Raw genomic sequence first — 72089 nt, 5'->3', positions numbered from 1 at the left:
ATCTGGAAGTGTAAACGAACCAGGCAAGAAGGCAGTTCAGCCTTACAACGAAGAAAGGAAAATGGGCCAAATGTCGGGAGGCCATTGTCAAATACAACCTTGCGATCATGCAAGTGAAGCTATCTTCCTGGAGGGTATTCTATGAGGAAGTGAAAGGTACTGCTACTTGCACTCGACTTCATAAAATCCACCTTAGAGTACCAACTAATCCAGGAATCACTCTAAGGAAGGAGGATGGTGTTATACAAGGGCAGCGAGTGAGACGCTGGATGTGCTCCCCACGATTCACTTCTCTCAGTGCCGTCTGGCAGGTAACACAGACCATGAGTCAGTCCCTGAGAGGCACTGATTTACACTGGGAATCTGTCAGAGTGTGCGCTGATTTAAAAGAAATTCAGTGGGTTTTGGGGATGTTTCAACCACCAGTACCAGAGGGTATCTTTCCAGTTTTACTATAACAAGCGGCAAAGGATTAAATTACATTCCTATGTAGACAGTTTTGGGTCAGCCTAAGAGCAGGAACCATTCATAATGCTTGGAAGACAGTGAAGGTTGTTTTCATTCCAGAGTCAGGGAGAACTGATCATACTAAGGCTAAGAATATGAACTCAGTCAGTCCGCCCTTCTTTCTCCAAAAGACATTAAAAATACTGGTTAATGTGCATTTCAGGGAGACGAGGTTAACTGATGTTCCTCTACATATAAACCAAAACGCATATCAACCACGTAAATAATGTGAAACAACACTTCACCAACAGGGAAGATGAAAAAAGCTCTGCACTTTCTGTAACTATCTCTCTGCATCTTCCTAGATATCGAGGAGACTTTCAACAATATGATCTTAGAATCCATGGCTAGAGCTGCAAAAGAGCGTGGCACTAAGACTACCATTGCAGGTGGATTAAGATCATGCTGAGTAGAAGTAAAGTAGAAGTCACCATGATGAATGTGAAAATGGCGATCAAGACCACCAGGGGGTGTCCACTTGTCCCCACTACTGTGGAATGTACTGGTGAATGAACTCATTCAAGGGTTAAGTACTAGAGGCTATTTTTGCAAGGGATACACAGAGGATTTAGTTACAGTAATGCTTGACAAACTTGATAGTACTGGCAGAACAACAGCTCAATGTGTACTAGACATTGTGGAAAACTGGTAAAGAAGACGGGGTCTAAAGTTCAGTCTCCGGAAAATTGTTGTGTAGTACGATTTATCAGGAAGCACTTACTGGAATTTGAAGCTCCTTGATGAAACTGTACAATTAGAGGGGTAATGAAGTATCTAGTGATAACATTGGATGCGAAATTATTATGGACCCCTCATATAAAGAATATATGTTCCAAGGCAAAAAACACTCTTATGAGCACTAGAAGGGCGTATGTACTGGATATACAGCACTAGTAATTTATGGGGCTACAGTATGGTGGAGTAAAGTGGAACAAAAGATGGCTGCTAAGGAGCTTGGAATGGCCTGCTTAGCCATAACAGGTTGAATCAGCAGTACACCCACTGTTGGGATGGAGAACATGCTGGACATGCCCTCATCACACCTTTGAGTTACAATGAAGACAACAGCACTGGCATTCAGATTAAAAACTGGATATCTATGATCTCACACCTTTATAGTGAGTGTGGTGAACATAGAAATGGTCAGGGAAATTCCAACTGACCATACAATAACTTCTAGCTGTGTCAGTAAACTTTTTGGCATAACCATTGTAAGAAGGCAGCAGTGGAAGAATGAACCATAACTTAGTTCACGAGACAGTCTGGTTGACTGGTGGGTTGCAAACAGATGAAGGCAATGGGGCCAGAGTATTTAGGCTACACCCTAGAGTAGAGAGGGCAGTCTTTCTAGAGAAGTGGGTAATAGTATTTGAGGTGGAAATATCTGCTAAAGGAGCACAATTTGCATACAACTACAAGGATCATAGCAAAGTCTAAGGGAAACCAACAGGATATATCTGTTGTGACCCCTAGTCATTCAGTAATCAGTGACAATGAAAAACCTGACAGACTGGCCAAGACAGGTGCAACAACTGGAACCTGTCCTAACCATCAGTAAGGCGGTTGTAAACTCAAAAACATGTAACTGGATCAGGAGGCAGCATATAGATTATTGGACTATGAACCAAAAACAAAAACGTGGCAGGCTAATGGCGCCTAAACGATGTTTCAAGAGAAATTTTGTAATCTTGAACTTAAATTGGAGAGTGTTGTGATCTGACGAAGCTAACCCCTACGACACATGAACCATTAGTTTACTTTATTATAAGAATGATAAAAGATTTACTTAACCTTATACAATCCAGTGGCACAGGAATATGACAAATATTTACAACTGTCTTTGAATATTATATCACATAACTAATGAGGAAGTATTGAATAGGATTGGGGAGAAGAGAAGTTTGTGGCACAACTTGACAAGAAGAAGGGATCGGTTGGCAGGACATGTTCTGAGGCATCAAGGGATCACGAATTTAGTATTGGAGGGCAGCGTGGAGGGTAAAAATCGTAGAGGGAGACCAAGAAATGAATACACTAAGCAGATTCAGAAGGATGTAGGTTGCAGTAGGTACTGGGAGATGAAAAAGCTTGCACAGGATAGAGTAGCATGGAGAGCTGCATCAAACCAGTCTCAGGACTGAAGACCACAACAACAACACTTTGAATATTAGAGTATCACTTAATACACCCATTTACTAAACTCTTCTCTTGAAATACAAAGTTCGCGAAGTTCTGAATGACAGCTGTAGCAGTGCTTTTTCTGTTTTCGCTTTTTCGTCTAATAGGTGAAAGTTTGGTTTTATTTTTTACACATTGATTGTCATTGAAGGGTTTTACTTTTATTTAATATTGTCCCGGCTAAGTATCAGTTTGATTACTTTTAAAACCCAATGTTAAACATGGGTCATTACGCGTATAGTCTTCCGAACTCTGAGAGAAAAAATCTTTAGTAGCATTACTACCAATGTTAACAGACGACGATACTTTAACCTTTTGTTCAATTGTTTTAGTTACGAATCGCTAGTTTGTTCTTGGCATAGATCATGTAAGCTTAACGTTTATTAATCTAAGTTAAATTAATGTTCAAGACTTGTATTATGTTCAAATTAACAACATCAGTTTATTGACAAGAATTATTAATAAATAGGTTCACTCATACGATCTCATTCAAAGAAGTTCTTTAATTAGATGACTAAGTAGGATTCCTGTTAGCATCAGAGATGCTAGCTAATATCCTGTCACTTTAGGTAAATAAGTTATTTCTATTTAATATCCACAAACTGTCATTAACTATGATCACGAGTTGCGTGAAGTTAAAGTTTCCCACTATCACAATTCAAAGTCCGAATCCGGTTAAAATTCTCAATTCAGTAAAGTGTTTAAATATTCACATGAATTGACATTAAAGTCAAAGAGATTACTATTCACCTTCCTGTTTATCTAATCTGATAAATCTCAAAATTAAAGTCTTGAATTGACAATCCTCAAAGACAATCTCGTCACGATCTATTCTTGATCCTCATTTAATAAAGTCCCAATAGTTGTTCTCTAAAGCTGTACATCCTAAATAACTTCTGAACTAGAACAGACTAGAGACTGGAGTATCGTAATTACTACATATGGCTATTTATACTTTAATAAACACTATCTTTGGTGTCCCAGACCTACTTTCTATGACTATAATATTGATTTTTTTACGTATTGGAATAACTAATATTTTAATATTTTCTACTGTTTTTCCCCCTTCCCATGTTTCTAAAATTTATAATTAAATTTTCCTTTTCTTTTCTTTTCTTTTGCTTTCTATACTATATATTTCCCTCTATTTGTTTTTTATTTATTTTTCGTAATTACTATATGTGGAGGGACTTGGGTCATTTTGTGAATTGATATTTGAAGGACATGGGAGCTAAGTTCAACACCGAGAGGCGCTGTATTCTGCATGATTGGCAGTCACAGACTGCATGAGCCTTTGCCTCCTTGACTGTATGTTGGGCTCCATGTGGTGGCAATGCAGTGCTCAAAGAGAGGGTATAGCTTCACCAGTTCCTCTCGTTCGTCATTGCAGACTGCACTGGGACATCGTTAACTTTTGTGGTATCAATGAGAGGTGCTGACTTTGTTATGGCACTCCGATCTTCATATGCTACAACAGATACAGATTAAACTCGCGGTAGGACTCATGACTGACCATGGGAACAAAAGAAAAACCTGCATTTGATTGGTATAGAAGATGAAGCTCTAACTACAAACTTTGTGGTGAGGAAGAAGCAACTACACCACATCTAATCTTCCAATCCAAAGCTCTGGAGTCCAAAGGACACAGAATATTAAGGTTGGAAGAGCCTGAAGAAATCTTGTCTAGTGAACAACTAGTAAAAGGGTCTCCTACTACTTCTTCAGGCTATCGGTTGGCTTCACAGGGAGCGAAACCACACAACGAATTTTGTTTCAATGTGAGTAACAGTGGGCTAAGACCACCACTGTTTTTGTCTCTCTGCATTAATCAAATTAAATCAAATCAAGCAAGCTGCAGCCTCGCTGCTGAAGTGACCTTGAAACATCCAATCACATCTCAACTGTAAAGACATGCGGTGATCATCGCAGCATGAAACACAAAACCAACTTGATATCAATGCCTGGCAAGGACAGTAGCGAGCAAAGAGGCAAGCAGCTATGGTGCAGGTTAAATTGGCCATTAAGATTCATTGGGATTCTTTCATCATTGCCTGGCCATGCCTACGAGCGGTGGGTTTGTAACGCCGGAAATGCATATCCTCCTATTTCCATCTATTGTACTACAATTTTTTTTCCTTAATTTGTTACCTGAAGATGTGACATTTCTGTGTCTTTATATATTGTAATTGTTTTACTATTAGTATATATATATATGCATTTATGTCGATGTATAATTGGTTTGTTTTGTAAATATTATTTGTATTTTTATGCTGGGTCTGGCGTAGGGAAAACTATGCTATCGGCCGACTACATCGATAGGTCGTGTGGAGAACCAAAGTGTTTAGAATCTTTGGTAGTGTTAACTCTGCTGCGTGGAGCGCGGGCAGAGCAGAGTCTGGTTTGAGTAAGGCCGTGGAGCAGGTGTGTTGTGTTGTGTGACGCTCCCGCGAGTTGCCGCGCTTTCAGGGTTTGGCAGCATGTAATTGCGCTCGACTTGCTATGACAGTTTCTGACACGGTGTCACGGACGGGAAGCATTAGCTGGTGCAGGTCAAGAGCCCGTTTCGCCTGGTGACCGTGTCGAGAAGAAGGCGCGCCAACATCCAGCTTCTGCAACAGCGACGGCCGACAATGAGTGACTGTCGCCACCTCCTCGATCGACGACTTTAAACCGTCAATCAGCCAACAAGGAAGACTGGAAGCACGTAAAGTTTTAGAACTGTATGGCAGACCTAAGCTTTTCAAACTGTTCAGTTTGCCTCACAAAATTACAGCAACGTAGCATGAATCTTTGTTGCTCATTGTCCCAATTGTATTGCCAAGCAGGGTCCCTTCCTTTTCTGGAATGAACCTGAGTGTCGTTGAAATTCAGATGTCAGCATTAAAGTAATATCATTCCATTGCACTGCTCTAATTTCAAAGTTCAGTTAAAGCATTCATAGCTGGCTACAATATTTAGATTACACAAGCACAAATTAAGAGTGCAGGTTTTGTTACCATATTTTAGCTTACCTGTGACTGCATCTCAGCTTGGTATGCACTAGGTTTTACTATTGTTAATTGTTCAGAATCATTTAATTCAAGTTCAAAGTTAAATCTCTTATTTCTAAATTGCGTAGATTCAAGTAGCTTTTGAAATGATTGTTGAGGTATCCCAGGACTAACCTTATTTCATTGAATTTCGTAGTGCTTCAGAAACAAAGTTCACTATTAATTTCAGTCACTAAATTAACTTTCAATTTTCCGGTTTTATTAATTCTTTTGCTACATTAAGTCAGAGTGTAGCGAAATTTATTACTTCTGACAAGCATTTAGTTTTCACACAACACATGTCAACATTCAGTTGCCACACTTTTAGTGCTAATTATATGTGCATTAACTTTTCTTTTTCAGTTATTATAGTAGTTGTCCATAGGACTGGCGACCATAATTTTCCCCAAATCTCAAATATCTAATTAACGCCAGTTAATTGTTAACGTAATGACCGCACATTTACTTTATTAACTTTACCCTTTTTCAAAATTAATCTCCACCAATTTCATTTGCTTTTTTCCTTTCATTTAGATGTAACCCTTTCCTCCCTCTTTACCGACAGATTAACTTCGGTGACGATTGCTTTTCCCAAATCTCCATTAGGTACACACAGTTTAAGTTTTACTGCCATTAAGGTCGATAAGTGAGGGGGAGGTTACAGGTTGACAGCATGGTTGTGCCCTAAGCATTTAATGTGAATACTGTGTTACAGCTTTTGTAAGGAGGAGGAACATCTGCTGTAACATGTCTGAATTTTACAACTGTAGATCTGTGGTCTGTTGGGACTGTGGTTTATCATTCGACAATATTGTCATTGGTCGATAACTCACAACTGTAATGCAGATGTGGAATCAAAGGGTTCAGGATAACCATACTCAACACTATGACATATGTCAGTGGTTCCACATGGCTTGGCCTCGCAGGACCCTACAAGCAGCACAGGAAATGAGCTTGTTTCCAGCAAGTCAATTGTCCATATGTACAGTGCAATGGTGTCTGGATCACCATAGACTGTCAATGTGGTGACCTTTGTCTCCCTGGTGGGGAAGCAGATAGAGGTGTGCATCCAATGACAATACTACCCACACTTCATCTCTTCACACGAGTCCCAGTTTTGTGTAAAGCATCACAATGGATATGTCCATGTGGGGAGGCTCCAAGGAGAACGAACGTTGCCACAATGAATTCATCATTATCACATGGGTCCTGCACCTTGTGTGATGGTATAGGGTACACAACATGGTCATCTCTGCTAGCCTAGAAAGTCTTTTTAGTATGACACATTCTGTATGGCAGAAATATTTAAAACTTTATTAATTTATGACTAGTAAGTAAATATACAATCATTAAAGAAACCTGTGCTCATTAGGCACATACCTTGCGTAGCACAAGACCCCTGGGTTTACCACTGTCATTTCAGCAGAAATATGCCATATTCTCCTTGATTTTGTAGTATCATTCCATCCTGGTCATTTTGCCAATATTCACGATTTTCTTGTAAGTGTAGTCTTATTTCCTGGAGAACTTCCACAAGTGGTTCCCCATCTTCTAGCCCTGTCATGATTTTCTCATCATCACTTTCCAGGGTCATGGTTTTTTTCCATCTCTGCCTTCCTTATCAACACTTTCTAGTATATTGTGGTTAAGTGAGTCTTCTCACCATTGGTCTCCTATTCGTTTATTGGGATATGTCCTTTTCCATATTTTATTCCCCCTTCTTTATTTTGCTCAGTTCGGTCTCATCATTTTCACTTTGCCTCCTAGGTCTCTTAGGTCACTTTCTTATTTTTCTTTTTGTATACGACCTTCTTTGGCAAGCGAACAAAATTTATGTATGTCTGTCCCTCTCTACTATTATGATATGCTTTTAGAAAGTGTACAATATTATATATTCCCTCGCTCTGATTTATTTTTGTAGTCGTTTCTCGTGTGAATACTTTAATGTATTTACATGGAATATTTTCTAATTCCACTGCCTCATCATTACTTGGCTCTTCTACTTCTAACATTCATACTTCATTTCTAAGTTCCACTAGTGTCTCATCAATCACCTGTTGATATTCAAGTGTCGATTCTCGTTGACTCGATCATGGTTATCTGGCGCATTCCACAAGAACATATCTTGCACTAGTTTATCTTAATTCCTGTTTTCCATTATGGAGAAATTTCTTCCATTCTTAGAGTTTTTGTCTCATCCCTGTTTATCCTAATGAGACAGTTAGCAAAATCTAGCCTGCCACTGTTATTCGCTAACCAGTTAATGCTCAGTATCATTGCCACATTTATACTTCGCCCCACCATTACATTGACCATATATGCTTTCATCTTTATTCTATAATCTAGAAGTGCAGGAGAACCTCGCATAGCGAGCATAATTTGTTCTAGAATCTTACTTGTAGTGTGAAACACTCATTAAGTGAAACAGTTTATCTCACACAACTTAATGTAAAATACAAAAATGTGTTCCATGCGGAAAAAGTACTAAAAGTTTTATTTTATTCATTCGATTTACTTAAAGAAAGTTATACATATAGCATTATGTACTTTATTATCCACGATACATAACTAATTCTTTTTTACTAGGAAGTCATCTATAGTCATTTGTTTCTGCTGGCAATTCAAAACTTGGCGACACAGCATTAACATCAAATAAATTTGTAGCAGGCATAGCCACTGCTTTATTGGGGTGATGATTTTAAATGTATGATGCAAGTGATTTCCATGCTTTGAGCATTTCTCTTATTGCAACAGTAGATTGCTGCTTTGTTGTTACCGCCGCCGCCGTCTCCTCCTCCTCTGAAAAACTCCTATTGATGATTTGAAACTCATCAGGAAGATGGTCTTGTAGGCCTGGAGAATGAGAAGGAGCGTTGTCCATAACAAGCAAGACATGGAGTGTTAAATTCATTTCAAGCAAATATTTTTCACCGAAGGTCCAAACACTTCACTGATCCAATCACAGGAAAGATCATGTGTCACCCAAGTCTTGTTGCTGGACCTCCACATCAAATTTAACCCCCTTCTGGACTTTACACTTCTCAAAGGCTCATGGAGTTTCTGAATGGTGAACAAGCAGCAGTTTTATTTTCAAATCGTCACTTGCATTGACACAGAATAGCAGTGTGAGATGGTCTTTCATTGGCTTGTGACCAGACAATGCATTCTCCTCTCCTTTTGTAAAGGTAGGTTGCAGCATCTTTTCCCAGAACAGACCTACTCATCTCATTTAAGAACCTGTTGCGGCAGATGAACCTCAGAATCTATTATCATCTTGAAGTTGCTGATGAAGTTCACTGCTGCCTTTGTGTCAAAGCTGGTTGTTTCGCTGTGCCTCACAATGCTGTGGATGCTTGTTCTTCCCTTAAATTTCTCGAAACACTCACAGCTTCCCTTAAACACTCCTTCAGCCGCTGAGGATCCCAGCGTCCTCTTAACGAGGTCGGCCTTCCAGAATGAAATTTTCACTCTGCGGCGGAGTGTGCACTGGTTTTGAAACTTCCTAGAAGATTAAAACTGTGTGCTGAACCGAGACTCGAACTAGGGACCTTTGCCTTTCATGGGCAAGTGCTCTACCAACTGAGCTACCCAAGCACGACTCACAACCCGTCCTCACAAGTTTACTTCCGCCAGTACCTCGTATCCTGCCTTCCAAACTTCACAGAAGTTCTCCTACGAACCTTGCGGGACTAGCACTACTAGAAGAAAGGATATTGCGGAGACATGGCTTAACCACAGCCTGGGGAATGTTTCCAGCATTCCTCACTAATGATGTTCTCGTTAATAGTGTCGCTTTGCAATTGTTTTACATTTATCGATTTAAGGAGTAACCTTTCGACACTGTCCAGAATGCGAAACCGTAGTGTAGGTACTCTTATCACTCCCTTTGAAGCATCTCTCCTCGTCATCTTGTCCCTGTTTTTGAGCATAATGCAAATAGTTGATGTAGACTGATTGTATGTGCATGCTAAGTCAGTAACGCTCACACCACGTACAAGTTTCTCAGTGATTTTATATGTCATTTCTAAGGCCATTTTCCCTTATGGTCGTCTTCGTGTGACTTTATTTTTGGGGACTTTCTACAGAGGTTATTAAAATTTGCACAAAGAAACACTGTCAACACAAGTGTAGAAATACGAGTGATCACAACCTGCACTAAGGTGGTAGCAGAAAGAGCACTAACTGAGACTGCAGTACGTACAAAAAACACTGTTCATGTGCTGCTGTTGGCAATGAAAGTTGTTCATATTGTGGAAAATCTCCCCTGCTGTAACCAACAGCTGGTGACGTCACACTAAATCATCACTCGTTATGCGAAACATTGCTCGTAAGCGAGTCATTCTTTTTACAATTTGTTTTGGTCGTTATGCGAATTGCGCGTTCTGGGAGATCCTTGTTAAGTGAGGTTTCACTGTATATGTTTAGTTATGGGCTACTATATGTACTCCATGTAGTGGTAATTCTGTTATCTCATTACTTACCTTGATCTTATATAAATTTTGTGCTATGGCGCTGGTCTCTGATCCTGAATCTACCACTGCTATACAATTCGCATAATTTATTTTAATATTAATTGTGGAATGAAATGCTTCCATTACTCCTTCCTGCTTTTCCTCCATTAATACCTCTTTAATATTATCCCTGGTGTCATAACCTATGAAATTCACTATTGGCCAGTCTTTGCCTACTGTTCACGATTAGACCTAATGCGAACATCCTTTGAGTTTCCTTGATTCGAAGTTCCCTGCCCTTGATCTTCATCAGGATAACTTCTATGCTCTCTTCAGCCTTCATTATAATTTCCTCTACCCCTGCCAAACACACTGTTAAACGCACCACATCCTGTATTATTGGAAGAATTATTATTACAATAATTGTGTGGACCTGATCATCCTTCCTGTTGTCGCTATGTCCTGTGTCCCACCGCTGCCCCACACTGAACCCAGGGTTATTGCGCGGTTCGGCCCGACAGTGAACCCCCTCCCTCCCCGGTGGGATGGTAGAGTAATCATGATGTATGTGTATGTAGAGGCAGTGTTTGCGCAGCAATCGCTGACATAGTGTAACTGAGGCGGAATAAGGGGAACCAGCCCACATTCGCCCAGGCAGATGGAAAACTGCCTTAAAAACCATCCACAGACTGGTCGACACACCAGACCTCGACACTAATCTGCCAGGCGGGTTCGTGCTGGGGACCAGAACGCCTTCCCGCTCAGGAAGCAGCACAGTAGACCACGTGGCTAGCGGGGTGGGCTTTCCAAGTGTACTTCATCGTCTTCTGATTCTTGATTTGCTACTACTAGCCGAAATTTATCACACAACTCAATTAGTCTTTCTCTTCTTTTATTCCTACTAACAAGCTTATTTCAGAACTCAATCTTTCTTCTCTCTTATTTCTATTACCAAGTCCATGTTCTCCCATAACCCTTTCTTCTACTCCTTCCCCTATAACCACATACCAGTCCCCATGACTATTAGATTTTCATCTCCCTTCACAAAATGAATTGCCAATAGACCACTATGGGACTTGACATCTGAGGCCATCAGTCCATTAGAACTTAGAACTACTTAAACCTAACTAACCTAAGGACATCACACACATCCATGCCCGAGGCAGGATTCGAACCTGCGACAGTAGCGGTCGCGTGGTTCCAGACAGAAGCGCCTAGAACCGCTCGGCCACACCAGCCAGCTGTCCTCATATACTTTCTCTCTCTCTTCATCTTCTGTTTGCGACATCAGCATATGTACCAGAACTATCATTGTCAGTTCGCTGTGGATTCTGATGAGAACAACCCTATCACTGAACTGTTCATAGTAACTCACTCTCTCTCCTACATCCCCATTCATAATGAAACCTACTCCAGTTATACCATTTTCTACTGCTGTCGATATTACTGTGTACTCATCTGACCAGATATCACTGTCTTCTTTCCATTTCTCTTCCTGACCCCTACAATATCTAGAGTGAGTCTTAGTATTCACCTTTCCAGATTTTCTACCTCTCCTACCACATTCAAACTTCTGACATTCTATGCCCCAACCTTTTGTTGGTTATTCAATCTTTTTCTCATGGTCACCTTCCCCTTCACAGTCCCCTCCCGGAGATCTGAACAAGGGACTATTCCGGAATATTTTCTCAGGGGAGAGATCCTGGCACTTTTGCTGTTACAGGCCACATGTCCTGTGGATGTACATTATGTGTCTTTAGTTCAGTGGTTTCCATGGCCTCTGGCATCCTCATGCCACAGATCATTCTTGATTCTTCCACCATTAGGGGCAGTTTCTCACCACATGGGCAAGAGTACTCCACGTCTAAATCTACATAGCTACTCTGCAATTCACACTCAAGTGTCTGGCAGAGTGTTTATCGAATCACCTTCACAATAATTCTGTTATTCCACTACCAACAGCATGCGGAAAAAATGGACACCTATTTCTTTCCATGCAAGCTCTGATTTCCATTGTTTTATTGTGATGATCGTTTCCCCCTATGTAGTTTGTCATCGACAAAATATTTTCGCATTTGGAGGAGAAAGTTGGTGATTGAAATTTCGTGAGAAGATCCCACCACAACAATAAACATCATTGTTTTAATGATGTACACCTCAAGTCCTGAATCGTGTTTGTGACACTCTCTTCCCTATTTCTCGATAATACAAATTGCGCTGCCTTCTTTTGAACTTTCTTAATGTACGCCATTAATCCTATCTGGTAGTTGTTGTTGTTGTCGTCGTGTGATTAGTGCCTCCCATCAGGTAGACCGTTCGCCAAGTAAAGATCCCATAATGTGCAGCAGTACTCTGAAAAAGGCCGGACAACCATAGTATAACCATACTCTATAATACATCTGTTGCTTCTTCTAAGTGTTCCACCAATAAAACACAGTGTTTGGTTCGCCTTCCCCACAATATTTACTGTGTGTTCTTTCCAGTTTAAATTGTTCATAATTGTAATTCCTATGCATTTAGTAGAATTTATGCCCTTTGATTGCATTATCATGTAAACGAAGTTTAACAAATTCCTTTTAGCACTCATGTGCATAGCCTCACATTTTTCATTATTAACGGTCAATTGCCAATTTTTGCACAATAAAGGTGTCTTTTCTCAATCATTTTGCAATGTTTTTAATCTTCTGATGACTTTGCTAGATGATATACGACAGTATCATCTACAAACAACCTAAGACAGCCGCTCAGATCGTCTCCTAAATCGGTTACATAGATAAGGAACATCAGAGAGCCTATAACACTGCCTTGTGCAATGAATGAAATCACTTCTGTATTACTCAGTAACTTTCCATCAATTACTATGAACTGTTACCTCTCTGACAGGAAATCATAAATCCAGTCACACAACTGAGATGATGCTACATAAGTAGGAACAAGAAAAAATCAGTGTTATCTTATGGCCAAAGTCAGTGTTATTCACTGGTGTTATTTTCTGACAATCTTTTTCTGTTATCAGTTATCTTTTTTGTCATATTTAACCAATTTTCAATGCTATGTTGAAAATGAAACTATTCCTAAGATAGAGTGGGCAAAACATGAGACAAGAGTAGAGAAAATATTATTTTAACAAAAATTTTGACACAAATAGTTATTTAAAAACAAATAAAATGAAAATAACAGTATGTTCCACATATTTTATTGATGCTTCTTGGCCGGCCTCTGTGACTGAGCGGTTCTAGGCGCTTCAGTCCGGAACCACACCACTGCGGTCGCAGGTTCGCAGGTTTGAATCCTGCCTCAGGCATGGATGTGTGTGATGTCCTTAGGTTAGTTAGGTTTAAGTAGTTCTAAGTCTAGGGGACTGATGACCTCAGATGTTAAGTCCCATAGTACTTAGAGCCATTTGAACCATTTCGCGCTTCTTCATATCATCCTTGAGTTGTGGAGACCACAGGAGCCAGTCTCCACAGCTCAAGAATGGCCTGAAGATGCGCTAGAAGTGTGAAACGAGTCATCAATGAAGTATCTGCAACAGAGGCTATTTTTCCAAATTTTAACATTTGTATAACATTGCTGCACTTGGCCAGTGTAGTTTGGAGTAATAAATGTATTTTAAATACTGCAAAAAAGTATTTAACGATGATTTATCTAGCAGATTAAAAGCTATACAGAACTACTCTTTATCAGGTATGCAATCTCTTTTTGACACTCGATAATTTTTGTCACCAACTTAAATATTTAAGTTAAATGGTTGAAATTTCTTATGAAATAGCACTAATGAAACTTAGAAGAGAATCTTTTAATGCAAAGAAAAATATTTTGCCTTTGCAGTGCTATTGTTAATAAATAAAATGTCTTGGCTGAATCCCCATGAGAGTTTTCTGTATGAACATCACCAAGAAAGCTTGAAGGTTATATTTTAAGTATTTCTAAGTAACAAAATATTTATGAACACTTACAAAAGGTATTTAACTTGGGTTAAAAATAAGACAAAATTTAATTTTCTTAATTGTTTTAATCTTCGCTCACGTCCTGCTTGGAAACAAAGTTTATAATACGTTTCAGTGCACGTTTTGAGTTTCAAATTCTATTTCCCATCAGTAACACAGTCTTTTAATACAAAAATACATTCTTTTAACGTAGTCTCCTTTTATTGACACATATATACAACTGGCAGTAGGCTCATTTATGTTGTGCATTTTCAGCTGTTATTACCAATATCTCGACAAATGGGGTAAAAACAGACAAAATCTATCCTCAAACAAACGAAGCATAGTTCATCCTTACATCACAGAAGTAAAAACTAGTAAACATTCGAAAAATTAAGAACATGCATAGTTTCTTTTAAGAAGAATAAGCCAGTGAGCTAACAAATATAGGTCTACAGTGGCACTAAGGCAAGTACATTTTCGCTCCATAGACAGTTTTTCGAATGACAGCATTGTCATTATTTCAATGAAGTCTTCAGACAGATTGTGGCGCCTATCTGTCAATACTTCATTACAGTTTGAAAACAGCCTCTCCCTGTCAACATTGGAACATGGGAATGCTGCAGCTGCAAATTCCTGACTGTCAACTGCAGTTGCCTCCAGACATTTCACTATGTCAACATGTCCAACTGGATTGATATTTGGTTTTGAACAAAATTCTTGAGAGACTGTTACCCCTTCAGAGTATCTGCAGTACTAAAAACAGTCATTCCAAATACAGATTGCAAGATCCTGGCAATTTCGAAATTAATAGAAATGAGAATTATAGTCTCTGGATCAAAACAAGAATCCAAGGCTGAGAAAACTTATTTACTTGGATCTGTAGCCATGAGAGTCGCCAATTTCGTTTATAGGTGCAGTCCATTTCTCTTCAATCCCTCCTTAATTTCTGCCTGAATCACTACCCTCTTTATCGTTTTTAAAATCTCACTGGTTTCATTGACAAATATTCCTTTTCCCCAAGATTGAAGCATACTTCAAGATGCTTCAGCTCTGAATAAAGTTCATGTGAAGTTGGATGCTTTGAAGTCTCTAAGAAGACAGCCATACTCAGCAAGTCTCTGGCATTTTCTTTAACAAACATGGTCTCAGCAAGAAACCTAGTTACATCATTATCTGACAGTGAAACTCAATGTCTGCATTTGGCAGCTCTCGCATATCACCACTGCGGAAGAATTCTATCATTACCTCAGAATATTCTGCTACATTAAAGGTTGAGGAGAGCCAAGAGTTCCATCATGTTAAAAACTGGAAGAGGAAAAACCTTTGGATTTCTATTTTTCTCTTTAAGAAACTGCAAATATAAATGTTTCCTCTTCCTGGTGTTTGAAAAAGTACTCTTAATAAAAAACTGATTGCAGTATTTAACTTACTAAGTTCCTTGAAATAAACGTTAGCAATTAGATTAATTTTATGTGGCCAACACTGAACGTGGATTAAATTATCACCTATTATTGTTAACAAGGAGTCGACACATTTGTTCATATACCTAGCACTGTCATTCACTAATGCTTTGACATTATGATGCTGTGTATTATGTTTCAAGAGCCCCAAGAATAGCATGAGCCCATTGTGTCGAGTTTGCTGCATCAACAACTTTCACACTTGCCACAGAAAGCTTCAATAGTTCTCAACTAAACAATAAAAACACAACAATCTCTTCTGTCAGTGGTCTCATCGGCTAATATAACATCTTTCCCTGTTAATTGTTCTAATATCCCAGTTTTCCTTTGCTCTTGTACTGAAGGCACAATAGTCTCTCTCATTATTTCAATACATGGGATGTTACCAGCACCTAAAAAGAACAGTCAGTTAGTTATATGAACTTTTAAAATAATATGATACTGTACAAGAGCAAAATGGGGGGGGGGGGGGACCAGGGTAATTGGAACACTGGGTTATTAGAGCAATGGCCTGTAAACAGTAAACCAAGCAATTTAAAGGTACCAGGGAGTAGTTGTGGATTTGTAACAATCAGCTCTTACACCTAAATTAATATCATTATTTAAGATTCACTACTTAGATTTTGGTGAAAATCTCAGGGTATGCAGTGCTGGGGTTAGGTACATTCCTAACAGGCCTACAATACTTACATACATTATAAATATGAAGGAGTGGGACACACTGTTCCAATACCCACAAATGTGGTAATTAGGACTTACAGTTGCAGCCTTAACATTATTGTTTTTTTAACTATTAATGGTTTATCCCTAATGTAAGATATAAAGATGACAAAATTGGGAAAGTCTAAGCATTAATATAAATTTTAACCGAAATACCTAGGTAGGTTTGTTTTAAACTTTTGCAAATATTTAAAAAATATATATTAATTTCTGTTGTAACTGTCCCACCCGCCCCCCAGCCCCTCACCCCACTATTATATCAAAGATAAGAGGTACAGACAGCACAATTGTGAACTGATCAAGAGTACATGTAAAGTGAAGATTTACCAAAATAATTTTGAGGCAGGCTCTGGCCACAATATAAATAAATAAAAAAGTAGCACCACTGCACACCTTCAATGAACTCGTCCATCCACTGCCAAAAGTCTTCATTCTCCAGTTTGTGGAGTGGAGTGGAATGTGCGAGCTAAAATCCCGAAGATGTTCAGTTCCTCTTTGTCGACATGTCTTGGCTCAAATTCGTCTAGGGGTTGAATCGCAAGTGTCACATTACACACCCTAAATTAGACACTTGTCACCCTTTGGTTAAATTTTCTGGCTGATGGCAAGTTTGCGAAATACAAAGTTAACATAATTTATAATAACATTAATAATAATATTGGGAACTAAATTAACGAGTCGTAAATGATGTAGGCCACACAGTTACGATTTGGTTAGAATAATGTTTATTCAGAAAGCAAACTAATAGCAAAAGTGGTCGTATTTAGAGTTATTATTACACTCGAACGCATATCCATTTGACACAGTTCAATCATTCACAATCTCATCGCAAAATACAAGATATCTACGCGAAAAGTTAAGAGTTCACACCAGGCACACGGCTGCTCATCGCTCAGAGACGTAAGTCCCGCAATACCACACAACACAAAATTTTCAAAGTCGTTTTACTTCCGAGCTGCCTAAAGATCGCGTCTCAGTCCGAACTGTTGATTCACTGAAAGGGTGTAATAGGAAGAATGACCTGGAAGTCTTGCTCGATTCTTTCAATTTGACATCTGTCGTTAATTTTACTACTTGGGTAGTAAAGTACAGCAGCACATTGATAGATAACACTTTTATAGACCAAGATAAGTTTAAAAACATAAATTCTTGTCCTGATGAGAATGATCTTTCTGTTCATGGTGCTCAGCTAGTTACAGTATATGACATAGCTCCATTCAGTAATTCAAAACTACCCTCCAAAGTTGTGCGTTCAATTAATGACTCAACAATTAGAAATTTCAGAGAAAATCTTCAGCAGTTAGACAAGGAACCCAATGCTAATTTAAAATATAACTTATTTCATGATACACTTGTAAGAGAATTTGAAAACTGTTTCCCCAAGAAAGTAGTTAAATCTAATTATAAGAAACCACGCAAAAAACCTTGGCGTGCTAAACGAATAAAAATATCTTGTAACCACAAAAGGGAACTGTATCCAACAACAAGAAAGAGTAATGACAGCCAAATATTATAAAAACTACTGTGCTGCATTAAGAAAGCTTATTAAAAAGTCCAGAAGCATGTGCATCATGTATGAGATTAATACCTCTGATAACAAAATCAAAACAATTTGGAATACTATTACAAGGGAGACAGGGCAACCAAGAGTACAGGATGATGGCATTACCATCAAAGCGAATGGAAACTTGACAAACAACAAGCTGGAAGTCGAAAACATTTTGAATAATCTTTTTTTAAATGTTGTAGAGAAAATAGGATTTAAATGTTCATTAGAAGAAGCAATACAGTTAATGGAAGACGCCTTACCCACACCATTTGATACAATTGAAATTCCACCCACATCTCCTTCTGAAATTAGGAAGATAATAAACTCTCTCAAGAATTAAAGCTCACATGGAATTGATGGCATTTTCAGCAGGACAATAAAAGCTTGTTCCCAAGAGATAAGTGGGATTCTTAGCCACATATGTAATAGCTCTCTGAAGCAGGGTATTTTCCCAGATAGACTGAAGTATGCCATTGTAAAAACTACTGCATAAAAAGGTGATAGTCTGATTTCAACAACTACTGCCCAATCTCTCTTCTGACTGCCTTATCCAAAATTCTTGAAAAAGTAATGTATTGTAGAGTAGTTTCACACCTTTGTAAAAATAAAGTTTTAACAAAATGTCAGTTTGGTTTCCAGAAAGGTTTTTCAGGGGGAAATGCTATATATACTTTCACTAATGAAATATTAAATGCTCTGAGTAACCAGAAGTCACCCACTGGGATTTTTAGTGATCTCTCAAAGGCATTTGATTGTGTAAATCATGGAATACTTCTAGATAAGCTCAAGTACTGTGGAATGAATGGGTTGGGTTGTTTTTGGAGGAGGAGACCAGACAGCGAGGTCATCAGTCTCATTGAATTAGGGAAGAATGGGGAAGGAAGTCAGCCGTGCCCTTTCAAAGGAACCATCCCGGCATTTGCCTGGAGCGATTTAGGGAAATATCGGATGGCCGGACGCGGGATTGAACCATCATCCTCCCGAATTTGGGTATGAATGGGACAGTGCTCAAATGGTTTAAATCATACCTAACTGGAAGAGTGCTGAAAGTTGAAATCAGCAGTTCACATAATATGCAAAAAACTTGTGATTTCTCAAATTGGGGAACAATCAAGAATGGGGTGCCACAAGGTTTGGTCTTGGGTCCTCTGCTGTTCTTAATATATATTAATGAGTTACCATTCTATATTCACGAAGATGCAAAGCTGGTACTTTTTGCTGATGATACAAGTGTAATTATCACACCCAACAGACAAGAATTAACAGGTGAAATTGTAAACGATGTTTTTCAGAAAATCATTAAGTGGTTCTCTACAAATGGGCTCCCAGTAAACTTTGACAAAACACAGTACATAAAGTTCCACACAGTAAATGGAATGACACCATTAATAAATATAGAGTTCAATCAGAAATCGGTAGCTAAGGTAGAATATTCAAAATTTCTAGGTGTATGCATTGATGAGGGGTTGAACTGGAAAATACACACTGAAGATCTGCTTAAACGTTTGAGTTCAGCTACTTATGCTACACTACTGCCATTAAAATTGCTACACCAAGAAGAAATGCAGATGATAAACGGATATTCATTGGACAAATATATTATACTAGAACTGACATGTGATTACATTTTCACGCAATTTGGGTGCATAGATCCCGAGAAATCAGTACCCAGAACAACCACCTCTGGCCATAATAACAGCCTTGATACGCCTGGGCATTGAGTCAAACAGAGCTTGGATGGCGTGTATGGGTACAGCTGCCCATGCAGATTCAACACGATACCACAGTTCATCAAGAGTAGTGACAGCGTTATGTGACGAGCCAGTTGACCAGACGTTTTCAATTGGTGAGAGTTCTGGAGAATGTGCTGGCGCTGGCCGGAGTGGCTGAGCGGTTCTAGGCGCTACAGTCTGGAACTGCGCGACCGCTACGGTCGCAGGTTCGAATCCTGCCTCGGGCATGGATGTGTGTGATGTCCTTAGGTTAGTTAGGTTTAAGTAGTTCTAAGTTCTAGGGGACTGATAACCTCACAAGTTAAGTCCCATAGTGCTCAGAGCCATTTGAACCATTTGAATGTGGTGGCCAGGGCAGCAGTCAAATATATTCTGTATCCAGAAAGGCCCGTACAGGACCTGCAACGTGCGGTCGTGCATTAGCCTGCTCAAATGTAGGGTTTCGCAGGGATCGAATGAAGGGTAGAGCCACGGGTCGTAACACATCTGAAATGTAACGTCCAGTGTTCAAAGTGCCGTCAATGCGAACAAGAGATGACCGAGACGTGTAACCAATGGCAACCCATACCATCACGCCGGGTGATACGCCAGTATTAAGACGACGAATAAACGCTTCCAATGCGCGTTCACCGCGATGTCGCCAAACACGGAGGCGACCATCATGATGCTGTAAACAGAACCTGGATTCATCCGAAAAAATGACGTTTTGCCATTCGTGCACCCAGGTTCGTCGTTGAGTACACCAATGCAGGCGCTCCTGTCTGTGATGCAGCGTCAAGGGTAACTGCAGCCATGGTCTCCGAGCTTACAGATGCCTGTCATCTCGACTGCTAGTGATACGAGGCCGTTGGGATCCAGCACAGCGTTCCGTATTACCCTCCTGAACCCACCGATTCCATATTCTGCTAACTGTCACTGGATCTCGACCAACACGAGCAGCAATGTCGCGATACGATAAACCACAATCGCGATAGGCTACAATCCGATCTTTATCAAAGTCGGAAACGTGGTGGTATCCATATCTCCTCCTTACAAGAGGCATCACAACAACGTTTCACCAGGCAACGCCGGTCAACTGCTGTTTGTGTATGAGCAATCGGTTGGAAACTTTCCTCATGTCAGCGCGTTGTAGGTGTCACCATCGGCGCCATCCTTGTGTGAATGCTATGAAAAGCTAATCATTTGCGTATCACAGCATCTTATTCCTGTCAAATTTCGCGTGTGTAACACGTCATCTTCGTGGTGTAGCAAATTTAATGGCCACTAGTGTATTAGGGTCATTGCAAATTTTGGCGATATACATTTCAGTAAATTAGCTTACCACGCCTATTTTCATTCTCTGCTTTCGTATGGCATCATATTCTGGGGTAACTCATCTTTGAGTAAAAGAGTGTTCATTGCACAATCAGAATAATTGCTGGAACTCATCCAAGATCATCCTGCAGACACTTATTTAAGGAGCTCGAGATCTTCACTGTAGTCTCACAATATATATATTCACTTATGAAATTTGTTATTAACAATCCGAACGAATTCAAAAGTAGTAGCAGTGTACATGGCTACAACACTAGGAGAAAGGATGATCTTCACTAGTCAAGGTTAAATCTAACTTTGGCTCAGAAGGGGCGTAAATTATGCTGCCACAAAAGTCTTTGGTCACTTACCTAATAGCATCAAAAGTCTGACAGATAGCCATATAGTTGAATTTTTGGATATAGTAAGTGGGTAATTTCCCCAACCCCCACCAAAAAAAAAAGAAATATTAAGGGTCATGTAATATTTTGTGTAATGTAATATCTTGTATAGACACTTTTTATTAACCTGACACGTTCCACATCATTACGAAGTGTTGTATTCATGATCTATGGAACAAGTACTAATCTAATCCAATCCTTGGTGTCTCCAGCCGAACTGCTTTCGCGTCTACACCAGCACTGTCCCTCTGCCCTTCCGCGGCCGGGTTTTCCCGCGCGCCGAATGTCCTCGCTCAGCTGACAAGGGCAGTTTCCTTCCCTGAAGCCGTCCATCTGAATAGCTACAGCTTACATTATTTTACAGTTTAACATATTAAAATAGTCAAAGCTTGACCAATTTCACGTTCTTAATTAGGTAACAATAATATCCATTACATACACTCCTGGAAATGGAAAAAAGAACACATTGACACCGGTGTGTCAGACCCACCATACTTGCTCCGGACACTGCGAGAGGGCTGTACAAGCAATGATCACACGCACGGCACAGCGGACACACCAGGAACCGCGGTGTTGGCCGTCGAATGGCGCTAGCTGCGCAGCATTTGTGCACCGCCGCCGTCAGTGTCAGCCAGTTTGCCGTGGCATACGGAGCTCCATCGCAGTCTTTAACACTGGTAGCATGCCGTGACAGCGTGGACGTGAACCGTATGTGCAGTTGACGGACTTTGAGCGAGGGCGTATAGTGGGCACGCGGGAGGCCGGGTGGATGTACCGCCGAATTGCTCAACACGTGGGGCGTGAGGTCTCCACAGTACATCGATGTTGTCGCCAGTGGTCGGCGGAAGGTGCACGTGCCCGTCGACCTGGGACCGGACCGCAGCGACGCACGGATGCACGCCAAGACCGTAGGATCCTACGCAGTGCCCTAGGGGACCGCACCGCCACTTGCCAGCAAATTAGGGACACTGTTGCTCCTGGGGTATCGGCGAGGACCATTCGCAACCGTCTCCATGAAGCTGGGCTACGGTCCCGCACACCGTTAGGCCGTCTTCTGCTCACGCCCCAACATCGTGCAGCCCGCCTCCAGTGGTGTCGCGACAGGCGTGAATGGAGGGACGAACGGAGACGTGTCGTCTTCAGCGATGAGAGTCACTTCTGCCTTGGTGCCAATGATGGTCGTATGCGTGTTTGGCGCCGTGCAGGTGAGCGCCACAATCAGGACTGCATACGACCGAGGCACACAGGGCCAACACCCGGCATCATGGTGTGGGGAGCGATCTCCTACACTGGCCGTACATCACTGGTGATCGTCGAGGGGACACTGAATAGTGCACGGTACATCCAAACCGTCATCGAACCCATCGTTCTACCATTCCTAGACCGGCAAGGGAACTTGCTGTTCCAACAGGACAATGCACGTCCGCATGTATCCCGTGCCACCAAACGTGCTCTAGAAGGTGTAAGTCAACTACCCTGGCCAGCAAGATCTCCGGATCTGTCCCCCATTGAGCATGTTTGGGACTGGATGAAGCGTCGTCTCACACGGTCTGCACGTTCAGCACGAACGCTGGCCCAACTGAGGCGCCAGGTGGAAATGGCATGGCAAGCCGTTCCACAGGACTACATCCAGCATCTCTACGATCGTCTCCATGGGAGAATAGCAGCCTGCATTGCTGCGAAAGGTGGATATACACTGTACTAGTGCCGACATTGTGCATGCTCTGTTGCCTGTGTCTATGTGCCTGTGGTTCTGTCAGTGTGATCATGTGATGTATCTGACCCCAGGAATGTGTCAATAAAGTTTCCCCTTCCTGGGACAATGAATTCACGGTGTTCTTATTTCAATTTCCAGGAGTGTAATAAACGTTTTCTTTTACATAGAACCAATATAATTTCCTTCTTAGCTTTGAATGCCATAGCCAATAGCCTTGCACCAATGTGCTTTCCGATAAATAAAAAATAACTACTATGCACTTAACTTTACAACAAATATTCTATTACCTAATGATTCAATAAGGTGTCTTGCTGTCATCGTTCAATGTGTTCAGTGTGGAGGAAATGATCTGATGCTTAACTGAAACTACTGATAATTTAAATTTACTATATTTTTAAATAAATGAAGTTACAGAGTTCATATTTACAACATTTGTCATTTTAATGATGCGCTTCTACATGAAATGTCGATTGTTAAGATCGACTGAAGCGTTCAGATTTTAGCATTCAGGTCTTGTGTTCCAAAAGTTGTGAATTTCACTTTAACAGTAAATCCTAAACTATTACAGGTATCATCGATATTCAAGTTTTTTTGGGATCACCATGAAAATTTGTGAAGGACGGCAGATTACAATTACTGTGGTTTCATTCCCTGCATTAATACAGAATTAAATAGTTTCCTTTTTTTCCTTTATGGCCAATCTTAAATCTGCCATATTTAACACTGCTACGTCTCTCTGACCACAAACGCCTTCTTCTGGGTTTCCCTATGACACAGGTTCTTGTCTGTCTCACTCGCACAGGCTGCTTAGGCCTCAGTAGACAATAGACGCCTGTGCGTTTCCCCACATCGTTGTGAATCTGCGCCCTTTGTGGCACTCTGTCCTGAACGATAGGGTTCGTTTCACAATTCCTGTAGGCTAAGTCTTTCGACCATATATTTAAGTGAGAGCGTAGTGCTCGTTAATTCTGGCCTAAGGGACTATGGAAACATTTTTTTATGTTTCCATAGTCCTTTGGGCCTGATATTCACAATCGTTCTTCTTCAAAGCTGCTGCTAATTGTAGACTGCCACTTTATTGTGCAAACTGGTCTGCTTCAACTTGTTGCCCTTGTTTTTCGGTCTGCACATGTTTCACTTACAAAACACCTACCTTATCGCGAGCATATAAACCATAGATTTCAAATTCTCGCACCCTTTCATCAGCGGTTACTTCAGGCTTCGGCGTTTTCACAGAACACACCTGTTCGTCGCGGAGTGTAGAATAAGAATACTATAGAAAAAAACAGCAGATGATAAACATGAGTATCCGAACACGGGAACGGCAATAGCTTCGAAACGGTTGAAAAACGCGCCACAATCAAAACACGAGTCAAGTGAAGTGTACCCCCACTCTAACTCAGGCAGCTATGCGCATGAACGAATTTGGCAGCGTCAGAAAATTTTATTCGTGTAGTTTCTGGCTTTCTCTCACTGATTATGCACCAAACAGTCTCACTGCACGTAGCCAGAAGCGGGAGTAGACTGCTTATACGCGATTTCAGCACTGCGCTTGCGCGGCAAGCCGTCTGGTAACTGCTTAAACGAACCTTATTTCTACGAATTTGAAAACAATTGTATCGATATTAACTGAAATTGACCGAAGTTAATACACGCATAAAAATACGCACTCAGCCTTGAATACCATAATGCTATTGATATTGTGCACAATATTGTTTATTTGCAAGGACTGGAAGGGAGCATACGTAAAACAGATGTTCCTGCCAATGAATAGTCTCAGTAAACTTGACTAAAGGCTTAAACACAAGCATGTACATTATCAACGTGGTGTGCGTGCTACCACGGAGTACAGTAGTACACCTTTTTCTTCGTTTGGATGATTTGAGAATGGGTGAAACCGGAAACGAAAGTAACCGAATTTTGCAACTTTGGCTGTTTTCTACATCAAACTGGTTACCACAAGTTGCTGTCCTGTTATTAAACCAGCGTGCTGGAAATTCAAAAAGATGAATTTTATAGCTGCTCGTTTCAATCGCAGAAATTAATGCTGTTCTGTAAGATACCTGCCTCCACCAATCATTCAGAACTCATCACATATTTGGAAATAAACACCCACATATTTCATTCTTCGATCTCTAATCAGACGGAAATGTTAACATTATTTATTGCAGAACATACTTGTATTATATTTTCCTTTACTTTTACCATAAAAAGTGGTAGAGTCGTAAGCTTAATAATTGAGGACGGTGTTGACAGTGTTCGCGCCCACCTCCTTCCAAATACTTGCATTACATTCATAACAAAAGACCCGGACTGTGTTGACAATGCTACGATGAAAAAATAGTACATATTAGCATGCAGTGGACACAAACCTACATCTGTTCGTATCGTAAACCACGAAACTATCCTTTAGGTTATGGCTTAGTCATTCGGCTACTGTCTCAAGTCTCAATGATCACATTTCTTTAAGCCTTATATCTTTGCTGCGTTAATAACCCCATTTAATGAGCAGGGTGACGTGTTTGTGACAGATTTTCACTGTGCAATTGGTTTGAAACGGCATACTGCAGTACATACACAACAAAAGAAATAAATAATCGAAATTCACAAAGTGGTCGTTCGCACGCGCTCGCAAAAGTCGATAGACGAGAGGTCACTAGTGATGTCACGACTGCAAAAAGTAGATCGACAGTTGAACATGAAACATTTCAACATTAAATGTGGCACTGACAACATTAGGTTAACGACACTTCTTGCAAGAACACAGAGAAATTTTGTTAAAAAACTCCCATTTTGCGTTACTTCCCTAAAAACCGCCAAATTTGCGTTACTTCCTTAAAAACTGCTGAATTTGCGTTATTTCCTCAACGACGAAATGCGCGTTATTCGTCGCGTTATCGTTTAAACGATTTTTTTCTGTCCCTATTCATTAGCACACAATTTGATTACAAGCTGCTAGGGAGGTACAGTATCAAAAGCCTTCTGGAAATCTAGAAATGTGGGATCAATTTGAAATCCTTTGTCGATAGCAGTCACCACTTCATGTGAGTAAAGAGCTAGTTGTGTTTTACAAGAACAATGTTTTCTAAATCTGTGGTGATAATGCATCAAAAGACCACTCTCTTCGAGGTAATTCATAATGTTAGAACACAATGTATGTTCCAAAATCATGCTGCACATTCACAATGATATGGACCTGTAATTTAGTGCAAATTACTCCAATTACCCATCCTGAATACTGGTGTGACCTATTCAACTCATGGACAGACCCAAACTTCCATCTGTCATCAACAATGTGTCTTCAACCTGTATTCGTTCATCCATTATGTATATTCCTATACAGATGAGGCAATTTACTTGAAAGTCACTTTCCCAGTGTTGGCAGATAAATATGATATGCATGCATGTCCAAAGGGACACTGCATCATAATTCAGAATAACACAGGCACTGGAATTTCGTATAACTGTATGGGTTGGGTACATATTTGAAATTAGACAATTCTTCTTTGAAGCTTTCAACAATTGTATCATCTGAGTTGGGAGGTTGATAAAAGGATCCAATTATTATTTTATTCAGGTTGCCAAAAATGACCTCCACTCATTCTAACTCAGAGGAACTATCTACTTCAATTCCACTAAAAGATAAACTCCCAACAGCAACAAACACCCATCACCAACTGCATTTTAGCCTATCCTTTCTGGACATCGTTGGGCCCTTTGCTAAAATTTTGGCTTATCTCCGGCTTTAGATAGCTTTCAGTGCCTAAACAATCTGAGCATCAGTCCTTCCATTAATGTTTGGAACTCTAGTACTTTCCTCACATAGGTACAACAATCTACAACTGTTACCTTGATGGTTCTACATGCTTCCTGTGTTCGGTCTGCACACTTTTGAGACAAGCCCTTTTTGTTTTCCTGATACCCTCAAACTTAAAAAACACCCAGTCCACACCGTCCGTATAGCTGCTTACTGTGTTTAACGGGCTCCTGACTTATGTAGTGGAACCCAAAATCCCACTACCCTATGGTGCAAGTCAAGGAATCTGCAGCCTACATGGTTGCAGAACCATCTGAGTCTCTGATTTATATTCTACTCGGCTCTGTACCACAGGTCCGCTCCTTCGCACTCCTTGATAAGGACGTTGGCTGAGTAAGGGTTACATCCTATGCCGGAAGTCTTCGGCCATCATTGTAAGATGATTCGTATTCAAAATTTAAGCAGAGACAGTGTTCAAACCAGGGATCTAGGACATGTGGATTACTAACCATAGACGCTACACCTAGACCATGGCGTTTCGCTAGCTCACAGCGATTGCTGTTCTTCTGTTTTTGATATTTCTTTCAGAAGTTTCCTAACCTGACGTATTTTACATTACCCATAAAAAATTTTAAAAAACACCTCCTGGATGAGGAACTCAACAGTGTTTGTACACAAATGGTTACACCACCAGTATCTGAATATCTTATCCCCAACAGCTATATAGTTGTTTCACGCTCTGAACAACACAAATATCACACAAATTAAACATACTTCCTGAATGTAAAAATCCTTTCCTTCTGCAAACTGTTTTTCCCATGGTTCAGTCAACAGCTTTCAGTAGAAAGTGTTGTGAATAGACTCCTACTGGAGAGTATTACTTTCATTCTAGATCATTTGTTCTAGATAACATATGGCAGTACAAATGCCACTATTATCCAAATTAAAACCATGTTATGTATTTTCACAAACACCAGTTTCAAAAGCTGCCAAACACACAAAATTAGATGAGCGCACGCTCTGCTGCATTTGTTGGTAAACTCTGGCCATTTCACACATTACTGATTCTTACCACTCTGCAATGTCCATGAGTGTCAAAATACTGGGTTTTAATTTTAGTACTACATCACAAACGAATAAAAATTTGATACAGCATTTCATTATATACTCTTAAATATAAACTGAATATAACAAATGAAAATGCATTCATTAGTCAATATTCTGAACAACTTATTTCAAATAAAGAGAAGAAAGAGCACTAGACTGATTTTCTAAAACTAACAAACCACATCCTTTCACTGACGTTATTTATATAATTAACTTCACTTTCTGCATTATATTTCAATTTTCAAGAGATGAAACAATACAGACTGACCCTAGAGAAGTAGTGCACTACATCATATCAGTTGTTGCCTCAAAGGATCATGAGGTACTCCATGGACATTTACTTAAACAAAAAATTCTAAATTTACTGCCACATACATTAATTACAAGCCCCCGTGCTTCGCCTGTGGCCACATATTTCAAATTCGAGTCCACCTACAGACTTGGCAGGAGAATAATATGTAACTGTTAACACATGGATCTTGTTACAAAAGAACCACAATATTTCTTCAAAAGAACGAATCACGTGCTGGTGAGCCAGGCATTTCAGACATTACACACGAAGAAGTCCCAATGCTTATGGAATATCCACAAACAAGATGATTTGAAAAAGTTACACATTTTTATGGTAGGCCATGCAACTTTTATTAAATGTTGCACACCACACTTCCAAGTGGCACAGGAACATGACACTATTTTTTAACGTAGTCCCCCAGTCTCTAAAACAATGGTCTGAACTACCTACTAATAGTTAAGTTCCTTGATGATAGCACTCCTTGGTCACTGAGCCATTCAGAAAACACTACACTTATCCTCTGAAGACCTGTGATTACTGTGAATCATTTTCTTGATAGCCTGCACATCATCACCTATGGTCGATGAAGATGATCTTCCTTTCCAGTCAAACCTAAACCACATATGTGCAGCCTTGGCAAATTTGCTGGCACCATTTCACTATGGCTGGATGCAACATTGTATCTGGCCCGTATATTGCCATAATTTAACAGAGAATTTGTTCATAATTTACACGTTTTGCCTAAAAGAGTATTTCTGTCCTACATACTTTAACTTCGGAGTATGTTTCCAGCTGCTGTACCAGTTCCCCACACTGTGATGCACTGTTATCCGCATCGCAACACTATGGCTGTAGGGAACCCAAAAGATGTACTATCCTCCGACAAAGCTAGTTGCTCAATGGTCTTAATGTCGGATGACATGTGCAGCTTACTTTCTGAAGCCCCATCCGACTACCATCTCTTATACTACTGGAGAACAAGAAGACATCGATGTAGAGGCAAATTAGAAACTATGTCTTGGTGAGAAATACAGCAAGACTTCCTACTTCATAATAGGTAATAAGAAAATATCCAAGTTCCATAAATATTTCAACATATATTTTCTAATTTAATTAATTTTTTATATATAAAAAAGTCAGTACAAAAGTCAGAAACACATAAAATGCAATTTATGCTATTCACACATTAAAATTATGGATTGGAAAACGTTGCATATATGACAAGTGAAAAATATATCTGTAAAATTGTGTTTGTAAAACAATAATCTGAGTAATCCACATTATTTCTGATATATTCTCACAATACTATTTTCATATGCTTCTACAACAAAATACCACAGACTGCATCAAAAAAGTCACAGTTTAATAGATGTCCTGAACATGTCCTGAGCACCTTTATGATTTCAGGCAATTTTTCTGGTAAATCTTGGAGCACTAATAGATGATATGAACTATTTAAAAAATTAAATTTATGTGACGACTATGGCATGAATAATACTGTATTGAAAGTAATACTATTGCCACTAAAATACAGATTTTTAGTAAGGAAATTACGATGCTCACTAGTCAGCTCTGAAAGGTAACACTTCTTTATCACAGTACAGAATCACTGTTCCTTCTTATTGTAGATGAAATTATATTATCACAGTCCTGTTACAGATATGTTTCTACTTAATGTCCTATGTTCCTTTCAAACCTGTTATAGCATCACTTCATCATAAAGTTGCAGAAAACAATGTAATCCACGTAAACATGCAAAATGAGATGACGATGAAAATAAATGCTAGTGACTAATGACAAGATCTCAGACAAATTACTAAATCATAATTTAAAAACACAAATAAACATGAACAACTGAAGACAAAACTGAAAATAAACTGTACATTACTAAAATGGCAAGACATTACACACAAGAAAAATTTAGAACTGCTATACGGGCAATATGAAAATGTACTAGGTACCTTCAAATCCAGGAGCATGAAAGCTCATAGACATGGAACTGCCATGGCAATGCTGGAATTTTAAAAACCTCTATTACAGCACACTTAAATTTCCTCACCTATACTTAAATTTATCCCAACATAAAACAACATCAATACCACAAAGTTCACTTTAAATGGAAACATTGACAATCTGAGCACTGATATGTGAAAGCATATTCTGACTAGTTCTTTCTAACACATTATCTCATCCACAGCATATTGTTTCATACATGAAACGTTTCAAATACAACTTTAATAACAGAATAATAAAATAAATTACTTTTACTGCAATAGTTCCGTTAACGGTTGGGCTACATCTTCACAAAAAGCTATTAACAACAATGCTGTTGTGTCTCAACTGCTTTTTGTTTCTAAACATTTGTAATTTATCCCAAATGGAGTGAAAATAGTAGTTTCCTCCAAAGACATGTCAGGTAACTTAAGAGAACTGCAGATTACATTCTCCCACTATCGCACGCTTCCATGGATAGCAATGGAAAAAATGTGACAATCCATGACTGGGTTAAATGTCTACTTGCTGTGATGTGTTGCTGAACCACAGTCATCATTTTTGCCTATTTCTGTACACCATTACTAAAATGGCCAATCTCAAATGAGTCAGCATTAAACATTCAATTTCATGCTGAAGAATGAAAGCAAAATATAGGTCGCACTAACCACAGTGAGGAAATGGAACTAGATATGAATATAAAAAAAACTGTCTCAAATTACACTACCATCATCCCAAAATAAAGCACCTATTTGGATTATGAAACATCCAGTTTTCCACAAGAAACAGGTCCAATCTCAATACTGAGTTTTTGATACTTGAGAGTGAAGAAGCTTTCTATTGTGGATTTCTACCACGAAAGTTGTGTGCTCTGACACTCATCTGATAAATGTCATTGCAAATTTGTGCAAAGTGAGGTTTGACAAGATGCCAATACTAGTATGTTTAACTTCCAATAACATTCAGTAGTCCAGCATTTATCACTTTCTAGGATTCGGTCACAAATTTAACTGCCACATCTTTCACTTACATACGCTACTGAAGTACTATACAGCAGCTGATAGCAAGGTAAACCTATCATTCTGTCATACCTCTCCTACGTCACACACTGTACAAAAAGACTACTTTCATAATATGCAGCTGCCACTACAAAATTTTTTTGGAAACCTTTCATGGTATAACCAAGTGATCCTGACAATTTGAACCACAGAATGAGGAAATTTGTAACTGCAAATGAGAGTAAAGCCTTACAGCAGTAATACGTATACTTATCACAGCCTGTCTTTGAACCATTCTGCAAATAATGTGATCAAACCATATGTCATTACTCCAATATGGAATCAGTGTGTTTTAATTTGTATTGATATTTCTTCCAAATGATTTTGTGTCATAAGAGTTAACCTGAAGTAGGAAACTATATGAATTGTTCCTAATGTGTTCTTTACTCATGCATATACCGAGAACCTGTGATGGGAGGGTTGTTACTACTCTAATGCACTTCATAATCAGAGACAATATATGATAAACAACATGAACAAGAAATTTGAGAACAATATTCCTTGTATTGATGGGCACGTACAAATCTATATGCTCGTATCATAGAAAGAGGTAGTAAATACACCTTCTCTCTGACTCTCCAGCTTTAAAGAGAACTATTTAATAACAGAAACAAAGTAATCAGCCTTTCTGTTCAATGGATATCTGTCTAGTTGCCATATGTATTGTAAAATTTTTCAAAGAAAGCCTATTTGACTTGCAGAATAAATCTTACATAAATTAACTAAAATTTTCAAGCAGCTCAATGTGTGTCTTCCAACAGTTTTATCCTATTCATCAGTCATCATTTCACATCAAGTTGGTGTCTGGTGACTTGCCTCAATGGTCTGCATGATAGGCAGTGCTATGACTACTGATCCTCATCATCTTCAATGTTGTCTTTTCGATACACAACATTTCTAATTTTACTAACTGTCCAATATTTTAAATAAATTTAACTAAATGAACATACAGTGAATAACACATTCCAAATGTCACACAAAATGTTCAAATGAAATACAACACCATATTTTAGTGCTAAAATGTTCAATATGTCTTGTTGGTAAAAAACAAATGCAGCTCAAGAATAGAAGGTGGAATTCTCATTTCCGTTAATAACCCAAAAAATTTCCCTACAACAGGCACTAAAAGCTGGTTATCACACACACAAAAAATGTCACTTCACATAATCTAATTACACAGCAAACAGATCAAAAGTACACATCATATTTTTTCCACAGTTGTGCTCAGTCCAAAAATAGCAACAATAATCAACTCCACTCAAACAAACTAGTTTCTCCTCTCAAAGTTTATGTGGATGTAATGTCTGCTGCAGGCATGTGACCGGTGTCACCAAGAGAACGTAAGTAAACAAATCCGCTGGGACGGATGACAATCCATGTAATACTTGCATGGTTCAGGCTCAGACGCAACCAAGCTTCAGGAGGAAACTGCAGAGCTCTAGAGAAATGAAAAAAAAAAAAAAAAAAAAACACAATTTCAAACATCAGAAATGAATAATCATAAATGGATAATTTAAAGGGTGTACATAAAGTCCAGAAACGCTTTCAATTATTTATTGCACAAGAACCAAACATTGTACAGATATCATACATATGTCATTTTGAAGAGGAACCCCGAAAGTAGGTTCTCCATTCTTTCACTGCTGAGGCTATTTCTTTACTTCCATATTCATGTTGGCCAAAGTACAAATATACAAGCTACCTATTCACAATTTTTCATCAACATTCACAACAGCTCCTGTCAAAAGTTACTCAAGATCCAAAATCAATTACACAGTAAACCATGAAACATGTACAACTCTATTACACACAAAACTTTTCTCATAGTTTATCTGTTTGCACTATCACCTTTCCTCATTTGGCTGAACACCCAGAACGTAATTATTAATTTTTGTATGACAGCTTTTTGAGATTCTTTGGAAACGAGAAAAATTAATTCAGTACAATACTAAACAAGTAAGACAGGTGGTTGGAAGCGCTACTGATTGCCTTTGTGGAGGAAATACTAATAGTTAGTTTGGAGTAGTTAAGTTGTGGTTTAAGTAAATGACAAAATTTAAGTCACAGAGAACTGAATAACAGATCAATGACGAAGCAGTTTCCTTTCAATTATTAGTCAAGATGACTCTTACGACACTTCTCAATGTAGCCCACAATCATCATATGATTTTACTCCATGTCTAACGGGCAAGACACCAAACATAAATACAAGGTGACTTACCTAAATAAAACTTGCACCACAAATATTGTGGAAATGGAAAATGCTATTGATGTGCAGTTTTCACAGTATGGATTGGGAGTCATGGTCTCGTATTCTTAGCCAATAAACAGATCGTAATAATATTCAGAAAGTGTATTTTTTGTGCAAACATACACTTTTTGAATGGAACAATGCCTATTGCCATTAACAAACTTAAAGTAGGGTAAATTAGAAGTGGTGTTGGTAGCACAATTCTAGCGTGAGTCATTTGCAAGATGAAACTTCCTGGCAGATTAACACTATGTGCCGGACTGAGACTCGAACTCGGGACCTTTACCTTTTGCGGGCAAGTGCTCTACCAACTGAGCTACCCAAGCACAACTCACGCCCCAGCTTAACTTCTGCCAGTACCTTGTCTCCTACCTTCCAAACTTTACAGAAGGTCTCCTGCAAACCTTGCAGAACTAGCACTCCAGAAAGAAAGGATATTGCGGAGACATGGCTTAGCTACAGCCTGGGGGATGTTTCCAGAATGAGATTTTCACTCTGCAGCAAAAGGCAAAGTTCCCGAGTTCAAGTCTCAGTCCAGCACACAGTTTTAATCTGCCAGGAAGTTTCATATCAGCGCACACTTGGCTGCAGAGTGAAAGTCTCATTCATTTACAAGATATCTTATTTCGAAAAGTTTCGTTACTAACACCTTTTTGTGCCATTCAACCAGCATAGTTGCTAGGTACGATGTTGTTATGTTTTCTTACAGTGTGCTTGTGTGTTCCTTGAGTGCAAAGTGACTTGTTAGTCAGTCAGTGTGTGACTGTCCAAGCACTAGGTCATGTGTGGATGATAGAATTAACCAATGCAGAAAAAGCCAATATGCTCATGGTGTAAGGAATGTGTACGAAGAACGCAATTCATTTTTGTATGATGTATGCGGCAAGATGTCCTGATAGACGTCAACCATCTCAACAATTATTTATCAACCTCTTCAACCAGATATGTTAAAGTTGTATTGTAACACACAGACAGTGTAACAGAAGAAAACAAGTGATGACAGAAGACAGGAAAATTAACGTTCTTGCTGCTGTTGGAGTTGACCCACATGTTAGCTCTCATGCAATCTCATAAGAAAGTGGCATGAATCAGGCAAGTGTCCTCTGCATTCTCCATCGATATAGGTTCCATTCCTATCACATATCTCTCCATCACGAGCTGCATGGAATTGATTATCAGAATCATGTTAACTTTTGTACATGGGCATTTCAACAGGATACTCCTGATGAAACCACAATTACCAATCAAGGCCACGTAAACTGCCAAAACATGGATTACTGACCTGTTGAAAAACCCCGTTGGCTTTGTCAGGTGAACATCACCATTTGTGGAGTATAACACGTGCTGTGTGATAGTGAACCATCAGCTCACAGACCTGTTTTTCACAGATGGAATACTAAATGTGCACAGGTATTGCTACCTCCTTATAGTCCATCTTCCAAGGTCACTGCAGACCAGGAGAAACCTATGGTACCAATATGATGGCTGTCCAGCTCATAATGCATAAAGTGTCAGAGCCTGTCTTCAAAAATTATTTCCAAATCCTTTGACTGGACATACAGGACTTTTACTTTGGTTGGCCCATTCCCAAGATTTGATGCTTGTAGACTTTTTTCTGCGGGGAAAGCTGAAAGATGTTGTCTACAAGGGCATATCAACTACAACCAACAATATGCAACAATGTATTACTGCAGCCTGCCCAAACATCTCCATTGAAATGCTAGCATGTGTACAGCAGTTGTTCCATAACAAATTGCAGGTGTGTATTAAAACTGTCATGGTCATTTTGAATACTTGTGACGATCAATTGTCTTGTTACTGATCAGAGTCCACATAACTACTGTACGTACTTACGTTGTTCTTTACTGTGTGCTACCACAGGTATTATACAATTATCGGGACGCGAACTTTTCAAAATAAAATCTCTCACAAACCTTAGAATCCTGGCTAACAAACATCACTGACATACTAATTTACCCTACTTTTAGTTTTTTAATGTCAATAGGTACTGTTCCATGTTACAAAAAAATGTTTCCAGAAGAAACACACACTCTAAGCATTACTACAATCTGTTAATTGGCTAACAACATAAGCCCCTGACTATCAATCCATTCTGTGAAAACCGCACATCGATAGCACGTTCCATCTATACAATATTTGTGGTGCAAGCTAAAGTGATTCATCCCACATACAGTATATCTACAGGCATGACCTCCATGATAACTTCAGTGCTGATGCACAAATGAAACTGAGCATCTTGCAGCAATAAAGGACTCACTTTGAGCAAGTAAATGCATGGGCAGTGGACACTACTAGTGTAACAAGTTGAGAATTTGCAGCGGAAGGGAAGTGTGTCCATAGGGCCGTGGCGGTTAACCCTGCAGTGGTCGCATAGGATATTGTTTCATTGTAGGTCGCATAGAGTCTCACAGATGCCATAAGCATTATTGCGCCAATAATGTAGTTTTAGTTCAATCTGTTCAAGTTTATATTTGTAAAAACACTAATCAAGTACTATAAAAGAGGAGTGCATTATGACCAATGGAAAATAATTTATTTTTCTTATTTTTAAGTATAAATGTGCTTCATAAAACTGCTGACTGTCACATTATGTAATTTTTAATGCCTTTCATCACAAATGTGGAAAACTAACATACACTTTTCAAAAACTTGCATTACAGTCTTTGTATGGAAATGTTGCTATTTAATTGCTTTGTACAAATTATAACAGAAATATCACATTCAGTGGGCACTACTCTCAGCAGTCAGCACATACTTGCTGTGCACGTTGTAAACACAAAAATGTCTTACAGCTGCAGCATCTGTACTTGGTGTACCGGTTTTTTTAACTACCACATTTACAGCAATTCCGTCTTTTTGAGCTTTGGTCCTCTTCTGTAGGTTGGACAGGGACCGCATCTGGAAAAAGATTCTGAATATCTTGTCTGAGATTTCTTGGCAACGATAAGCACTGGGAACGTTGACACAAGTAATCGTCAGCTAGATTATGTGCCAAAAGTTTCAGAAACTAGCTGTGCCTGATGCGAGCACTGCTGTTATTTGCATGGTATATTATTTGCGCATTTATACTTGCAATGTTCATCATGGTATAAAAAATCACCACTGGCCATCTGTTGGTTTTTCTTGATACATTGTACGTGCTGCATAGCTGATCGACAGTATCAGCTCCTGATTTGCTTGCATTATAAAATGTTATCATTTCTGGCTTTTTCTTATCGCCAGAAGTGGCATCAATTCCATTATCATGATGCATTGTGGATAGTATCAGAACCATCTTGTTTTTCTTGGTGACATATGACATTAGAATTGAGTTTTTCTGAAACCCAAACAGTGTGGTTCTTATTTCCCTGTTCTCGCTTGCATAAACTCTGGCAGAATCTCAGTTTTATTCTTCCCTATAGTTCTAACCAGAGTAAGAGTCTTATGATGCAAGTAGTCAGCTAACTCTAATGATGTGAACCAATTTTCTAGTTATATTACATCCAGTTCCTGAGATCTCATTAACGAGACGTTTCACACCATCTGTTGGTTTGTTGCTAACTGCAAATGGCCCTGTAGGCTGCTTACCAGCATAAATTTCCAGGTTGGCTGTGTAATACATCCGAGCATCCACCAAAGCAAATATTTTGAGCCCATACTTATTTGGTTTGCTAGGGGTGTAATGTCTGAAGAAACACTTGCCCCTGAAAGCTTCCAGCTTTTCATCAGTAGTACAGCGCTCCCCGACAGAATAAGCATTTCTACAATTTTCCACAAAGGGTGAAAACACCTCATATCGGGGCTAACTTATCCACCTTCTTCCTTTCCTCTCGGATATCCTTGTTGAACTTCTAGCAATACAACAGAAACCTAAATCTGTTTTTCAGCTATTATCAGACAACATAACTCAATTCCCATTTTATTGGCTGCCCATCTATCTTGGGTGTTAGTATTATCTTTGCTTGCAGCACATAAATACAATATTTCTAACAGAGCTTTTACTTCAGATACATCGGTCAGTGGAGCATCCCTTTCCCTGGAATAATTTTTCTGTACTTCATAAATCTTTTTATTTGTGTGATCAACAATACTAGAAAGTAATGCACCATCGAAAAGTAACTGCCAGTGTTCCATCTGTGTTCTGGCATTCTTAGTGGCTCCTTTCACTCCAGGTAAATGAGTAACAATGTTTTGTCGTTGAATACGAACATTTTTGGGGGACACACTTTTGACCATTTTGTGGATTTGTTTCTTTCCAGAAAACATTCGTCCACATGATCTTCTTCTCGTTTCCACATTGTCTTCTTCCACATCATTGTAAATATCAAACTCATCATCAGATTCCTCAAACAGCAGTCGGAGTGCAATTTCCCTATCATGTTAGTTTTCCAAATTGCAGGTCTTCTGTGAACTCATGTTGGATCTGAAGGTAAACAAAAATACCTGTTAGCAACAGCTGTTACTAACAAGTATTAAAAGCTACTACGTTAAATAAAAAATTTAATATATACCTCCAGTAATGGCAAAAGGTCGCGTGGCATCTGGTAGACTCCAGCGATGCAGTTCCGAAAACGATCTCCTACGGCGACTAATGCGATACTGATGAGCTGAATACGCCTGTATCTAGCTAACTGACAGGCAGATGGCACCACACAGCTGCCAGTGTATTGGTCGTACAACAGTGAGTGATATATATATATATATCAAATTTCAAAGAGAAGACCAACACTAGCTGCAATCAGACATTTCAATGTTGAAAATTGAAAGTTTGTGCCAGACCGTGACTCAAACTTGGATCTCCTTATAATGCAAGTGTTTGTTTTAACCCTGGAGTGGTCGGTGTGTCTGAGAGACACCAGCTGCACTTCGTTCACTCACTGTTGTACGACCAATACACTGGCAGCTGTGTGGTGCCATCTGCCTGTCAGTTAGCTAGATACAGGCGTATTCAGCTCATCAGTATCGCATTAGTCGCCGTAGGAGATCGTTTTCGGAACTGCATCGCTGCATATATATATATATATATATATATATATATATATAATGGAAGGAAACATTCCACGTGGGAAAAATTATATATAAATACAAAGATGAGGTGACTTACCGAACAAAAACGCTGGCAGGTCGATAGACACACAAACAAACACAAACATACACACAAAATTCAAGCTTTCGCAACAAATTGTTGCCTCATCAGGAAAGAGGGAAGGAGAGGGGAAGACGAAAGGAAGTGGGTTTTAAAGGAGAGGGTAAGGAGTCATTCCAATCCCGGGAGCGGAAAGACTTACCTTAGGGGGAAAAAAGGACAGGTATACACTCGCACACACGCACATATCCATCCACACATACAGACACAAGCAGACAAACCTTAGGGGGAAAAAAGGACAGGTATACACTCGCACACACGCACATATCCATCCACACATACAGACACAAGCAGACATATGTCTGCTTGTGTCTGTATGTGTGGATGGATATGTGCGTGTGTGCGAGTGTATACCTGTCCTTTTTTCCCCCTAAGGTAAGTCTTTCCGCTCCCGGGATTGGAATGACTCCTTACCCTCTCCTTTAACTCTTTGATGCACAGATTTTATGTTTAATTAATTTTTTAATAAAACATGCATTTTCTATGTCTGGTGGGGTTGCTAATAAAGGAAAACATGAATTAAAATTTTTTATTGTATTGATTTTGGTTTTAGATGGTGGTATATATAATATACCACCATGCCACTTAGGGCCGTACCTAAAGTTTTTGAGATATCTTGGTTTGTGCTTGTAACTCACCTTTAAATTCTACTCTAAGCAGTAATAATTAGTATAATTAATGTAAAATAATTTTATTTCTGGCAATTGGTCATTTACAATACAAAATCAAATTACAAACCTTACAAATAAAATATGTTTCTTATTCCTTTTTGTGAAAATCTTGAAAGCACCTTTTTGTTTTGCTAAGGCACAAAGGCACTTTGCATTCAGCGCACATCCAGAAAGTGCGCACTTGCTTCTTTTTTGTACTGCATTTCGCACAACGTCTGGCGGTAGTACGCTCTGGCTGGTGGGATGAATTGTCGAGACGCTGGCGTGAGGAAACATATGGCTTGTTTTTCTTTACGTGGACTTGACTCTCATGAAGTCTAGATGGCCTCAATGGTGTTTTCTGGGTTACTAAGCTTTGCAGGATACTCATCCTGAAGACTTTGGCAGTCATTTTTTCTCTATCGCCTAGTTCCTTCCAAATTATATAGCTGTTGACGATACTGACATCAAGCAGGTGAAAGAATATTCGGTGCCACCACTTTTTACTTCTCCGGCTTATTTCATATGATTTTTTCAGTTGGTCGAACTTGTCGACATTGTTCATGTGTGCATTGTAATCCATCACTGCTTGAGGACAAGGTAGCTCTATGCGTGAACCATCTCTTTCACGGCGAGTCACTGTAGTAACTTCAGGACTGTGAAAATTTGAAAGGAGATGAACAGCTCTCTTATCTTTCCACTTCAAGTAGAGGATGCCACAGTTGCTGACCCTCCAGTCAAATTCACCTCTGCTTAATTCTTTGTCTGTTTTTAATTTGGGTAAATGTTTCCTTGTTGGTTGAACTGTCCCACAGGCATATATGTTTCTCTGCTGTAAACCAGCCAACAAGTTATAGCTATTGAAATAGTTGTCGAAATAAAGATAATGGCCTTTATTTACGAGTTCAGAGGACAAACTCAGCACTACATGCTCCCCAAGGCCTGTTTGCACTGTGTCACCTACTTTTCCGGTGTAAATATCAAATTTCAAGTTGTAAGAGGTCTTGTCACACAGCATCCACACTTTGTAACCACGCTTTATGGGTTTATCTCTCATGTATTGTTTCATACTGTTGCGGCCTTTGAATTTGATCATTGACTCATCAATTGCTAGGTGTTTGCTGGGTTGGTAACACTTGGAAAAAGATTCAGATAGTATCTTGATCACTGGTCGCAGCTTGTACAGTTTGTCATAACCTGGGTGTCCTTTTTCTGGATGCAATGTGTTATCATTCAGATGAATGTTCCTCAGTAACCATCCAAACCGATTTACTGCCATCAGAGATGCAATATAACGATCATGAAGTTCTGGGGCACTAGACCAGTAGTCTCTGTATGCTGGCATACGCTTTATACCCATCAAAATGTTGATTCCCAGGAAAGTTCGTATTTCATTGTCAGTTGTTGGAGTGAAAGACTTGCCAGATTGCGTCGCATATAAATTTGTTTGGAAAACGATTAGCTGAACTAGCTCTTTTGGAAATATTTTTTCGAATATATCGATAGGTTCTGGATCATCAATGTCCCTAATAAAAGCACTTGGTCCTGATTCACTGTCGAACTGCATTCCTGAGGTAGCATTGAATTGTTGTCCCCAAGTTGGCGCTGTGTCAGCAGCGCGTTTTGGCGGAGTGGACTCACTTTCTTCCTCGCTCTCTGAAACTTCGCCTTCAGACGACACAATAGCCTCCGCAACAATGCTTGCTTCATAATCAGATTCGTCATCTGTGGTGTCAACAGTGGAATCCTCGTCTGATGGAATTTCACACAATAATCGTTCGATTTCTTCATCTCGTAAGCCTCTTCTTGACATTTTCATTTTCAAACAACAGCCTGAATCCAAGTAAAGAATACGTAAGCAAAACAAAATGGAGAAAGAGCTAAAATAAGTCACAACACAATTAAAAACTAAACTTTGTAGCGGAGGATTTCGAATTTTATACTAGGAAACGAAATGCAATAGAATACTGCTACATGCACGGTGGTACAAATAATATACCACCAAAATAAATTGTATATAAATAACGGAAGATTGTGCATATGAATGTATACATGGGTTCATACCGTAGCTGTGACGTCCAAGATATGGAAAAAACACAGGCGCAACAAGAAATTCGTTATAAACCACTATTCACACGCAAAAACCATGCACAACTCAGCACGCAGCTTTCACAGTTGTAATCTATGCAATTCTTGGCGGGAACTGATTCCTTATAGGCAGTGAGTGCCATCTGTCTGATAAGTAGAGAACTAGGTGAGCATATTAGAGTGGTGGTCGTGCAGTTAAACCACTGTGCAAAGAGCCAAGAAAATTTTCAAAAGGTGGTATACTATGTATACCACCGTGCTCCAAAGAGTTAAAACCCACTTCCTTTCGTCTTCCCCTCTCCTTCCCTCTTTCCTGATGAGGCAACAATTTGTTGCGAAAGCTTGAATTTTGTGTGTATGTTTGTGTGTCTATCGACCTGCCAGCGTTTTTGTTCAGTAAGTCACCTCATCTTTGTATTTTTTTATATATATATATATATATATATATATATATATATATATATATATATATATATATATATATATATATATATATATATATATATATATATATATATATATATATATATATATATATATATATATATATATATATATATATATATATATATATATATATATATATATATCTGCAAGAAGTCATGCTTTTAGTTTCTGTGGCTTTAAAATGCCAAATTGTTGATTTACTTGCATGATATGTTACCTTGTTATCCTCCTACTCCGAAAACATGCTGGTAATTATTAATATGAATAGGCAGTGGAGAAGAACGGGATCGGGAATGAAGTAAATTTATGAACAAGGAGAAATAAACCATCAGTGCAATGTGGCCAGAATACATATGGAAAGCATAGTGAGGTAAGACAAAGGAAAATACTATGCAAGAAAATAACCTAGAAACGACTGAATCTACAACGTATATATAACTTCATGGCAGATGGCAGAGGAAATTTACAACAGCCTCAGTAAAAGAAAAATCAAGAGCTTGTCTGAAACAGCACGCCATAGAAACCAAAAAACTAAATCGAGACAATTTCCAATCATTTAACTGCTGTTCCACCTTGTCTTCTTGCTGACAAATTCCTCTTCAATTAATTTGTGTAGTCGGTCACTTGCAAAATGCGATGGCGAACATAATTTTCAAGAATTGGAACTTATTACCCAATTCTACTGATTTTGGTATAAGATATATTGCAGGACATGAGAATGAGATTGCAGAGTGTGGAATGTAATGGAGGATGTAATGGTTGGAAGAGAGTGAAACTTATAGAATTCGTCTCCAAACGATGGCAAAATTTAGTTGAAGCAATTATTTACTGTTATACCCAAAAGGAAATTGCATGCTAAACTCTTCCTTGTACTCAACTTTATAGTCGGTAATGACTATAAAGTTATAATGGCTACAGCAAAACTTACTGGAGGGTAAACTGTTGGCAACACTGAATGAAGGGGTACATAGAACATACAGAGAAGTTCACTGCGACTTGACTTAGATACTGAGATTGGAAAGTTTTGTTAATGGCTTGCATATCAATTTTGGGGACCATTATAATACAGCCTCAGTCCCACTGTATGGTATATATGAGGGCTGTTCACTAAAGAATGATCATAATTTTTTATGGTCATAATTTCTCATGCTAAAATTTAATCTTATGATATTCTGTTAGCTTAATGTGCAACAAACACGCCGTAGTAGTTTCACTGTTGTGACTCCTGGTTCCCACCTGTGAGAGACAGGCAAGGTCAGACATGTTCAGTATTGCCTACCACTACAATGGAGATAACACACACGGAACAATATGTGGCTTCGAAATTCTGCTTTTGTCTCAACAAATCTTCAGCTGAGGCCTATGCAATGTTACAGGAGGCCTATGGAGAGTCTGTTATTCCCTACAGCACAGCTTGAAGTTGGTTTAAATTTTTTAAGGAGGGGAGGCAATCAATTTCAAAGGAAGGTGGACCTGGTGGTCCAGTTACTGCTCTTATGGAAGGAAACATCCAACACTGCTGCTGTCATTGTGAGAGAGGATTGACGAATTACCTTAAGATCACATTCTGAAACACTGAACATTTCATTGGCTGCCACCCACATGTTGGTGACAGAAAAATTACACGACATGTTTGTGCGTGACGGATTCCAAGACTGTTGATTCCTGAATAAAAGGACATTCGTTTGCAGGTCTGCATGCAGTTAAAGTTGACGTTAGAGAAAGATCCAGAATTTCTTTCAAATGTAATCACTGCTGATGAAACTTGGCTACATCATTTTGATCCTGAGAGCAAACAGCAAAGCTCATTGTGGGAATCTCCATCACCAACCCCCAAAAAAGCAAAAGTGCTTGCTTCTGCTGGGAAAGTTATGGTCATCTCATTTTTTGATATTCGTGGAATGGTTTATCAGCATGTTGTACCTGCACACACATCAGTAACTGGACAATACTGCAGGGATATCCTGAAAACATTGCAAGTCCATATCAGGCGCAAAAGAGCACATTTCCGTGATGCAGGCTGGATGCTGCACCACGATAATGCGCGGCCGCATATTGCCAATGTTGTTGCTGAATATCTTGCAAAACTCAATGTGAAGTGCATCCCTCACCCTCCCTATAGTCCAGATTTAGCCCAATGTGACTTCTTTCTGTTCCCTAACATGAAGTAACGCCTTCGTGGGAGGCATTATCAATCATCAGAAGCAGTGGTGAAGTCTGCGAATGTGATTTTATAGGACCTCTCAAAAAGTGGTTTCCAGCATGTAGTTGAAGACTGGCAGAAACGCTGGGACAAGTGCATCACATTCATGGGAGACTACTTTGAGAAAGACCATCAAAATTATGAGGATGAGTAAAGGTATGTTGCCAAAAAAAATTATGATCATTCTTTATTGAACAGCCCTGATAGATGCAAACTACAGCACCTGCATAACCACAAGAAAGTTCTTGGAAGAAACATGCTGAAAAAGTCAACAGAAGTTACAGGACATCTGATATCTTTATAATATGTATAAATCCCCAAACTGGTTATTGATGCAACAAACCAGCTATTATTGTACAGCAACCATGTGTATCTTGCTTGAATACGGAAGAGCTCTTAATCTGAACAGGTAAAAAGTTTTACTGAAACAGTAATTGTACTCCTAGACAGTAATTTTTGTATGGAAATTGCAATACATTGAAATGCTGTCGCATTGCAAATTGTTTTTCCCGTGACTAAACTGTATTTATTTTCATAAATGTTTCCTCAAGTCACTCTACACAGACCATGCATTTACTCTCTGTGCCAAGAAAATAGTATTGAGCATACAGTGAGATGATGATCTGGTCACAAATCATTTAACATTATTAATTAACAAAATTATAAAATAAAATAACTATCAGACTGTAATATGTTACACAAAAATTCAAAATACAAACCTGCACACAAAGTAGCGAATGACATTTGCATGACAGACAAGGATCTCATAGCTGTCCGAAGTTTGACTGGGTTTGGCTCTATGAAAATACTTCCTGAATGCACCCTCAATTCGAGCACCATCACGATGAAACTGCTGTCAAACAGAAGAACTGTCTTAATATTCATTCAAAAGAATGTATTTAATTAAATTAGTGTGCACCCCCCCCCTCCCCCCACTCTCTCTCTCTCTCTCTCTCTCTCTCTCTCTCTCTCTCTCTCTCTCTCTCTCTCTAAAAAAAAAAAACAAAGGTCATTTACTCAGCTAAACAGAGCAGTTACCAGTTTGTGAGAGCAACAATATTGTAACTACTGTGAGGACAGCAGATTATCACTCAATAAGTTCTGAGGGGAAATTGAAACACATCAACTCACTTCTCTGAAACATTAAAATAATTTCTTTGTGATATCTGATAGCATAAAACTACTCCCTACAAGAGCGTAAGTCAAGTTTAGCTGCATACCATACTGACTTGCCACCACAGCCACAGTTGTTAAGAGCATTTAACGAAGAGTGGTGCAGAGGTTTAAATGGCCACTTTTTCGGTTCATCTTATGCAACACCTGCTCCAAGTTAATAATGGAAACTGCCAAACTGAGGCAGCAACGGAAATGTTGCAGTTGTATCAGAGCAATTAAAATTACTTCTTTAGCCATTTAGTCACCATTGACAGGTGCTGGGTGTGTTACTATGAACCTGACACAGAGGAGTAAATCAAGGTGTGGAAGTAGTTGGATCCATCAATGGAGAAAAAGGCATAGACCCAAACATCATAGGGCAATGTGACACTGAGTGTTTCTCAGAGCTTCCCTCATGTGGTGCTAACAGATTTTGCTCACACAGTGCAAACCATCACACAAATCTCCCAATAAGGTTATCAGAGAATGTGGAGAAAACGAATCACAAGTAGCAATCCAAAGTGGTGTTTTCATTCCACGACAATGCCCCAGCCCATTCTCCACAGGACAACCACATATTCTGTTTATTTGGCTATCAAATTTCCCCTTGTTCCCATATCCTCCTGAGATGGAACCTGGTGACTTCTTTCTCTTTTCTTGAAGGAAGAAAACACTGTGTTGCAGGCATTTTCAGAAAGATGACAAGATGATTTGCAAGGTGACACATTTCGTGAATAGCCAAAATTCAGACTTATGCAACAAAGGTTTCCACCTGGTCATCCAATGTTGGAAAAAATGTCTCTCGCTGAAGAGTGATTATGTAGAAGGGCCAACACTTTACCTAGTTTCATTGTTACACTTTTTTTGTTTTCATTGTGATGATTGAGACTTTATAACTAACCCCTGTAGTATGGCCCATGTAGTCACGATCTTGCCTCTTTTCAAAAGATGCAAGGTGTCAAATGCAGTTCAAGCAAGAGACCATGCAGTTCAAGCGAGAGACCATTCAGTGATGTGCTTAGAGAGAGAGAGAGAGAGAGAGAGAGAGAGAGAGAGAGAGAGAGAGAGAGAGAGAGAGAGAGAGAGAGAGAGAGGGGGGGGGGGGGGTGCAGGAGCATTTTTCATAACATGAACTGGGCCCACTCATTCAGATTACTGTGAACATGAACCAGGACTTTTTTTTTTTAATTTCAATATTACTATTGCTGCTCCTACACCTTTATGGTTAGTATGCTGTGGAGACTTTCTTCTTAAAAGATGAAAGCCATGTTCATGGAGGAGGAGGAGGAGGAGGAGATTAGTGTTTAAACATCTGAAAAACAACGATGTCACTACAGATGGGGCACAACCTCGAATTAGGCACAGATGGAGAAGGAGTGCAGCCATGCCCTTTCAAAGGAACCATCTTGGCATTTGCCTTGAGTGATTTAGCAAAATCACAGAAAATGCAAATCAGGATGGCTGGACGTGGGTTTCAACCATCATCCTTCCAAATGCAAGTCGAGTGTGCTAAGCACTACGTTACCTCGCTCGGTCTGTGTTCACAGTTGCACGCATAGACTCCTGGTTTGACAGACACTCGTGCACCCTACCAAACATCCCCATAATGTGGTAATTCTACAGGATCTAATTATCAACTACAGGCTACAACTGGATATGGTATACACAAAGAAACTTGTGCACACACTTCCTCACAGAACTCAAGGTCATTGTTGACTGGTGACAGTATTGCACAGTATTAGCACACGATCTCTCATGGGGGGAGGGATGAAACTAAAACATTCACCTGCCTTAGAGATATATCGACTTGTTTTTGTGCAGCCTGTAGTTGCCAAACATAGGTAAGTCAGTGGTTTTGAAATCAGTTTCCTTAACATTCATACAAATGACCCTGTTCTATGCCAGGAGTTTGAAATAAGCTTTTCTTCTATTTTTCTTTTGCAAAGTACAGGAGGTTATTACAGTGGTCTGCAGTGACACAGACTGAAATCTAAAAACTTACACTACTCCTGCAGTTTTATTTTGGCTGCAATTTCCTCTTGCTTCAGAGACAGTAGTACTCTTTGTGTCACAGGTGCTTATTAGCAGCAGGAATTGCTTGTATCAGTGTTGAGGTATAGAACCAAACTGCTTTCACAATAAAGGCAAATGAGAATCTAAAACAGAGGGTTGTGATTCTTTATCTCACTTTTTGGCATTCATCTCCTTACCTTCCTCTGAACATGAGGAACAATAGGTAGGTTTTACTCAGATGAGGTCACAACCTAAACAGTTTGTACAGGATCAATAAGAAATCTTATCAGCCAATGTTCACTTGTGATACCACATTGGTGGTTAAGAAATAAGAGTAAACTTAACAGGTATAAAACAATTTATCATGTTAGTTTGCTCAACTGGCAGATTACAGTAAAAAAAATATGGAACAAATACTGATGGCACATCAAAGTCCTGTCACTAATTATCGTGGGATGCTGCACAAAACTTTAAAACTTGTGCTCATTTTGTCCCACAGACTGCTAAAGCCGAAGGCAGATCATGAGACAAACTTAAGCCTTTCCTTCATTTCACAAATAAACAGTTAATACATTGCCTACACTGATCTGACTGGACCATATTGTACAATGGTAATCAGTTACACTCACCAAGTCACTACTGTCCTCCTCTACTAGTTATAAGATGCAAGGGAGCAGTCATTGGAGGATATACAATACAAGAAGGAAATAGTTGCTGTATAGCCCCTGCAAGATACAATGGGTGTGATATCACTTATTTCCGATGCAGTGCCCTGTGACGATAGGAATATCTCCCACACAGGAACCTTAAGACAAACAGTTGAATTCTTGGGTAGTGTGATTGGTGGAATGAACCTTGAGAAAAAGGCAGAAACACTCTAAAGCCTTTAGCATGTATGCTAACCACAACATATAGTATTACAATAGCTTATGAAGTTCAAGGGACAAGAATTAGGTGGATGCATAAGTTCACAGACCTTTTGTTTTGCGTGTTGGTATTCCAGTTGCTCTAGGTTTTTTTATTGGTTGTTACTTTTCCTTTTTAGTTCACTGTTGCTATTTGAGATTACATATTGCCATTTTGTTGTTTGGAGATAGCGAGTGGAGATGTGTAGGCTAGAAAATGGAGTGCCAAGTGGAGAAATCACAACACTTCCAACATATTCTTCTGTTTGAGTACAATAGAGGGGTGATAGCAGAAACATTTGTATGAGGATAATGTCATTGGCCAGAGCACAGCAAGAAAATGGTTTTCTCAGCTTAAGGAGGATCACTTTGATGTCAGTGACTGCATTCACAGGAAGACCTCCAGGGTTTCGTGAAGATTGTTTAAAAGCTTTAATCCACAATGAGCCACATCAGTGTACTCAAGAACTGGAAAATATGATGAACTGTGATCACCCCACCATCATGCGACATTTGCATGCAATAGGGAAGGCTCAAAACTCTTGTGTATGCACACCACATCCTCTAAGCCAAAATCAGAAAAATCAGCAGGTGCCAAATGTGTATCTGCTTGCTTGCCACCAATTAGATCGTAAAGCTTGTGTTGGAAACGTGTTAATTCTCCACAGAAGTCTGCTATGCAATGTGCACATGAAGCGGGGGTTCGCATTCTGAAAGCTGCAAAGTGGAGAGTTTACATTCCATGATTACTGCACACGATTAACGACGACAATCCTGATTGCCGAATGCAATTTTGCGAATGTTATCAGCAAATGGTAACTGATGAATAACAATTTGTGACGAAGGTAGTGACGAGCCACAATTTAAACTTAATGGAACCGTGAATTGGCATAACAGTGTGTACTGGGCACCGGACAATCTCAAAAGAGACTTCAAATCAAACTGCACGCCTGTGGAGTACAGCCCCAGTTGTGTGGACTGGATTCATTATTTCTTATCAGAAATGTCACAGTATGTAGTAACAGAAGGAAAATCACTGGGTAAAACAGAAGTGATATCCAGCGTTCCCAAGGAAGTGTTCTCCACCCTCTGCTGTTCCAAATCTATATAAGTGATTTAGAATGTTTGCAGATGATGCTGTCATTTATTGTCTCAGAGAGTCACCAGAAGATTAAAACCAATTTCAAAATGACATAGACATTGTTTGAAAAGTGGCAACTGTCCCTGAATAAGAAAAAGTGTGGTCTCATCCACAGGACTATGAAAAACAACCCATTAAATTTTGGTCACATGATAGATCACACAAATTTAATGACTGTCAATTCAACTAAATGCCTATGTATTAAAATTACAGACAGCTTAAATTGAAAACATCACATAGACAATATTGTGGGAAAGGCAGAACAAAGTATGTTTCATTGGCAGGCACTTACAAGGTGCAATACATCTACTAAAGAAGCAGCCTACACTATGCTCCTTCATCCTGCATTGCTGTGTAGTATGGGATCTGACCTAGATAGGATTGGCAGAGGGCACTGAAAAGTCCAAACAGCAACAGCTTGGTTTGTGTTATTGCAAAATAGGGAAGAAAGTGTCATGGATATGATAAGTGAGTTGGAGTGGTATTCATTAAAACACAGGCCTTTTTTGTTGCAGCCTGGTATTTTCACGAAATTTCAGTCACCAACTTTCTCTTCTCTATGTGAATATACTTTGTCACCAACCTACACAGGGAGAAATGATCATAGTAATAAACAAGAGAAATCAGAGTTTATACACAAAGATTTAAGCCTGCATTTTCTCCACATGCTGTTAAGGAGTGCAATTATAAAGAAATAGTGCGAAAGTGGTTCAAAGAACCCTCTGTCAGGCACTTAAGTGTGAATAGCAGAGCAGTGAATCAGCTATTACGAGGCTGATAACTGTATTAAATGTTATGTTCCCATGCTTAAATTTGATCCTAATTTAGCATCTTGCGTATCAATTTTGCTACTTATTTTCTGAAGTAGCTTCTCTTTTGACCCCACAAGGATGACTGAGCTCTATTCCAAATTTTCCCATCACTGAAAAGCCTTGTTTGAATACTACAAATTGAATACCAGACTTCTGTATGACTAATCGATAACACAGACCACAGGCTTTGGAGGTACTCTCAAACCACATAACTTTCTCACTGCCAGTGGAAAGACGGGGTTCAACAGAAATGACAGATTTTATCCTCATGCCTTGTACAGAACTGGAGATCTAATCTGTTTGCACAGATACTATTCACTGAGAATACGTACCCAAAGATCAATCTGTGTCTCTGAATACTGCAGCAATTGGCATGCTAAGACTTCTTGTGCAAAGTGTGATATGTAACTATAATACAAGAAAATTGTCTTCTATCTTATACAATATTTCATGTATCATGATTTTTAAAAATCATTGGGAACTTTCAGACCAGCACTTTCAACTCCCATTCATAAATACTACACCCACCATCAGCTATGCATAACCTGAAGGGCATTCAAAGAATTAGAGCAGATTAACTATGAGGGTAATCCCAAAAGTGAGGTCTCCTATTTTTTTATAAGTACAGAACTCTGTGTGGCGGTTGGTCACACTGTTATGAAGAGTGCTTCACGCACTGTGTATAAACATGCACATGCCACACTGAGGTGCTCAGTCTTGGCTTGGCAGCCATTGAGAATGGAGCTCCTGTTGGATGTTACCATCAAGTGCGAACTGCATGCAGTTATTTGGTTTTTGAATGCAAAGGGCACTGCACCGATCGAAATCAATCACCAATTGATGGAAGTGTACGGTGAGTTGTGCACAGATGTCAAAAATGTTCGCAAGTGGTGTAGAGAGTTTGCAGCTGGTCGGACTGAAATTCACGAGTGGGAGACCGTTAATTTCTGAGGAGACAGTGTTGAAGGTTGAGCAAAGCATGCGTGAAGATCGGCGGATCACCCTGGGTGAACACTGCACAATGGTTCTTCAGGTTTCTCGAAGCACCGCTCACAGAACTTTAAAGGAAACATTGAATTACCAGAAGGTGTGCGCAAGATGGGTGTCACGCATGCTGACTGAGGACCACATGTGCCAATGAGTTGATGCTTCCCGCACATTTCTTCACCGCCTTGCAGACAAACAGGACAACTTTCTGGACTCAATTGTCATGGGTGACGAAAACTGGGCATACCACTTTACACCTGAGACCAAGCAATAATCATGCCAGTGAGGCATCCTTCTTCGGCAAAGCCGCGGAAATTCAAACAAACGGTCTGCCATTAAAGTCATGACAACCGCTTTTTGGGACCTGTAAGCGTTATTGTTGGTCAGCTTTATGCCCATTGGGACCACTATTAGCGCTGACAGGTATTGTGAAACTCAAACGGGCAATTCAGAACCTGAGAAGAGGAATGTTGAGCAAGGGTGTACACATTCTCCATGACAACGCTTGCCCATACATCGCTCGGCAAACCGTAGCTCTCCTGCAACAGTTTCAGTGGAACATAATCACCCACCCACCCTATAGTCCTGACTTGACGCGCCCAGTGACTATCACCTTTTCCCTAGTTTAAAAGAACATTTGGCCAGAAAGCGATTCAGCTCTGACAATGAGGTGAAAAAAGAGGTCCATAACTTTCTGAACAGCATGGCAGTGAGCTGGTATGACATGGGCATACAAAAATTGCCACAGTGTCTACAAAAATGCATCAACAGAAATGGTGATTATGTCAAAAAGTAGCTAAATGTTCATGCTGTAAACTGATGTAAACCATTGTAGAAATAAACAGGTCTATGTACTAATAAAAAAAATAGGAGACCTTACTTTTGAGATTACCCTCGTATATGATGGGGTCATCTCTCAGCTGCATGTGTGCCTAAAAAGTTTTCATTCAGTGTCATATATAGTGAATTCTTACAGAAGGTGTGTCTGAGCAATTTATGAGAGAAAACAATGAAACAGTAAAAGGGATTCTCTAGTTTGGGCTGTGTGTACAACACAACAAATTCACTGTTTGCCAGAACTACTACTTCACAGTTGATCCAGTAATTTGTCTAATATGAAACTGGGAGCCTCACAGTAATGCTCTTACTGCAAACTTTTTAAAGAGCCTTTATGCTTCTTGTCACTTAAGTGCTCTTTTGCACTGGTCCTTAAGTGTCTTATTTGTAGGCAATTGCTGGAAAGTTGTTCCTCTAGTGGGTGAATATTGCAGGTAAGTAAGGCAGAATTCTTGGGCCTAATAAACATGCTGTGTACCGTGTAGATGCCTCTAGATGGAAAGATGTAGTTTCCCATTGCTGGTCAGAAGTTAAGAATGACACTATAGTAGGCAGCAGCTGTTAAACTGGCACCCCCAGTGTCTAGCTCCAAAGGCATCACAACAGGAAGTTAATGATAACCATATACATGGTGCACCTATTATTTGCCCTACTCCACATAGTAAAATTGTAGGAATAGCATCTGCCACTCCCCGTACCAATTTCCCATGATCTTATCCCATCCCGAAGTCGTTTCATGATATTCAATGCCTTTAAGACTCCCAGTTTAAGATTCCTGAAGTGTGGTAACCAAGTTTATCACCAAGTAAGTTGATGAATTATTAACATTTAAAATTGGGCTACAGTGTTATGGCAGCCACCTCCTTGTTTCCCCCTACACTTTTAGTGTGTAATAGGCTGGATTCAATGTGAAGTGTACTCATATGGCTTAGACTGTTAACATGACCACTCGCATTAAGCAGGAGGTCTCAGTTGGACTCCGGTCTGCCACAAATTTTCAACTGTTACTACTGATTCATTTCAATACCCAAAGAGGCTAATGTCATTGAAAACCTTTATCAAAATCACTGGAACCCTTTGATGATGGGTGACTATTTCTGGGGTCTTGTTAGGGAGAGTGATGAATCAGCAAACAATAGAAGAGCACTGCCACATTTTTCAAATAATATTGGAGATTAAAACTGAAAATATGTTTTTAATTCATTCATATCTTCCATTGGCAAGATGTCCATATATACATATTAAACAGTATCAAGTTCTCAATAATTATTTCTTGTCTGATTTAATTTTGTCACTGTTCGCTAGTACTTTTTGACAGTCTGCTCTATGTCTAGGAAATGTGACATGGCAGAGAAAAATGGATTTCAGCAGTAACTTGAGAACCACAAAAATTAGGAATCTACCCATTTACAAACCAGACAAAAAAAGGTGCATTTAGATTTGTTGATTAATGTTATGATAGCAATAGGGTATCTCAGTACTTTGTGGAAATAGTTTAAAATGGTTGTCATAAGCATAAAATTTCCTCACAAATTTCAGTATGTAAAAAAATTGAAACGACATTCAAATAACTTGAACGCTCACTAAAATGATCCACTTGAACCATGGGATGCCTGCGAAATCACTGGCTAGCATGCTGCTCCAACTGTCGTAAAGGTTGTTCGCAGTGATACCTCGTATTGGAAATTACGTTTCAGAAAATCAGTTAATACTGGTGAGTAGTACAACACTGTACAAATACATCAATAAAAATTACAAAAAAACTGTTTTTGAGTGTTCCAAGAATAAGAGGGTGTGTAAGCGACTTGCTCATAGATATCCAAATTAAGGGGGTAACTACATATGAATTTGTGAGAGGATTATTTGGATGTAAGTAAAAACTTCATATGAATACATTTTTGCTTGTAGCACAATAGGTTACAAGCTAGACTTCTAATGCAACGTTCTGAAGATCAGTCCTCATTTGGCGCAAATTTAATGCTCCTGTCATCTGAAGTTTACTTCATTTGTAATACAATCATGTAAGAGCTTTAAATTCTATATCATAATACATTTTAATATATATTTCCATTTATTTACTTCATTTTACACCTGATCAATTTGAGCTGAATCCTAAGCATGGTGTTAAACTATTCAATGCTTTATGTAGCTCTTATTCGCAAGAATATGAGAAACTATTTAGCAATTTCTGACCACATCATTCTTCCAAAACAAGTTGTGGAAGACAATTTACCCCTTCCAACTGTCTCCATTGAGCCTGTTGCAAAGCTGTATGGTTTTTGACAAAGAGAGAAATTGAACACTGCTCAGGACCTACAAGAAAATAAAACCAAGGCATTACAATGAAATGAAAGTTGATCCTGCATAAGCAATTTTAAATCATAGTGTTTGAGCAGTTAAGTATGCAATAGAACATACACTTTAAGTTTCTGCTCCATCAATTGTATATTTTCTACTAGATAACTTTCCAGTAGTTTAAATTAATGACCTGGAGGAACAGAAAAACTGCAATGTGTAAAGCTATTGAAGGCAAACACAATGATACTCTCTGAACATTTCTCCTTCATTAGAGACTGGTCATTTAGCAGCTGGGCCACACTAGTTTATTGTCTCATTCTAACTGTATAATTCACTACATAGATTTGAAGTTGTCATTTGCTGATGGTACAGATTATAACAGTAGTGTATTTAGTAAGCATACAATTAGGGCATGAAACTGCTGAAATTTACAGTGTTTTAGACTTATTCCTCAGTAAGACATAATGTGCATCATAAACCGCATTTCTAATTCACCTCTGTTTCACATCACATTATCAGCTGAGAAAATTATAGCCTAACTGTGAAGACTGACAGTTTCCTTTTTGGGGATCTACTGTACACCCTACAGCTTGCCCTTCTAGACAAGCTCTTTTATGGTATTTGTTTTGTAAACAAAAACTGCCTTTTCTTGCTGCACTGTATTTTATGTATCCCAGAAGCATTATACCCTTTTACTTTTCAAGGCATCATCAGTGAGCTCTACAATGATAAAATTTAGTTTTGATATGTGTCATTTGTAGTAGTTAGTAACTTCCTTTTCACATGACATCCTGAAAGCCACGGTTCAAGGCAATTCTGTGGAAGAGTTATGTGTATCCTAGAGCCTGGCAACTTTGGGCTGGTGTCAATTTGCCTCCATCTCTGCCAACATTTCCTGACAAATGTCACCATCACTACTAAATAGTCATTTTCTTATGTTTCATTTGTATTCACAGCAGTATTATGACAGTACAATGCAATTTCAACTACAAGACTGAAGCACTTAAATATGCTGCCTTCTCTGCAACATGATTGATATATTCCTGCTGTGACACTTCTCTTTTCACATCAGTGATCACTTCCATTCCCTGCACCTTCCACTAAAAGTGAAGTTCTGTAACCGACACTGCATACATTCAATATTATGGGAATTGGTAAGTGGATGCTATTTTCCAAACAACATTCTTGTTAAATGATCAAAAATGGTTTTAGGAAAATTTCTTTTTGCAATAATTTGATTTTTTTAAATCAGACATACAAATACTTCTGGTTTCCAGTGTCCAACTGGTGGCTCCGGTGGTATTGGCGCACCCTCCTCCAGCATATTGCAATCCTGCACTGGTACATCTGGCAAGTAGCTATGTATAATTTTTGCAGTTTCCACAGCTCGTGCCATTGTGGAGCGAATAAGACACGTATAAGGCATATCAAGTTCCTTCAATCTCTGCCCTGTCAGAGCTGCTTGCTTCCTTCCTGTAGCAGAAGACAATCGTTACTTCATTTGGTGTCTTAATTTGAATCATTAAACCAATACTCAAAAACTTACATCTGACTTACCAAGTTCAGTTAAAACTCTTTCGGCGTCCGTTTCGCCAGATAGGTTATACTGACCATGACGTATCAGTATTAAATTACGTGTAGCAGTTGACTTTTGTTTCTCTAACTCCTCGTTATACCTATTGTCATCTGAATTCCCTTTGGAAGATTTTACAAGTGAGGTTGGCTCCATCCTGTAAGAATTGAGAATATACGCTACGTCCAACATCACAAAAGTAAGGAGGGTTAACGTTTACAGAGTCAAATAGATTTTTGCAACTGTAATAAGTTAAGGAACCCCAACGCAAGTCAGCAGTTTTTCACGGCATGAGAACATACAGTACCAAACACTTGAAGAGTTATTTTGATATAAGCTATACAAACCTATCCCAGTTTTTGTCCCATTTAACACTTGGTGTAAAATTATCCGTGTAAGCTGCCTGCAAGGCCTGTTTCCTGTTTCTATCGAAAATAAGTCCATAGTATACTATAGCTGCACCACCACAAGCGCTAAGACCTGCAATCACATAATTCTTCAGCCTTGCAACGGAAACCATAATTACTGTCCACACATCCAATCTCAATCGCACAACTTATCTCCCATGTGCCTGCCCACACACACAGTTGGTTTGTTTATATCCCTGGCATATCTTCCCTGATAAACTCTCAAGATTACTGACGCCAAACATCATCAGAGGGAAACACGCGTATCACAGCACTTCCTGCTAATATGACGTCAGCACAGTCGAACATTAAAGTCGCGACCACAGTCTTATAACGTAAGACTGTGGTCGCGACCGTCGAAGGTCGCGACACCTCGCCTCGATTTTGTTGCCTACTACGCCCGCAGCGCGCCAAGCGGCCTACTGTTGAGTTCGGCGTGATCGTGAAACGAAAGTGAATTGTAGTTGTTTATTTTGTTTTGTACAATGGTTTTTAAAATAGAGACGTAGCATAGCGCACTAAATTGTAGCAACAACAAGAAGAAGATACCACATCTATCTTTTTTTAGGTTTGCTAAGGACCCTGAGAGGAATATCGTATCATGTTACTAAACTGTATCGTCAGGATTCGCTTGCAAACTAAATGTATATTGATGATTAATGTTTCGTTTTAGGAGTAGAAAATGGATAGTGAATAGCCGACGATAACATCTTATGAAAAAAGACCCTGTTTACCTTTATAATAATGATAAGTTTTGTCTGCTACACGCTGAACAAAACCAGTCCATGAACTCAGACATTAATAATCTCACGTGGAATGCAGCTAACCACATTGACATTCCATATTAGCCACCTCAACTGATGATTTGAAGAGAAAACTGCCAGGGAGGTTCGACAAGCCGTCTAAAGCTGTACAACGCTCCTATGGCACACAAGCAGCCAGTTCAGCTCTCCATATAACAGTGTTAGATTCATCTGAATCGTCAACACAGACTGCTTTGACGATGAAGTGGTAAAATTAAGTGCTGTTATTTGTGTTTAGAAACAGAGTGTGGAGTATCAGAATGTGCAGATCGCAAGACTTCGGCAAAACTGTTACGGGACAAGGACAGTTCCCATCATGTTAAGTATATACCATATACTCTGATATCACCACATATTCGGAAATAAACAGCTAAATATTTTTGACAAGGAAGAATATGAATTTTATTGCTGCTTTTTACACGTGCAGCAAATTAGGCTGTCCTTTTAGGTTCCTACCTAACCACATACACGCCCCATCTTCGGAAATAAACAGCGGAATATTTATTTCGTCTTTTTTTCTTTCTCTAATCAGACAGAAATGTTAAATAACATCGAATTTTGCATAAAATACTGGTATGGTATTCATAAGAAAGTCCCAGTGTCTTACGTTTAACAACTTTAAGATATAAAAATATTAGCATATTTGGAGGTGCGAACCTATCATTCTTTAATTCTATTACCCAAGGCCTTATCCATTACACTGCAGCCTACTCATGTGACACATGTCTTAGACCTTAATTATCACAGCATCTTTTGTAGGCTTATGTCGTTGATGTGTTACTAACTGACATTCAATGATAAGAGTGATGTGTTTGTGATACATTTTCAATGTGCTGTTGCCAAGAAACGGCATGCTTCAAGTTATAATACACCAACTGGTAAATATGCCAAAATAAATATGAAGCCTGCTGAATCGATTGTAGGTATTTTGGTGGGACTCGCAACACTATGTGTGACGTCAAAACGACGTTACAATTGCAGGAGGTGCTCTGAGACGAGTGTCACCGTCCATAAATTCATTGAGATAAGCTGCAGATTGACGATCAAACCAGAAAACCATCAGGTCATTCCTTCAAACAGTTTGCCGAGTGTAAAGTGTTCAGTAGCCGGTATTTTGGCTGCACTAACGTAACTCTTTACTCTCGCGCACATTAAACCCAACGATCGACAGTTACTAAAAAGTTTCTCTTTAAATTCGAGTTTACTGCTGACAAATTCTCATTTATGCTATGAAAATGCTTGCTGATGCAGATAAAGAGTATATTGCTATGGCTTCAGCATTGTGTATGAAAAAAAAGAAAACACCTATGGACCAAGGAATGGTTGAAACTGTTAAGGAAGGACACCCATGAGAATCTGCTGTCTGAAATGTTAACCACAGATCCTGACGATTATAGGAACTTCAAATGAATGGACAGTCAGATTTTTAATGACAAGCTGGAATTAATTCGCTCTGTACTGAAAAGAAGGACACAGTTGTGCGAAATTCCATTCCAGCAACTTCACGTTTAACTATTAATCTGAGATTTTTGCCAAGTAGGGCTGACTTCAAAGACCTAAAATTTCAATCCTGTATTGCAACAAGAACACTAAGTTAGACTGTTATGAAAATATTAAAGCAATACAGGAAGTGTGAAAGGACAATATTCACCAAGTACTTCACAAAACACACACATACACACACACACACACACACACACACACACACACACACACACACACCACTGCACATGTACAATCACGTGTCATACTTTTTTGCTTGATAGTGAGTAGCTGTCCCTTCCACTTCTGATCCCACCACTTCAGTTTATGAGTCTATATGACCTTGAATAGTTTCACTTGGTGCAATGTACACTGGAGTTACTAAATGGATATAGTCAGCCAGCGTCACTTGATGCAGTTCTGATGTTAGTGAGAGCATACAACTGTCAGGCTGGCTGATATTAATTGTAACTGAAGTTTTCTGTAAATTTCCAATTACAGCTTCACATAAGAATTCGTCTGCTAGAGCACGCTGTTTGGATGACAGGCATTGTAGTTTCAAAGCCCAGGACAACTTCATTTTCTGTTTCTTCTTTTTGCAAATATTTATAGGCTAACTTCAACAATTTGTGGTGAATGTCTTCTTCCCCAAATTTGTTGTTGTTTGTGAAGATATGGGATCTGATGAAATTAATTCCTGAAACGAAGTGATTATTTTTAGATTGTATTCTTTATATAAATGATTATCACTTTGTAATTATTTTTTTAGCTGCTCAGTACAGATTATAGCTAGAAAAAAACTACCAGAAATTATGAAGTCAAATCGAATTTTAATAACTGTATTCAAATTGTTGATGGGAGGCATGTAACTACACAGAGGTCTGAACATTGTGGGTCATACTATTATAATTATAAGTGTACCTACAGCACTGTGCTCGTGGCTCGAGCCAATACAAACTACAAACTGGTTATGGTGGATGTTGCGACTAATCGATGAATCTCTTATGGGGAGTATTGAAAAATAACCCCTTTTTGGACACTACTGCGAAACAACTAGTTACACATCCCACTGCCAACAGAATTTCCTAACACAAACAAAAAATTTTCTTTTTTTGTGGGAGACGAGGCTTTACATCTGTATCCCAATCTCCTGGGACCATACAACCAAAATGTACTAAATAGTGAAAGATGAGTGTATAACTTTCATTTGCCTTGTGTGCATTGCATAGTGGAATATGTGTTTGCCATTAAAATGTCAAGGTTCAAAATTTTTCGAGGCCTATTATTCTGTCACCAAAGAAAACAAAATATGTTGAGTTGATATGTTGCCATTTACATAACTTATTAATGAGGCAGAATAATAGTATTTGGCTTCGACATGTAGGTGCTGAAGATTCCACTGCAGGTACTATAATACCAGATAAATGGAGGAATAAACTCAATGAACTAGCAGAGCTTCAGAGATGTAGAACAGGAAAGTAGTATTACAGGCAAAGCAAATTCGAGACAAATTTTGTGAATATTTCAACACAGTAGGAGCAGTTCCTTGGCAAGAAAAATGCTTTCAGTAAATGTAATATAATGTAAGCCAAATACGATCTGTAATCATAATTCTGTAACAACAAACGAAGCATTAAATAAAGATTTGAAGAATAACCTACCTCTCTTTCTGTGATACATATTGCTGCTTCCTCCTCCTCCTGGACTTTCAAAAATTTAAGTAGCACCACAGAGTTGTTACATAAATATTGTCTATGGAAGACAAGACACCCCAGTTCAGAGCTCTCTTAAAGATAAGTGCTTAACTGTGTAATAACAATTAATTAGGGCAATATTAAATCATGAATATGTAAATAAGTACCTATTGTAAACTATCTATTGAAGATTTCACTTTTACTTGCTTATTTTATGGCAAACGAAAATGTCTCATAGACAGGAATTTTGGCCTAGGTTTTGTTTATGTTATCGTATACTGTAAATTACGTGATTAGTTCAGCAAAGTACAATTTATATTGTTAGTATGTTCTTACACTTTGTCAATTTGAATCTATAACAATTAGCCCAAGTGAAAAAGTTCGAAAATAAATGTAAAGTTGATACCATGTAGATTCAGTTCTTTGTTTACCTTTGTTTCATTATGTAAGCAATACAGGTTTAATCGTCTCTTTTTCTGCAAAAGCTTTGAATTAGAGTCCAAACTTTAGACATAAAATTTTTAAGAAATTTAATTAATTAATTGATTAGGCAAATGGATTTGATCTGTTGTCATAGTTGAAAACTGATGAGCCACAAGTAGATGTAGGAGTAGAAGGGACACAATAAACTTTCAAATATTGTTTGAGAAGTCAGAAAAAGTTGTGAAACAAAAGAAAGTTTTATTGTTACATGGTTCACATGGTAGGGGTGTTCAATAACTGTTGCAGGATGAAACGGGGTTAGGTTTTTTTTTTTTGGTCATCAGTCTACTGACTGGTTTGATGCGGCCCACCACGAATTCCTTTCCTGTGCTAACCTCTTTATCTCAGAGTAGCACTTGCAACCTACGTCCTCAATTATTTGCTTGACGTATTCCAATCTCTGTCTTCCTCTACAGTTTTTGCCCTCTACCTCTAGTACCATGGAAGTCATTCCCTCATGTCTTAGCAGATGTCCTATCATCCTGCCTCGTCCCCTTATCAGTGTTTTCCACATATTCCTTTCCTCTCCGATTCTGCGTGGAACCTCCTCATTCCTTACCTTATCAGTCCACCTAATTTTCAACATTCGTCTGTAGCACCACATCTCAAATGCTTCGATTCTCTTCTGTTCTGGTTTTCCCACAGTCCATGTTTCACTACCATACAATGCTGTACTCCAGACGTACATCCTCAGAAATTTCTTCCTCAAATTAAGGCCAGTATTTGATATTAGTAGACTTCTCTTGGCCAGAAATGCCTTTTTTGCCATTGCGAGTCTGCTTTTGATGTCCTCCTTGCTCCGTCCGTCATTGGTTATTTTACTGCCCAGGTAGCAGAATTCCTTAACTTCATTGACTTCGTGACCATCAATCCTGATGTTAAGTTTCTCGCTGTTCTCATTTCTACTACTTCTCATTACCTTCGTCTTTCTCCGATTTACTCTCTAACCATACTGTGTACTCATTAGACTATTCATTCCGTTCAGCAGATCATTTAATTCTTCTTCACTTTCACTCAGGATAGCAATGTCATCAGCGAATCGTATCATTGATATCCTTTCACCTTGTATTTTAATTCCACTCCTGAACCTTTCTTTTATTTCCATCATTGCTTCCTCGATGTACAGATTGAAGAGTAGGGGCAAAAGGCTACAGCCTTGTCTTACATCCTTCTTAATACGAGCACTTCGTTCTTGATCGTCCACTCTTATTATTCCCTCTTGGTTGTTGTACATATTGTGTATGACCCGTCTCTCCCTATAGCTTACCCCTACTTTTTTCAGAATCTCGAACAGCTTGCACCATTTTATATTGTCGAACGCTCTTTCCAGGTCGACAAATCCTATGAAAGTCTTTTCAGGGCAGGAAGGGCCAAAACAAAAGATGTTCAGAGACAGTTTGAAAATGACATTTGCATTGATAAAACAAGCAGCCAGAAAGCAAATTTTGTTATGCACAGTTATTGCAGACACTAATTGAAACTGGAGATGTTCAGAAAATGATAGAAAAATTGGTCCATCCAAATATAATTCAGTTATTGCACAAAATCAACTATCCTTATCGGATCAGAACATACAAGGACTGAGGGGTAAGCACAATGAGTTGCTTATTTGTATTGAAAAATTGGAGTAGAGTACACCAGTCGATATAATCTGCCTCTCTGAACATTATGTGACCACTGATATAGATATGTTAAATGTTACATGATTTAAGGTAGCTTCTTATATGGAGAAAGAAGGAGTAGCCACACTTGTCAGAAACTACTTTAATTTCGAGGACACAGATATTTATACATTTTGCATAGAGCAGCATTTAGAAACTTGTGCAATATAAGTAGTATTCCATAATAAGACCTTTATAATAATAAGTATATACAGAGGACCTTCAGATAACTTTTTCATCAAAAACCTGGAAACTCAGTTGTCCCATTTCACAGTCGAGGAAATGGTGGATGGCGGTGATTTTAATGTGGATATACTGAAAAACTCTGTCAGTGAACAATTATTGCAATCAGTAACACTGTCATTCAGCTTAATTCCTACTGTGAACTTCGTGGCTCGACTATGTATATGCTCTGAGACACCTAATTATAATATCATTGTAGACAAAGCTAGGGAAAAAACCAATAGTAAATGTGCTATCTGATCAAGACATGCAGCATCTTATGTTAAATGTTGAAACTTGTCAGGATATAGAATATTTTAAATGTGAGTATGGGAGGGTAATAAACCAGTCAAAAACTGAGAATTGTAGGAGATTGCTGAAAGACATTAACTGGATAGATGTTTCCAATATTTCTGACTCAAATAGAAAATACAAAATAATCATTAATAAAAGTATTTCCTCATTTGAATTTTTTTCCCTAAAGGTAACCTAAATCTGAAAGAAGTCTAAATTTAAACCAAAAGTTACTCAAGGGATAAATCTATCGCATGAGAGGAAATCAAAACTGTAGCTACTAAGTAGGAACAGCTCTGATGTTAGCGTTGCAATGTATTACAACGAATACTGCAAAATTTTGAAGCAAGTTATCTAGAAATACAAATGGCGGCATCATGAGAAAAAGATAATTACATCAGGTAACAAAATAAAAACTACATCGGATATAGTGAAGACAAAAAAGCTGGACTCACAAAGAAAGAGGAATATATAGTTCCAAAAATAAATAAGACATTGCAATAAGTGTATGTAGAGTTGCAACCCTCTTAAGTATGTACATTGTTTCTTTTATTGACAGCCTGGGGTCATCATGTGCAGAAAAAGTGCAATGGAATGTCTGGGATCAGTCTCTACAAATAATTTCAGTAAGATGAAAATGACATTTGCTTCTCCCAAAAAGGTAGTATGCACAAAAAAGACCTTAAAATCACTGTATTCTGCTGGTTATGATAACATATCAACAAAGTTAATCGAACAATTTTCACGTGAATTGAGTTCTATCTTAAGTTATTTGTGCAATCCATCTCTTATCAGTGGATCATTTCCAGGCTGGTTATAATATGCTGAAGTTAAGCCTCTTTGGAAGAATAAGAATACAGAGATACCATCAAACTATCGACGATTTTCACTTTTGTCGACATCTTCAAAAATGTTTGAAAACATTGCGTTCAAGCATCTTCTTAAGCATCCGGCTGCAAACAATATATTGTGCAAATCACAGCTTAAGTTACTTAACAGCTCTGATACAGAGAGGGCATTTTACACATACAGTGAGAATGTACTTAATTCATTAGATAACAAATTAGAGGCTACTGGAATTTTATATGACCTGTCAAAAGCCTTCCACTGTGTGAATTGCAGCCCTCTCTCAAGTAAATCAGAATATTATGATGTCACTGGCAATGCTGCAAAACGGTTCGAGTCTTACCTAACAAACAGGAAACAAAGGGTGTGGTTGTTAAATATCTGTGGAGTAAGTAGTCAATCTGAAGACTGGGAACTGATTACATGTGGTGTTCCACAAGGTTCCAGCTTGGGTCCATTGTTTTTTCTTGTCAAGTGTTTTTTATTCCAGTCTCTGATCACAATATCAATTCTTTAGACGATGACCGGTTTCAGTCCATATTGACCATCCTCAGATCTTGTATCTATTAATTACCTCTCGTCTGTTATGTTGCCAGATGCTAAGTTTTGTTTGTTTGTAGATGATACAAATATTGCAACAAAGAGCAAGTCAAGTGCAGATTTAGAAATGGCTGCTTCCTAAATTTTCACTGACATTAATAAATAGTTTAAAGCTAATTCACTGTTATTAAACTTTGAAAAGACCAATTATATGCAGTTCAGGATCTGTACAAGATTTCCTTACAGTATGTGTATAACATACAAAGACATGTAGATAGAAGAGGTTGGCAGTGTTAAATTCCTGGTATTACAACTAGATAATAAATTCAGTTTGGAAGAGCATACCACAGAATTGCTGAAGCACTTAAACAAGTCTATATTAGACTTGATCTCAGATGTAGGAGATACATTGCTTATTTTCATTCTATTGTGTCATATGGGATCATATTCCGGGGTAACTCATCGAACTGAGCAAAAGTTTTTAGAGTGCAGAAGTATGTAATAAGACTCATTTGTGGTATAAATTCAAAAACCTCATGTGGAAACCTGTTCAGGGACTGGATATACCAACTGCTGCTTCTCAGTATATTTAGTCCACAATGAAACTTCGAATCAATAGCTCAATAGATAGTATCAGTACTAGGAATAAGAACAATCTACATAAAGACCACAAATGACTTACCTTGGCTCAAAAAGGGGTCCAACATTCCAGAACACACATTTTAAGTAAATTGCCTGCAACTATTAAAAACTTAGTTTCAGGTAAAGAATAGTTTAAAATGAATTAGAAAGACTCTCTGGTAAACAATTCCTTCTTAATAGGGATTGTTAGATGTCTGTTAGATTTCAGTTCTGACAGCAGTTGGTCACAACAGTCAAGTCTAGGTGCTTTGTGCATGATAAATTTATTAAAAGTGCATAACTGTGTTTCGCTCTGGCAGTGTAATATATTCACGCATCTTGAGAATCTCCTGACAAATAATCATGGAATGAGTACTGTATTCAAATGTTTTGTTTTTTATATGATACTTTCTCGTAAGTTTCAACACCAATGATAATCACCTCATTTTTGCACCATATAACGAAAAATAAATCTAATCTCGACACTATAATCCTCCTTATTTTACTACTTTAGTGACTGAAACACGTATACAAAATCTATTTTCTTTTTCACATCATCCTCTGTAATATTTCCTGCACTGGCATAACTTTCCATCATTTTTTGGATGGCAATAGATCTTTTATTTTTGTCCATGTATTCCTTGCTGCACATCTTCCACAACTCTGGAAATTCTCTGTAGATAGAAATAAATTGTAAGGTCTATATAAAGAGACAAAAAATACACAGAGAGGCTGTGGCATGTTATTCAGTGCTCCCTGTGGTGCCACGATGTACTAGTAGTTTGCATGTTCCAGGAAGTCATTCTGCAGTTGTTTTGGAGGTTAGAGAGTTTGTGTATGGTTTTGTAAGCTACACAGCTGCTGATTTTCTTTTCGAAATCATACCTGCTGTGTATTCAGAGTGTAAATGTACTCACATATCTAGAAAAATATTGAAGATTGGCCTAAATGTTTATACATATTGTGTCCTATGACTGTGTTGTGTTTTGTGCACAGCGATGCATTTGTTTACTTGTGTAATGAAGCTAGTTTCACATGTGAGTTTTGTGATGATGGGGAAGCTAAAGGCATTGCTCCAATAACTGACATTGTTACTTTCTGGAAACTAAATGAAGTATGTTTTCATATTAGAAAGTATGAACTACAGGTGGCAAGCCTTGTAATAGCCTGTGAATAGGTAGTTATTTGTTTGAAATTATAACTTCACAATATGATATGAGTCCTTTAGGTGCAAAGTGTAAAGTACAAATTACTCTGTGAATCAATCCTGGTATAATTTCAGTATGGATACTCATTTTTCAAAGTTTGGATCTACAGTAGGTATGGTAGTTACATATTTTAAATTATTACTTTTTTAATGGCGTAGATGAGGTATAATGTGCAAAGTGTAAATTATTCTGATACTGATTCTTGAAAATCGATATGTAGAAGGGTAGTCATGGGGCTAGAGAGCGATAATGCAATTATTTTAGGGAAAGTTTTACTAGATATTGCTAATGAAATCTGTAGTGATGTTGACATACTGGAAGGGATTCTAGGAGGTTGCATCACAGTGATACTAAAAGAAACACCAACTTTATAGAATCTACATCCAATAACATTAGTTAACGTTGATTACAGAGTAACAAATCACTCAGTGCTTTGCTGGAAGATTAAAGCAAATAATGAAAAAGTGATTAGTCCATATCGGATGCGTTCCATTTCAGATAGAAACATATGATGCCTTACTACCATATAAAGAATGTATTTTGAACACAAAACTCACATATCAAAGAAAGCAGTGATTCATTAACAGACAAAATGTTTCAATAGGCTTAGTCATAAATATTTGGAAAAAAACCATGATTAAAATGGTCTTTGGCATCAAGTTCACAAATGCAGTTCAGAGTATTTTGGGCTATATAGTGTCACAAATCATTATCAATGGTAGATTACATAAGAAAAGCTTCACCAACGATTCAATTATACAAGTTTCTATGATAATGTAAGCAATAGCTTTAGATCCTCTCCTCCATATCATATGTTGTGAGTGCCAAATCATCTAAGTAGAAAACGAATAGTTCACATACTGAACTTATAACTTGGATGTTTTCACAGAAAGTTCGAGAAATGCTGGTATCTTACATAACATCCTTTGACAGTACAGTAAAAGCTGCAGGTTGTTCTGCTATCTCCAAAAAGACTATATTGTTGCTAACTGCAAATAAAAAGTGGAACATATAGTGGAATTTGTTTATTATCAGAGATCAACACCAAATGTTAGATGGCATTATGACAAATAAGCCACATAGAATGGAGGCTCTCAATTGCTACATGACACCATATAAAATAAGAATGTTAGTAAAAATACACACAGGTAAAAATTTAGCTATGACAGACAAATGTAAAGCTAACCAACAGACAAAAATTCGCAAAACGGTGGTACATAGCTCAGATTCTCTCAGTGCCCAAAACAATAGAGAGGGCTATTCAGCAAGCGATATATTGGTATATATGGAGGGCTGAAATTTTTAAGGTCTCCCTGCAGACTATCACCATCAGTGTAAAGAAGGGAGGACTGGACCTAATGGACTTGCACGCAAAATGATTAAAATGGTCTTTGGCATCAAGTTCACAAATGCAGTTCAGAGTATTTTGGGCTATATAGTGTCACAAATCATTATCAATGGTAGATTACATAAGAAAAGCTTCACCAACGATTCAATTATACAAGTTTCTATGATAATGTAAGCAATAGCTTTAGATCCTCTCCTCCATATCATATGTTGTGAGTGCCAAATGATCTAAGTAGAAAACGAATAGTTCACATACTGAACTTATAACTTGGATGTTTTCACAGAAAGTTCGAGAAATGCTGATATCTTACATAACATCCTCTGACAGTACAGTAAAAGCTGCAGGTTGTTCTGCTATCTCCAAAAAGACTATATTGTTGCTAACTGCAAATAAAAAGTGGAACATACAGTGGAATTTGTTTATTATCAGAGATCAACACCAAATGTTAGATGGCATTATGACAAATAAGCCACATAGAATGGAGGCTCTCAATTGCTACATGACACCATATAAAATAAGAATGTTAGTAAAAATACACACAGGTAAAAATTTAGCTATGACAGACAAATGTAAAGCTAACCAACAGACAAAAATTCGCAAAACGGTGGTACATAGCTCAGATTCTCTCAGTGCCCAAAACAATAGAGAGGGCTATTCAGCAAGCGATATATTGGTATATATGGAGGGCTGAAATTTTTAAGGTCTCCCTGCAGACTATCACCATCAGTGTAAAGAAGGGAGGACTGGACCTAATGGACTTGCACGCAAAATGTACATCACTATTCATCAAGAGAACTGAGTGTGTAATAGAAAAGGGAGCACAATCACAAAATACTGTATTGTTTCACAAATATCGCCCGACATCAGAGCTAATACCGATTAATATTGTCAGTATTCTATAGTCGTTAAATTTAATCCAAATCACTATCCCAATAAAAATTGCTTATCAAGAGACAGCGTAATACAAGAAAAAGTTAGTAAAATGGCCATAGCTCTCAAAGGGATACCAATTCCCAATAAATGGGAGCTGTGATTATGGCAGCACAATAGGTAAGTCAAGTGGGAGAATTTACCAATGAAAATCATACCACAGAAGATGCAATATCGACTTGATACAAAGTGATAAACTGGACAATAGTGGCCATTTCCAAGCTCTGCTCCATTCAGTTAAAGCCATCAGCTGTATGTGGAAATAGTAATTTAGAGGAAACAACTGAACAACATTTTGAGTCCCTAAAATTTCCATTCATATGGGACACAGTGAGGAACATGATTCAACTGGTCAATGGAATGGACATAAACAATATACAGGTTCCTAACACAATGGTACCCAAATGGAAACTGTTTGTCAAAGTAAATCAACATGCAACAATGTAGATCATAGCACAAGTAATTTTTCTACTTAACTTAATGGACAACTTATATTATCTGGTGTACCTATGGGATGAAGATGAGAAGCAACTTGTCATCCCAACTACAGAATTATGTACACGTATTTTCCCACAATTCCAATATTTTAACTTTATGATAATATTTTGACCTAAAACCTTATGCAAAAAACTAATGTAATGAAAATTCTACAAAAATATCATCTAAGAAATATCTCAATGAACAATTCTTTACGGACTTCCTTACTAAAGACTGAAATATGAATGTGTTTCAGCTTGTATTAGTATTTATAAAATGAGTTTGCTTTTTATTATGTTATGTTGTTATGTGAAGCTGTTAAATGGTAAACAAATGCTTTGTAAAAGTGGTAAGATTTTTATTATCTTAGCACTTCTAACACAGTCTGGAACTTTCTTATTCATGTGATATAAGTATGTTTTGCAGTATTCGATGTTATGGGCATACAATAGTGTGCTCTCTCAGGAATGGATTACTTCGATTTTATGACTTCTGTCTGATTAGAAAACAATGGATGAAATCGCTGCCAGTGAAATAATGCAGCAGTGGCATCTATATTGCTTAGTTGTCACAAATATTTGGCTGTTTTTTTCCAAACTTGTGTAATTTCTGAGGGTGTTGTTAGTCAAAAACCTGAGAGGGGAAAATTTCTGTTGGAAATGTGTATACTCAGAATGACGTTGTCTATCAGTAGCACTATGTCAGATCGTAAAATGTTTCAGTTCATTCAAATGATTCTTCCTAATGAGTACCTTTCGCTGCAAAAAATATTGCTAAGTAACGATTTTAGAAATTATCTATGCCCAGAGATATTTTGCTGCTTGGGGAGACCCTAGCTACACCCCATTAAAGATGACAGCTCACGGAACGAGTTAGTTAACATTGATGTGGCGCTCTATGTTTTTTCTCACTTTGCCTTCTGCTATTTCTCGATGAGGAGCCATTGTGTCACATGAACCATAAAACGAGTTCTTCGACGTTTGGGCAACGTACAATGTAAAGCAAAATTAACAGGAAGCAAGAACGCTCCCTCCACCACAAACAGATTTAGCTGCTTCAATAGATTCACCTCAGTAAAGCCAATAGCTCTTGGGATGAGTTAGTTAAAGTTGACACGGTGCTCTATGAGTTTTGTGGCAGACGCCATGCTGTATTTATCAGCCTCAGTAAAAGCCCATTTTCCTTGGGTTTGATGTTACACATTACATGGTGTGAATATACAGGGTGTTTCAAACTGAATACATGGGTTTCAAGGCTTTGTGGCATTTATTACATTCAAATTAAAATGATACATAATACATTAAATGAAAGTAACTCAAACAGTTTTCTTACAAGTATTCAACACGAGCATCATTCGTCACACATCAAGTCCATCGGATATTTCTTCCCAAACCTTGATCAGTCTGTCTGGAGTAATTGTTGCAATAATGCTGTTTCTAAAGTCGTGTAGGTCAGCTGACAGTGGAGGCACATACATATGAATCTTTATGAACCCTGAAAGGAAAAATCACTTGGTGTCAGACTGTATGTAAACGTAGAGGTCATGCAAAACAAGCTCCGTCATCCCGCCCCATGTTGCCAATCCAGCGATCGGGTACAACAGGTGCGGAAAGGCCATAATTCTAGGACATCAACATAAGAAACACAAGTTACAGTTGCTTCGCCGAAAAAAAAGCTCGTAAAATTTCTGCTGGCATATGGCAGCAAAAAATTCAATTTAAGGGAGTCTCGTTGCTAATTTTCCATCTCATGGGGATTTGCTGACTCCTAGATGCGCAGATTAGGTCATTAGGTTCACATTTCCACGTATGCGAAATATCGATTCATCACTGAAGACACACAATCCAGAAAACTCTTCATCGTCATTCAGCAACAATTCGTTCTCAAAGTTGACCTTCATAGTCTGCAGGCCTTAGAGCTTGTAACAACTGTAAACGATAAGGACATAGTTGTAAGTGCCTTCTTAAAAGCTTCCACACAGATGTCACTGGAAGTGGTCATTCACGAATAGCCTTCAGAACTAGTTTCTTGGGGATGCGTGTAAAAAGACTCTCACTTGTTCAACACATTCTCCACCCACACTTGACTGTACCATACTCTTCTCTTTTGGCACAGGTATACAAACAAAACTGTCTGAATTTCTCTTTCATCTGACGTATTATTTATAATCATCCATTAAAACTAGTTAATGATATAAAGCCTTAAAACCCATACATTCATTTTGAAACACCCTTTATACTGTTTCTAAGTGTTAGCACACTGAATGTCTCAAGAACGAATCGTTGTGAGTATCATTTGCTGTCATAAAATGACGGGAAACGTCATATTGGAAATTAAGGAATTTTCGTATTTAGTTACTTTCGCATTATAGCTCGCTTGTTACGGAAGTAGCCCATTTTAAGGCAATAGCCAGCTGAAGATTCAGAAAATCTGTTGTTCTTGTTAGGATTTGTTAGAATTAAATATCAATAACACTTTGGCCATTAATGCCTTTAGAATATTGTAAGATAAAATACAAAGCCCATTGAAGCTGAGTCTCAGCATAGCATAGTCTGTTGAGGCACCACGTCGAGAACCAGCAGTGGGTGAAAAGAGGGTTTGCATCCCACTGTAACCATTTTTTTTTTCACCTTCAAATTAGCTAAAAGGTTGTGGAAGTTTCCTATGTAATTAATCGAAATCATTTCCGTAATACTTGATCTTACGTAAATAAAGAGTGCTCTCTGTCCTAATCTGTCCAATTTGGTAAACTTTAATAAGCTGAAGTTCTTCTTGAGTAAGTATGTATCTTTAGTTTTTGCCTTATTACATGTTCACGGCCACTGAAGATTTTATTTATGTATACCACTGTCAGAAGAACATGACAACCATGTGGACAAGAAAGGGAATGAGCTTTTTAATAGAGCTAACATAGGAATTCCACAAGTGTTCATTTTCCTGAACAGCCTATATGGTTTGTGAGATAAATGAAGACAACTGCTGCTGAAGAGCGCTGGGAGAGCAAAATCACATTTACAAGCTCATGGTGTGTGCTGATGGCGCTGTGTCGCGTGATTTGGGATATCCTGTCTGTGTGCACGTCGTCATTAGCTGCCTCCTTCCCCGTGTTGATGCTTTAACATTTCTCTGTGACATCGTTATGAAGCTTGCATGCCCAGTTCCGATCGTCATGGACGTCTATCAACTTTCGTGGTCTTATCAACTTCTGAGAAGTTGGAGAAGTTATAGTCATGATATTTGATAGTTTTTAAACTACAAAATATGTCCGATGTATATATCCTGTTTCAAATACTGAGAATCTCTTGAAGGCGTATCGTCATTGGTACAATTTGTTATAAGGTCAAAAGGTAATGGCAGTTGAAGTCTTCAGGGTCTCTAAAATGGAAACCGA

General features: G+C 38.6%; 1 protein-coding gene across 2 annotated transcripts; it reads right to left on the bottom strand.

Annotated features, from left to right (window-relative positions):
• Nucleotides 1–29267: 29267 nt before the first annotated feature.
• LOC124711338 (serine/threonine-protein phosphatase PGAM5, mitochondrial) lies at nucleotides 29268–56383 on the bottom strand. 2 transcript variants are annotated; one of them, XM_047241373.1, is made up of 5 exons: nucleotides 56030–56383; nucleotides 55667–55839; nucleotides 55368–55582; nucleotides 44681–44814; nucleotides 29268–32614 (listed from the first exon to the last, which is right to left on the bottom strand). In XM_047241373.1, exons 1-5 carry the CDS (start codon nucleotides 56200–56202, stop codon nucleotides 32464–32466), a joined length of 846 nt encoding a protein of 281 aa, XP_047097329.1. In that variant the 5' UTR covers nucleotides 56203–56383; the 3' UTR covers nucleotides 29268–32463. The 2 variants fall into 2 exon arrangements, with proteins under 2 accessions (XP_047097329.1, XP_047097330.1); XM_047241374.1 differs by having other exon boundaries at nucleotides 44681–44811.
• Nucleotides 56384–72089: the final 15706 nt, after the last annotated feature.

The sequence above is a fragment of the Schistocerca piceifrons genome, chromosome 8, assembly GCF_021461385.2.
Source record: "Schistocerca piceifrons isolate TAMUIC-IGC-003096 chromosome 8, iqSchPice1.1, whole genome shotgun sequence".
NCBI classification, from domain to species: domain Eukaryota; kingdom Metazoa; phylum Arthropoda; class Insecta; order Orthoptera; family Acrididae; genus Schistocerca; species Schistocerca piceifrons.
This window is presented reverse-complemented; position numbering and strand designations above follow the sequence as displayed.

Bases quoted from the DNA above. Each gene is read 5' to 3' on its own strand.
- LOC124711338 (XM_047241373.1), bottom strand. From the start codon at position 56,202: ATGGTTTCCGTTGCAAGGCTGAAGAATTATGTGATTGCAGGTCTTAGC. The intron at 55,583-55,666 runs GTAAGTCAGATG...CTTCTGCTACAG, and splicing joins AAGAGTTTTAACTGAACTTG to GAAGGAAGCAAGCAGCTCTG. The intron at 32,615-44,680 runs GTTTGTATTTTG...TCATTTCTCTAG, and splicing joins ATTCGCTACTTTGTGTGCAG to AGCTCTGCAGTTTCCTCCTG.